The sequence below is a fragment of the Enhydra lutris genome, unplaced genomic scaffold (genome assembly GCF_002288905.1).
Source record: "Enhydra lutris kenyoni isolate GAN:26980312 unplaced genomic scaffold, ASM228890v2 scaffoldscaffold19, whole genome shotgun sequence".
NCBI lineage: Eukaryota > Metazoa > Chordata > Mammalia > Carnivora > Mustelidae > Enhydra > Enhydra lutris.
Window position 1 is genome coordinate 22,540,345 of NW_019154103.1, and position 72,089 is coordinate 22,612,433.

Genomic DNA, 72,089 nt, shown 5'->3' on the forward strand with positions numbered 1-72,089 from the left:
GAGAACTCACTTGATTAATCTCTAGCCCTTTTTAATATAGACTAGAGTTCACTTGATTAATCTCTAGCCCTTTTTTTTTAAGATTTTTATTTTATTTATTTGACAGAGATCACAAGTAGGCAGAAAGGCAGGCAGAGAGAGAGGAAGGGAAGCAGGCTCCCTGCTGGCAGAGAGCCCAATGCGGGGCTCCATCCCAGGACCCCGGGATCATGAACCAAGCTGAAGGCAAAGGCCTTAACCCACTGAGCCATAGACGCACCCCCTCTAGCCCTTTTTAATATAGACTAGGGTTGAGTGATATTCACAGATCTATACAGTCACCTGTTAAGCACATGCTGCAGAGATCTATCTAGGACATCTATTCAGATCATGAAGTACTTACCATCTGTTGGCTAAAACTGAGATTTAGCCAATTTTCTGAACTATCAGGATATCCTATTTACTTTACTATCCTATTTACTTTATGTTACCTAGTATTTGAAATATTTTGTTTATAACATTTGGTTGGGGACACATATTTCGGATTGGTCTAATTCACATTTACTAAACTAGAATGCCTTGCTTTTCTTCAAAGATTGGAAAAACTGAATTATCTACTTATACTTTATTCTCACAGAGGAGCCATGATTTGATTCTTCTGATTCAATGGTTCACTGACAGGTCAAACAAGGAATTCTCTCTTTTCCTTAGTTAAAACAACCAATTGTTGCTAAACTTTAATTTTAATGTCATGTAAATTGACTCTTCTTCCATAATTCCAGATTTTCTTTTAAGATAACAGAAATAGGTGAGATATGGTTAGGTCTATTAAATGTATTTTCTGAGTGTCATGCTTCCCTCTCAAAACCAGACGAAAGGGTCAGCTCTTTTGTCTGGAACACAGTATGGATGCTCATATTCACAGACCTGAAGATTGTTTTGGAGGCAAAAGGTAAGAAACGTATTACTGTAGGGAGAAACTAGACTCTATGCTGTGCAACTTTTGGCAAGGCACTCAATTTCTCTAGACCTTACATTTTAAAATATACACCAGATATATCAGATGTCCCTCAAAACCCATGTTTCCCTCTTTTTATTAGGTACACAACTAGATACATTTCCCAGCTTTCCTTGCAACCAAATGTGGCCATGTGGCTGAGTTATAATCAATAAAATGTGAACACAAGTGATGTGTGCCTTGGAGGCCTGTACCATAAAAACGTCCCAGATAGGGCACCTCGGTGGCTCAGTGGGTTAAGCCTCTGCCTTCAGCTCGGGTCATGGTCTCAGGGTCCTGGGATTGAGTCCCGCATCGGGCTCTCTACTAGGCGGGGAGCCTGCTTCCTCCTCTCTCTCTGCCTGCTTCTCTGCCTACTTGTGATCTTTCTCTATCAATATAAATAAAATCTTTAAAAAAAAAAAAAAAGAAAAACAAATACAAAAACAAAAAACGTCCCAGATATACTCCTCTATGTTCTCTTTTCTGGCTGGCTAGAAAGGAGATGACCTTCAGGGAGACTTCAACAGCCTTGCTTCTCGGACACAAAACTTTGTGCCTTCCTAGAATGTCTGATTATCTCATTCTCACGTGCTCCTTATGGCTAGGTCATCCTCTCCACTTTTTTTTTTTTTTTTAAAGACTGTATTTTCTTTTTTTTTTAATTTTTTTTAATTTTTTTTATTTTTTATAAACATATAATATATTTTTATCCCCAGGGGTACAGGCCTGTGAATCGCCAGGTTTACACACTTCACAGCACTCACCTTAGCACATACCCTCCCCAATGTCCATAACCCCACCCCCCTCTCCCAAACCCCTCCCCGCAGCAACCCTCAGTTTGTTTTGTGAGATTAAGAGTCACTTATGGTTTGTCTCCCTCCCAATCCCATCTTGTTTCATTTATTCTTCTCCTACCCCCTTAACCCCCCATGTTGCATCTCCACTTCCCCATATCAAGGAGATCATATGATAGTTGTCTTTCTCCAATTGACTTATTTTGCTAAGCATGATACCCTCTAGTTCCATCCATGTCATCGCAAATGGCAAGATTTCATTTCTTTTGATGGCTGCATAGTATTCCATTGTGTATATATACCACATCTTCTTTATCCATTCATCTGTTGATGGACATCTAGGTTCTTTCCATAGTTTGGCTATTGTAGACATTGCTGCTATAAACATTTGGGTGCACGTGCCCCTTCAGATTAGAGAAACCCTCTCGGGAGATATAAAAGCCCTTTCTGGAGAAATAAAAGAACTAAAATCTAACCAAGTTGAAATCAAAAAAGCTATTAATGAGGTGCAAACAAAAATGGAGGCTCTCACTGCTAGGATAAAAGAGGCAGAAGAAAGAATTAGCGATATAGAAGACCAAATGACAGAGAATAAAGAAGCTGAGCAAAAGAGGGACAAACAGCTACTGAACCACGAGGGGAGAATTCAAGAGATAAGTGACACCATAAGATGAAACAACATTAGAATAATTGGGCATCCTCTCCACTTTTGCATAAAAAGCCACACTGAATCTTTAGTGCCTGGCTTCCTAGGTGGTCACTACAGAGTAGACCACAAAACCTAGATGTGCTAAGGAGTTAGAGCCCTGTAGCATGGAACTTGACCACTGAGAAACATGAAAGAGGAAGACCAACCTTGGCTGAGAAATGGCTCCACATTTAAAGAAGCCCTCTCTGCTGATTCCTTTTTCCTGATTCCTGTTAAAGAAAATGTCCAAAGAGGAATTTCTGCTTCTCTCCACTGCTTTCCCTCTCCTGAACCCAGCTGCCTTATGCCTTTTCTACTTATCCATTGTATTCAATGTACTTAATATACATATATATATATATATTTGTGTGTGTGTGCGTGTGTGTGTGTGTGTGTTTCTAAGTCCTGCCTTTCTTATATGGGCTATTTCTATCTCAGAGTGGCGATATTCTAACCCATGTATATTTTAGGGGAGAAATTCCTTCATAGAGACAAGAATTATATATTATTTTTCATGAGTTCTTTCACTATGTTTGAAGGGTCAGTTTGGTTAGCAGTGAAATGAGTGAGAACATATTTATCTTAATATTCAGACTATTTGAAGTAGGAAGAATGTGATGACAACTCTAGGTCAATAGCTTTAAAAATATGATCTTTAAATGAATGGAAATTTCCCCCGTTGTGAGAGGAGGATGAATTTATTCAAAAAGAACAAGGACATAGATAACGGTGCTACTCATCTGATTCTGTGAAAGGAATGATTGAGCTTTCCAAAAAGGACTCCAAGCAGATTTGATTCCTCACAGGTATGGTACCCTTTTTGCTTTCTTCTTCAGCCCTTTTTATGCCAAGCTTCTATGTTTGTTTTGTGCCCAACTTCAGCAACCATCTCAACTTACTAACCATATCATCTTCAACAAATAATTAAATTGTTTGAGCTTCAACCTTTCACCATAAAATGTGAATGCTATTTACTTCCATAGGTTGTTGGGGGGATCGAATATGATAATGTGCTTAGACTGTTCTAACATATGATCTGTCACATGATAGATACTCAGTAGAGTGTGTTGGGTCTCTCCCTTTCCAAAGTCTTCATCTCTCTGTAAAGTGTAACTGTGAGTCGATGCTAAGCATGATCAGGAAAGAGAGATTATATCTGACCACAAGTAAGAAACTATTCTTGCCATTTGTGTGTGAGAGTCCTGAGGCTGGAGAAATACCTACTATCTGAGTAAATGGACTGCTTATAAATGTCTGCTTTGAAAAGGCCAGTGCTTCTTCTAGGAAATCAAATCCTCCATTAATGGGTCTGCCTTCTTTCTCCATCACACAGGGAAGTATAGAATCTTGCCTGGAAGTTTCTCTATTCCTTTAAAATCACTGCAGATTTCTGCATTTATCTTTCAAAGGCAAAACAGAATGCATTAAGTCAAGCAAGTAGGAAATAAACTGTACAAAAAGATGCTTTCTCTTCATTAACAACTGCATGGTGATTGAAATAAAACAGGGAGGTAGACAGTTTGGTCAAGTGGTATGGGTGTGATTAATGGTTTAAGCAATTTCTAACCAAGTTAGAGCATGTATTTTACCATTGGTTAGCAGATCCTAGGGCACTGGGTCAATTAGTTTTGATAAGCTCCAACCAGAATCCTTAAAAATAAATAAAAACCCACTTCCTAGGCTAGAAACAAAGGAGTTAGGTAAATAATTAGAGAAAGGAGTTAATCACTTTTGTCTTTGTATATTTTATACCAGTTTCAATCTCTGATTAAGCTCGTTTCTCATAGGTATGTTACATAGTGTCTTCCTATATTTATTTCCATCACCGTCTGTAAAATGGGATCATAGAGTCATACTGCTGAAAGGAGACTCCGAAGATTCTATAATGTGTGATTCTGTCTCCCAACAGGCAAAAAAGTCCTAAGTCAATTAGCATCTAACCTCTTCAAATAGCTAATGCCCTTCAATGGTCACCTACTCTAGTATCTAATAATTCAAACAATTAAATAAATAAAAAAAGACAAGATTTGGAGTTTTTAATCTATATATTGTGTCCATTTTAATTAGGGTAATATCAACAAACACTTATTACTTACATTTCTTCCCATGTGCAGACAAGAATATTAAGTGCAACATGTAGTTTACTCAGGTTACACATGGTGCTAGTGGGACCACATTTGTAACTCAAGCTCCCAAAAGATCCAGTGAATACAAATCTATTATCTGGTTACAGAGTGCTTACCGAATTCTGGCGCTACAAAATTAAATATATCCTCTCCTAGGAGAAAAGGAAAAGCAAGAGGCTATGGCTATTAGACAAAAGAATCAAGGCACAAACCCTACAGAAAGTGAGCAAGTACCCTCGAAGGGAAAGACAAAAGTACCAGTGGTCATTCCATCAATTTCCCCTCCTCCACACACCCGAAAGAGAAATTCTGACCACTGATTCGGTACCTATAATTCTGAGTCTTTTAAAGCATTACTCAGATTAAAATTTCTTTGATTTACTGCCACTTTCCAACATTGGAGGACGTGGTAGGACCCAGGAGCTTCGTTTCTAACCCTATTCAATTGTCTTATTCTTATGCTGACACCATTTGAACAGAGGCTTTATTATATCCTTCATTACACCTTACCCTAATGAACACCCCATACAAATATTTTCTAAAAAATAACAGTGTTCCCTGTTCCTGCAAATAGTTTTTATATTGGATGAATCTTGGCTGCCCAAGAATAATAAAAGGGAAGAAGAAAAAGAGATGCCAGAACAGTTGATTGGCTCTGGTTACCAAAGTCTTAAAAACATGATTCTTTCTCTGAGGGCAGATACCTAATACTGTATTTTTATCACTAATGTCTTTAAATTGTTATTTTTTATTTGAATGTTATATTTCTGATCCAGTCACTGTGGTCTGAATTGTGGAGTTAGATAACTAACTTGGAAATTGAGGGTGCGAGGGAATAATCCTTAGCAATTGCACATTTTTATAGATAACTGTTAGCAATTACTGTAGTTTCATAAATGTTTCTAAGTGCTTGATTTTAAAAAGCCATTGAGACTTTGGGGAATAGAGAGTAAAACTAATTTTAATGTACCAAATTACTCCAAATTTTTCTATAATTTTTACTTAGAAAGAACTCATAAGTCTGCAAACTTCTGAGTTTTAAATTTTAAGGTTATTCCATTAATTTTCTGGAGGTGCACACTTTTCACGAAAACAAAACCTCTAAAAGAAGCAGAGTTGCTGAACTGGTCCTATTTTCTCTAACTGGGTTTTAAATAGGAGTATATAATTGAAGATCATGTTCTATCTTTTTCTTTTCATTTGGAATATTAGGAATACAACTGAAGATTGTACCGTGACTGCCAAGTTCTAAGCACATGTTGACACCTGTCAAAATTAAAATGCAGGCAATCTTCCTTATTTATGGACTCTGCACTTGTTAATTTGTCTAGTCACTAAAATTTATTTGTAACCCCAAAATCAATACTTGCTGTGCTGTCAAGGTTACTCACATACATGCGCAAAGCAGTAAAAAACAAAAAACAAAACAAAAAAAAAACCTGTCATCTGATGACCACATTCCTAACAAGTTGAAAAGGTGATGCTCTACCTTCTTGTTTCAGCTCTCATGGTATAAACCAGTGTTCTTTCTATGGTTTATTTAGTGCCACATGTGTTTCACATTTTTGTGCTTTCTGTTGGTCATTTTGCTGTTTAAAATAGCCCCCAAGTGAAGTAATGCAGTTCTGTCTAGTGTTTCTTTTTTTTTTTTTTTAAGATTTATTTATTATTTAACAGAAATCACAAGGAGGCAGAGAGGCAGGCAGAGAGAGAGGAGGAAGCAGGCTCCCCACTGAGCAGAGAGCCTGACGTGGGGCTCGATCCCAGGACTCTGGGATCATGACCCGAGCCGAAAGCAGAGGCTTTAACCCACTGACCCACCCAGGTGCCCCCTGTCTAGTGTTTCTAAGCACAGGAAACCTTGATGTGCTTCACATAGAAAGTATATGTATGAGATAAACTTCTTTCAAGAGTGGGTTATAGAGGTGGTGGCCATGAGTTCAGTGTTAATGTGTCAACAATGTATGCTAAATAAGGTGTCTCTAAACAGAAGCACACCTAAAAGAAGGTATGTATTGGTCAATCATAACACTGATCAATGTTGTGATCAGAGACTCACAAGGGACCTAACTCTGTTTTCCCTTAGCTCACTATTCATTAATCCAGTGTTTGTGGCAACTTTAGAGAACATCCCTACTGCAAATAATGAGAATCTTCTGTGAGTACTGTGGTCAGAACTAGTCTATGAATGATCAGATGATGGGTACAAGATGCCTTCAGTTGATCTTCAATCTCCTCCCACTCAACTAAGAGTTCTTCTTTCCCTACCTCACTTGACCATTTGTTAACTTGGGGGTCTCCTAATCAAAATCTGAAGCCTCCTTGGGATTTCTATAAAAATCCAAGCATATGTTTTCTTGTTAACTTCTGGGGCTCATTCCCCTGGTTTTGAGGATTCCATTCACTCTATGGACTGCCTCACCAGGCCATTTACATTAAAAAATATAAATACACAAAAATCTCACATAAGCCATTGATGAGGTTAGTGATATTGCTCAAGTTTGGGGCTGTGGAACAAGACAGGATCACAGTTTAGGAAAACAAACAACTTTTCAGTAACCAATATGCATTCTTATTCTTGAGATGTCCTTTGGCCATACCACTACTGGAGAACTTTCAAAATTCAGTCCTCCTCCATCATTCCCTAATGTCACAACACCATACTCCATAACCATTTCCTCTCAGGAGCCAAAAAAAAAAAAAAAAGGCATTTAATTTTCTCCTATAGAGAAGTTACTATCCGATTATTTTGTCCTGGAGCAATATGATAAGTGATACCTTAAGTACCTTAAGAGTTTCATCATCTATACCAATGGCATATCAAGGTCTTTTTCTGAATCAAAAGTAAGTTTTCTCCCTAAGAGGAATTCTGTTGCCAGCTGTTGAATATGAGACTTAGAGTGGTTTACCACCTTCTCAGTATCATAGAGCCAGCACACGGTGGAGCCAGGATGGAAGCCCACACACTTGGACTCCACAGGCTGTTAACGCCAAAATTCTAATGTGTCCTCTTCACAAACGCTATCCCTTCTTCCCCTATCGCTTTCTTCCCCTTCCCACCTTACATGTAAATATTCACTAATTCCATCTTCTTCATCTTAATTCTAAAGTCAGGATGCTTGGCTTCATACAAGCCAGACTACATCATCTGGCTTAAACAAAACAATGGAAAGGAAAACTTAATGTATTTTCTGATACATAGAAAGGAACAAGCAAAAGAATATATAGAGGCATTCTTGTATGTAGTAGAGAGGATAGAAGATCTTGTATTGACTTTGGGGTCAAACTTGGGCAGTGGGATCATGCTTTGTAAACACCATCCACTCAAAACATACAGCAATAATGGGTGAACTATTTTTTAAGAGGGGTGAGGGGTAGAGGGAGAGAGAGAATCTTAAGCAGGCCCCATGCCCAGCATGGGGCCCAACATGGGGCTCGACCCCTATAACCCTTTAATCATGACCTGAGCCAAAAATCAAGAGTCAGGTGCTTAACTGACTGAGCCACCCAGGTGCCCCTAATAATGATGAAAAGAGAAACCAAAAAGATGAATTCAGATTCATGTAAAAGGTAATATCCATACTATCCAAAGAGTGGATAGGACCTGAAGTGTCAAGTGTGTTGCCATTCAGGTCAGAAGGGAGCAGTTGCCACTGGGAATTTGACTCCTGTGGAAGAAGGGATGCTGAAAGTGTTTCATGCAAGATGGTGGCAGTAGTGTCACTGCTTAATCCTAGGGCCTTTTGTGGGTTCTCTCACAGGTAAAGCAAAGAAAAAAGGTGGCAGACTTGCTGATGAGGACTTCAGCTTTATCAGTAGCAGTGAGCCTAAGGAAAAAGATAACCATGGTGCTAGAAGCTATGCTAAACTGCTTACTGGGTCTTCATACTTCTACTTATCAGTGCAGCAGATTATAAATCCTAGTTTTTGACTGGAGGCCCAGAGAACTAAGTGGAAGCAATCATAAAACAGGTCAATAGCACAGGCAGATAGAGAAAACAAAAAACAGACAAAGCATTCAAAATAAACCTACAAATTCTTAAAGGGTTGGGGGGGGAGACGGAGAGAGAGAAGCTGAAAACAAAACAAAAACCATGAGAAAATAGATTATCCTGGAGGTGGAATTTATTTAGTTAAAACATAAAATTGAGCTTGAAATACTGTATGGAGGACTTAAAAAAGAAATGAAGGTACAACTTCTATTTAGAAATAATGAGACATCATGAAACCAATATAAGCAGAAAGGATATAAGATCAAGTTAATCTAAAGAAATGCAACTGATCTCTGTGCACTGATTTTGTATCCTGCCACATTGCTGAATTGCTCTTTGAGTTCTAGTAATTTGGGGATGGAGTCTTTGGGTTTTCTGCATAAAGTATCATGGCATCTGTGAAGAGAGAGTTTGACTTCTTCTTTGCCAATTTGAATGTCTTTTATTTCTTTTTGTTGTCTGATTGCTGAGGCTAGGACTTCAGTACTATGTTGAATAGCAGTGGTGAGAGTGGGCATCCTTGTCCTGTTCCTGACCTTAAGAGAAAAGCTCTCAGTTTTTCCCCATTGAGACTGATATTCCCATTGAGAATTATTTTCATAGACAACTATGTATGAAGTAAGAGTTTTAATCAAGAAAGGATGCTGTGTTTTCAAATGCTTTTTCTGCATCATTTGAGGGGATCATAGGATTCTTCTCTTTTCCTTTGTTAATGTGTTGTATCACGTTGATTGATTTACAGATGTTGAACCACCCTTGTAGCCCAGGAATAAACCCCACCTGGTCATGGTGAATAATCCTTTCAATGTACTATTGGATCCTCTTGGCTAGGATCTTGTTGAGTATTTTGGCATCCATGTTCATCAGGGATATTGGTCTGTAATCCTTTTTGATAGGGTCTTTACCTGGTTTGGGGATCAGAGTAATGCTAGCTTCATAGAACGAGTTTGGAAGTTTTCCTTCCATTTCTATTTTTTTGGAAAAGCTTCTGTAGAATAGGTATGATTTCTTCTTTAAATCTTTGGTAGAATTCCCCTGGGAAGCCATCTGGCCCTGGACTCTTGTTTTTGGGGGAGGTTTTTGATTACTATTTCAATTTCCTTGTTGGTTATTGGTATGTTCAGATTGCCTATTTCTTCCTACTTCAGTTTAAAAGTGTCCAGGAATGCATCCATTTCTTCCAGATTGCCTAATTTGTTGGCGTATGGCTGCTGGTAATAAGCTCTGATAATTCTCTATTTCCTTGGTATTGGTGGTGATTTCTCCCCTTTCATTCATGATTTTATTAATTTGGGCCCTTTCTCTTCTCTTTTGGATAATTCTGGCCAGAGGTTTATCAGTCTTATTAAATCTTTCAAAGAACCAGCTTCTAGTTTCATTGATCTGTTCTACTGTTCCTCTAGTTTCTATTTCATTAATTTCTGCTCTAATCTTTATTATTTCTCTTCTGCTTGGCTTAGGCTTTATTTGCTATTCTTTCTCCAGATACTTTAGGTGTAAAGTTACCTTGTGCATTGGGGATTTTTCTAATTTGGGGGAAGAGGCTTGGATGGGTATGTACTTCCCTTTAAGGACAGCCTTTGCAGTATCCCATAGGTTCTGAACCAATGTGTTTTCATTTTCATTGGTTTGCATGAGTTTTCCCACTGGGAATAATATTCACTATGGGCTTTTCATATATGGCTTTTATGATATTGAGGTACATTTCTTTTATCCTTACACTCTGAAATTTTAATCAAGAAAGGATGCTGCACTTTGTCGAATGTTTTTTCTACATCTCTGCTTTTTTTTTAATTTCTAAGAAAAAATGATCTGCATCACAAAAATAGGCAAAATCTGACAATTTATATGACAGATTTTTTTTAATTAGGTACTTTTAAGAACAAAGTAGTTAAATAGTAATGCAGTTCATGATGAAGTTTGTTGAATTCCCTCCCATTACTTTGACCTGTCACCAATGTGTGTGACACTGCTTGAAGCTAAAGAGATAAACTTCATGAATTCCCAATGTCCTCTTCGTCCTTGGGAAAATAATGTCCACTGAAATACTCTTCACTGAAAATCAGTTGTCTGAAAAGCTGAGAACTAGTTAAAAAAAAAGAAAGAAAGAAAGAAAGAAAAAGTAAAAGTTAAAAAAGCTAAAAAGAGCATGTTCCTGTCTTCCATAACCCTGCTATCCAAGGCAAACAATACTGATGAGACCTGGGGCACCTGGGTGGCTCAGTTGGTTAAGGGGCTGTCATGATCCCAGAGTCCTGGGATCGAGCCTGGCATCAGGCTGTCTGCTCAGTGGAGAGGCTGCTTCTCCCTCTCCCTCTGCCTGCTGCTCTGCCTACTTACTTATGCTCTCTGTAAAATAAATAAATAAAATCTTAAAAAAAAAAAGTAAGTCCCATTCATTAAAAAAAAAACAAAACAAACAAACAAAAAAAAAAACTGATGAGGCCAGAAGATTAAATTATGTCAACAAAATATGAGAAAATGTAAGTTAGTTATTTAGAGATAAGGGAGATTGTTTTCTTGCCTCTGAACTGCTTGAGAGTAGGATTCATGTCTTTTTCAGCTATTTCTCCAGGGAATAACACAAGACCAGGCATAAAACAAGTATTCAGTGATTGATTGTTAAATGGAATTGAATTGAGAAGGCATTGGTGCCTTTAGCTGGATCTGTCATGAAAAGGGAACATGAGAAAAGCCAACATGTGTGAAGAACCATGACTTTGGTAAATGGCTGTTTTTACCATCCAGTGCCTGCTCGTGTTTCTCCCGGGAACAGTGCCTGCTATAGTTCCCCTCCCTCTCAGTGCATGGGTTCCAGGTGAGCTCCACAGACAGCTTAGGGATAGTGTCCAGCACAGACCGAAGCCAGTTGGCCTGGCACATTACCCTGGGCAGTAACAATTCAGTGATGGGCGCCTGACCTAATCAGAGACAAAGATAATTCTAAGAATCAGGGGTCATAGGTTCTCTTTTGTATATGGAATTTGAAGACCGGACCACAAAAGATTAACAGGTGCTGAGGATCATGAGAGGATATCCTCTTAGGATCAAAGTCAACCAAAACAATACAAAGATGAGAGAAAGAGAAACCTCAGCTCCAGTTGGCATTGCTTGAACCCCTAAATCCAGCTGGACCATGTGTCTGTCCCACGGATTTATTTTGTCACACAGCTTTCAGCAAAGAAAAGAGAACCATAGGATTTTCCCCCATATCACCCAACCTTTAACTTTCTCTGCTCTTGTCAGTTCTTACTGATACACTCTTTCTCTTATTGTTTCCCCCTCATCTGTGAACGATTCCTGGTTCTCACAACCATCCTTCTTATTTTCCGTGAGTCTGCTCCTTCTACCTTTTTCCAAATACTTGTACTTGTGTTCCGGAATTGTCTTATTTGTGTATAGGCCTGTTTCCCTTCTGAAACATGAGCCCTCGCAGACAAGGATTTATGTTTTATCCACTTCATATTCAGAGAACCTACACAATTTAATTTCTGGAACATAGTAGGTATTCAAAGTAATTATAGAGATAGTGTGGGTGGGTGTGATGCTGTGGAGAGAGCTGTAAAGCAAGCCCGACTGGGCTCCAGCTAGCTACTTAACCGCAGTATAAAATATCTTGCCATCTCAGTTTCCCCGTATGTAAAATAGGAATAATAATATAACTTTCATGATTGTGCATGAAAAGCAAATGTTCGAAACAGGTTTCTGTGATGCCTAGCTTACAGGAAGTCTTCAGTAGTTATTAGTTTTTCAATTTCATTCCCAATAAGTTTTGTATAAGTTGATAATTCAAGCAGATGGTCATGAGAATGTGATGGAAAACTATAGTCACAGGAAAAGAGAAGACCAAATTTAGAAGAGAAAGTGAAAACAACAAATTTTGGGAGAGGACCAAATAGAGTGAAGAACACAGATAGTTAAATGTAACCTAGAAGACAGGGGGACTCAGTGAGAACACTGATGATTTCACTACGATGCAGGGAAAAAAAGCACAGAGCATATTATCAGCTGGTCAAGAAATCCTCCTCCAGAGTTCTAACCTTGTAACTGACAATGCCAATGTTAAACTCTAATTTAACTGTGTGAACACATTGATTAGCCAGACTGTAATTCTCGGTTAGGGCTACCATCAGCTATTCCAGTAATTAATTGCCCAAATTAGTTGCAAGCATTGAGCTCATTGATAAACAGTTTAATGATAACGAAGCGTATAGCACAACAAAAAAGAAACAGCTGAATATCCAACATTGGGTAGAACTACCTTCTAGAAATTACCTTAATAATTAGTTGGTATCATTCCCTCACTAAATACTTAAGATCCCAGACCTTCCAATAGAATTTCCACTGAAACTTTCTGATGAGATTTGCTGACTGGAAACACCAGGAATAAATCTAAATATCAGGGGGAAAAAATCTAAATATCAGAATGAAGCAGATGTGAGAACATATATTCGATACATACATACTGTACAGATCAATGAGTGATATATCTTAGCCCACTAATCTCTTTTTCAATACTAGAAAAGAGCAAAGTTTAATTATGACAACATATTTCTGCTAACAGAGTGGACAGTGCCAATAAGGCATGAGATTAAATGTAGATTATCTCTAGTTTTAACCATTTCTATTCAAGTAATGTAAATCCAGGTACACAAATTTAGACATAGAGCATAGCATCTTGGCTATGGGACCCTTGGTGAATAGAAATTTCCAGATGGCTGACATTTTTTTGTGAAAGTTGACTTCATAATTTTATATACCCAAACTATTTTATTTTCATTATCTTGGGTGGAATTCTTTCCAAAATAAATCACTTTGTTGCCTGACTCCTTATACAAAGAATATTGACTCGAGTTTATCATGATAAATAACAACTATTAAAGTCTTAAATATTTGAATACCTTTTAAGTTAACATTTGCACTACTAAGAATGTGTATTTATAGCATAGTCTTAAATTTTACAAGGTTACTCATGTAAGGTTGGTTTCATAAATAATTATTTATAAGATGTATACTCAAAAACCATCAAAATAGTACAGATAAACAGTGGATAAAATACACAACATTTACAATACTTCTACAAGATGAAAAATGACAAGAAACATGTCACACTTTTAAAAAAGGAAAATATGGGGCACCTGGGTGGCTCAATGAGTTAAGCTTCTGCCTTTGGCTCAGGTCACGATGGATCTCAGGGTCCTGGGATCGAGCCCCACATTGGGCTCGCTGCTCAGTGGAGAGCCTGCTTCCCCTCTCTCTCTCTCTCTGCCTGCCTCTGTCAAATAAATAAATAAAATCTTTAAGAAAATAAAAATAAAAAAGGAAACTATGTTACTATGAAAATATTGTGATACTGTACAATGACAGAGGTGATAAGCATAGAGCTGTTTGCTCTAACACACTGAAAAATCAGACTGCTTTCTAGTCCTTTTCAGGTCTCGTGACTGAGTTTTTAAATGTTTCTGCCTTTCTCCACTGCAATACAGCAATGTGCTCTGTCTCCTCAACATTGATAGTACCTCTGTCAGTAGCAGCCCTCCTCCATTCTCATTCTGCTAGACTCATGAGCTTGAGTAAGATGTCAGCGATCCTTGAAACCAATGACCTTCTGAGTGCTCAAGTCACCTCAATGACAACTCTGTCATATGCCATTCAGCTGAAACTTGTACCCATGCACTTACAATAACTTCTCCCTCTGGCTGCCTATTGCTCCCTTCAGTTTTGCAAATTTCTTTCTATTAGCTCCCCTACAATGTTAACATTTTGGTTTTAAGGATAACCCTTGAAGCCATTCAAATCTGAACACCTTTCCAGTTACAATTCTCGAAACATTTAAAAATAACTATCATAGTACCCAAAGTCTTCTCTGTTCCTTCATTTTTTTTAAGATTTTATTTATTTATTTAACAGAGAGAGAGGGATCACAAGTAGACAGAGAGGGGGGGGGGAAGCAGGCCCCCCGCTGAGCAGGGAGCCCAACGCGGGGCTCAACCCAAGATCCTGAGATCATGACCTGAGCCGAAAGCAGGGGCTTAACCCACTGAGCCACCCAGGCGCCCCATCTGTTCCTTCATTTTTTGTTCAATCAATGAGTCATTATTCACCCCCTACTTTGTACTGGGCACTGCTGTAGACACTGGTAATATGGTAATAAGACTAATAAGGTCTCTGTCCTCATCAAACTCACAGGTTAGTGAGGAAGATAATCAACAAGAAAATAAATAGGTAAACAAGATAATTACTGATGACAGTATGTATCAGGAAGAGCCTAAGTAAGCTTTTGTTACAGAAAGGTACTGGGAGAGACTGGGTACAGAGGGAAGGCACCCTATCTGAGGAGATGGGAAAGTTGAAGCTCCACCCATGGGGAAAGCTAAGGGGAAAGTGCTTTAAGCAAAAGGAACAGAATGTGAATTCACTCTGAAATAAGAAAAGTCTCGAAATGATCAAGGAATATAAAGGAAGCAACAGTGGGTGCAGAGAGTGAGAAATGGGCGGAGCCGGGGGTATAAGATGGGGCGGAAGAGGTAGGAAGGACCAGATCATGTAGGGACTTGGTAAGAGGCTTAGATTTCTTTCCAGATGCAAAGGCAAGTGACAGGCATGAGAGTGATAACATCTGATTTATAGTTAAAAGAATCTTCTCGCTGCCTAAACTTTACAAATTCCTGTAACCACTTCTCCCAGGAATGATTTGCATTGCTTCTCTTGGTCCTACCCCTCTAAACATGCTCCAGTTTTTCTACATTCTTCCCAGAAGGGAGCCCACAGCTGAAGGCGGTGCTTTGGGTGTGACCTGATCATTCAGAATAAGGTGAATAAGGTGAAATAATCACCTCTCTTATCTGGGATCTTCTTCTATCAATTTAGCTAAGGATTAAGATCTCCTACAGTGTTGGAAATCATATAAAGTAGCTTATTAGTAAATAAACTCTGTTTGAGGGCTCAAAGAAGTGGTTCTCAACCTTGCCTGCCCATTAGAATTACCTGGGCAGCTTAAAAAAAAAAATTCCAGACCAATTAAATCAGAATCTCTGAAGATAGTCTTTTTTTTTTTTAAGATTTTATTTATTTATTTGACAGAGAGATCACAAGCAGGCAGAGAGGCAGGCAGAGAGAGAGAGGAGGAAGCAGGCTCCCCTAGAGAGCAGAGAGCCCGATGCGGGGCTCGATCCCAGGACTCTGAGATCATGACCTGAGCCGAAGGCAGCGGCTTAACCCACTGAGCCACCCAGGCGCCCCTGAAGATAGTCTTAAACATCCCCAGGAGGTTTCACTGGGCACCCAAGGCTGAACACTAGAGCAGAATGACTAGCCCTGTGCTTCCCAAACTTTAATAAGCAGAGGAATCATCTGAAGATCCAGTTAAAATGTATATTCTGATTTCATGGGTCTGAGGTCTGTATTTCTTAATAGCTTCCAGGTCCACCTTTGCTGCTGGGTTAAGAACCACACTATGAGTAGCAAGAGGCAGCCCAAAGTTCTCACAGCATGCACCAGAATCCCTGGATGCTGTGTTTTAACATCCTCAGAGATTCTGATTCAGTAAGTCCAGGGTAAGACCTGAGAATGTGCATTTTTAACAAGTTCCCTGGTGATGCTGATGCTATTTGTCCGGGGAATGACACTGCGGATCCACTTCTGCTATCCAGCGAGGAGGAAACACATGAACTGTGGGCTCTGACGTTCAGAGCACAGACTTTCTAGTTTTGACTTGTGTTATGCAGAAAATTTCTCATCTCTTTTCATTCTCCCCTGAATTCCATCTAGGCACATAGTTATGCATGGTCTCAACAAGAAAATGCTAGCTAAAAGGCAATTTATTTCAGGAAGGAAAAAATAGGATGATGACAAGCCGGAAAATGTGCTTTGGTGAGAGGGAAATTAATCTGAAACATTGAAGCCAGCCCCAAGATGTTTCATTAAGAAAAGCTTATATTAAATTTTGAATTGTCTCCTTCTCATAGGTTTTTAGCTACAGCATGTAACCAATTCCTCTACTTGGTAAGGGCTTGAATATTCTGGATTTTGTTGTTGTTGTTGTTTTGACTGTCTATCTGCCTATCTACTTTCTTGTTTGCTTGGTTTCAGTACATCTTTGTGTCTCTTGCTTGGGAACATGCTGCATAATACAAACCAATAACAATATATGGAGTGGAGAGATGCGTACCATAGAAAGTAAAGTGAATTGCTCTTCCAGCACCAAGTGTTTCTCAGTAAGCATTTTTCTGAATAATATATTTCCTTCAGGCTCATCTGTATTCCAAAAAGTTGACACTTTATATTACACTTCACCTGTTATATATAGATTTCTGACGTGACATCATTTATTTCCTTTTGTTGTTAATCATCCTAAGAATGATTATTTAAATAGTTTTATTTGTAAAATATGTTTAATAAACCGGAAAGTTCAGTTTTTCCCTATATTAGAACTTACTTACTCAACAAATAAAGTCTTTGGTGACGTCCAGGAACTACAAAATAATAAATGATTAACTGCCTATAATGTAGTTTAAAAAAAAAAAAAAACAATCACGCTTAGCACTCTTCTATGAGTCAGTTAAAAATTCAATGTTTTGCTATAATCAAAGTCTTAAAAAAAAAAAACAAAAACGCTAAAAGGGGGCTCCTGGGTGGCTCAGTTTATTAAGTGTCTGCCTTTGGTGGTGATCTCAGGGTCCTGGGATGGAGTCCCACATCAGGCTCTTTGCTCAGCAGGGAGTCTGTTTCTCCCTCTCCCTCTGCCCAACCCCCCTGCTCATACTCTCTTTCTCTCTCTCTCAAATAAATAAATAAAAGCTTTAAAAAAAATAAAAATAAAAAACCCTAAAACAATTATGGAACAGTTCACCTCAAAATAGCATGGATTCTTACAGCTTTATATTATAGTATGACGATGCAAACTGTATATTGCCAAACCAGACATGAGAGATAGATGATTGGAAATCTCTAAGTGTTCTACCAACTACCTGATATTTAACGAACAAAGGACAGTAGTAAAAGGTACCTAACAGAGGTTCTTTTCCTACTTGATTTAAAATATCAAATTAGGGGCACCCGGGTGTTTCAGTGGGTTAAGTGTTTGCGTTCAGCTCAGGTCATGATTCGAGAGTCCCCTGCTTGGTGGGGAGTTTGCTTCTCCCCCTGCTTGTGCTCTCTCTCTCTCTCTCTCAAATAAATAAATAGAATCTTTTTTAAAAATAAAGAAATAAAATGTCGAATTATTTTTTAACCCTTCTGATAAGAAACAGTCTCTGAAGAATTACTAAAAAGGAAGGAAGGAAGGAAAGAAGAGAGAGAAGAAGGAAGGGAAAGAAAGAAAAAATGTTCTTTTCAAATTGCATTTTATTATTTTTAAGAAAAGAGAAGAGAAAGATTGACTTGAGGACTTACTCATAATAAATCTATTCTGGCAGAAACCCAAACATGCACTAGAAGTTTCACATTAGAAAATGGTATTTGATTGACATTTTGCCTGACATCAGTCTTAACAATTTAAGAAAATCCATGAGTTAATATGGAGTGCCTTGCAAAGAAGGATCGAAGAACCAAAGAATAAACCAAGGCTCAGAATCCTTGTACTAAAAGTTTAAAAGGTAAATTTGAGGGGATGAATTCAATGACATGCTAAATTTTGAATTATCTCTTTCTCATAAATTTGAGCTATAACATGCAACCAGCTTCATGGTTTCATTACTGACTCACTTAGTGGATTACTCAGTGTTGACCAGCTCCAGGATTCATGGCTGGAACTGCACGGCTGAAGTCACCAGGTTCTGAGTATTGGTGGTGCACACAGTCTGGTATGTTTCTTAAGTTAGCCCTTGCAGGAAACCCTCGGAGGTTATTAGCATTTTGGCAGCTAGGAAGGCAAAATGACCAAAAGCAGCCAAAATAGCTCTACCTATGAATTACTATTCAAGCCAATATATAGGGGTGTCATTTCTTCTGTGACAAGAGATGGGAGAAACTGAAATTGAACTACTGGTGAGACAACATTGCTTAAAAAAGAAAAAAAAAAGCCATTTCAGGGGGAAAAAAAAAACCAGCCCAAAATGAAGTAATTATAAATGTAAAATATCCTCCTTGGGAGAAAACACTACCTAGAATTTCACAGAGTCCTTTAGAAGCTAGTATAAATTAAAACTTTCATTAAAAGCTCAGAGTGAAGATATTAATAGTAATCAAACTTATTTGATTAGATTAAATGATTAGAAAAATTACGCTGTTTTCTGAAAAGTAGAATATGAGCCTGAGAAATTGGAGAAATAGGTTAGAAACAATAAAAATGATTCATTCAATAAAGGAAAACAGGGACGTGGTTCACACAGAAAACAGTGAGTACTACAAAATGCTAATGAGAACAGAACACAATAGAGCATGAGAAAAATGAAAGATGCCAATAATGTTTCACCAACACAAAACTTCTACAATATATTTCATCCTTCACTAAGGATAGTATTTAACACAATGGAGTGAATTTTATTTGCATTGCTCTGCTTTAGTACCAAGTGTGGTTCATTCTAGGAGAATTACGTAATAAAAGAGACACTGATTGTAACATTTTGAAGAAAAGAGAAGAATTAGAATTTGGGAAAGAAATACCTTCAATATGAAGGTTACAGGAATTAGTCCAGAAAAAAGAAGGCAAAGTGAAAATGATAGAACTCTTGACTAATACATACATGGAAAGTAGTACTCGGTGTGACAGTTAAGAGACTTTATAGGCAGAGAGAGACGTTGTTCTACTGTTCACAGAAAAGAGCATGACTTGGTAAGTTATCTCACCTTCTCAATTTCCTGATCTGTAGAATGCAGAAAATAGTAATATCTAGATTTTTAGGGCTGTTGTGAGAATAAGTGAGATAATATATTAGAGCTTGCACTGGTTTCTGAGTCTCATTTCCTTTGTTCATTAATAAAATTTAGTTACAGGGGCACCTGAATGGTAGAGTTGTTTAAGCACCCCACTCCTGGTTTCAGCGTAGGTCATGATCTCAGGGTTGTGAGATCAAGCCCCACGTCCATCTCCGCTCTCAGTGTGGAACCTCTTTGAGATTCTCTGTCCGTTTCTCTGAAACTCCTGCTTGTGCTCTCTCTCTCTCTAAAGTAAATAAATCTCTTTTTTAAAAAGAGAGAGAATTTAGTTACAATAATGCTTTCCTAAAGTGAAAACCAGGAAATACGAGACTACATACCAGCCATGGATTACTTTAAAACCAAATCATCTTTTACCCAAAATAAAGGGAATGGTCTAAATCAGATTTCCAAACTTGCAAACAAAGTTTATTTAATATATACTATTACATTTTACCAGTTTGTGCTACAGCTTGCTCTCACTCTTTTTGTCTTTTGTGCATTAAATTTAACTTATAAGATTTCTAAACGTAATGTGTTCTTTCCTACCTAAAACCTCTTCTCCTCACTCTCTTCTCATTCCTCATAAATATAATTTGAAGTCCACTGTTTCCAGTTTCTTTTGCAAAAGGCCTGCATTTCTTGTTACTTCTCTAACTACTTTGATCAAACGTTGGTTGCCCAGAATTTCATATGAAATGTGAGGCACTCCATGAGGTTAAGACGTGAAAATCTAAATCAGTAACCTCTTACACTATAACCAAATGCACCATTTCATGTATTTTACTGTGTATAATCATCAAAAAGATTTTCAGGTATCTTTAGGAGACCTTACTAAAGAAAGGTATGTTTTCTCTAATTCACTGGACACCTAAGTGCCCACAAGAGAGAGATCATATGATGCATGTGAGATATGTGAATACGAACTCAATCTTGAGGCGCACCCAGCAGTCTTTTGTGATTCAAGAGTCCTATCCCTGAGACTTGGAACATCTGAAGTGTCAGATGAAGGAAAGCTTGGCTCCAATTTCATTAAAATAGATCTTTTAGTAATACAAATGCTGTTGAAGATGAAAATGCTTACATGAAAAAATAATAATTCAGAGACTTTCTCTGATTTCTGAAATAAAATTAATTATTCAATCACATATTTTAACAAGCAATGTGAGAATTTAGGGCTAGATACAGCAAATATCTTGATGTCAGACAAGAAAATATTGAAGAGACTTTCGGCTAGGAAGTCTAACAAAAACCTCAAAACTAATAAATCCAAAACTGAACTCTTGCTTCTCCCCCAGACAAAATTTAACTTTACCTGAGCCCTCTGCTCCCACCCTTTTGCATTTAAAGAAGTGGATAACCCAAAGCACCACCCTGCACTCAAATATTCCAAGATAACCCATCTCTACACTTCCTCAAGGACTCAAGTAAGAGTCTTCTCCATCCTTCCTCATGACTCCTTCCATAAGACAACCTGAAGATTCCCTTGCCTCCCCGCCACTCCCTCAAAGCCCCTTTCTTTTTCCTTGAGATGGTCCTTGTTTTTAATCATCTTTCTCCCTATTGCCTGGTGCATTTTGTTTTTCACACACCAGAAACCTGTTCCAACCCTCAGCTCACTTGATGGCAGTCCATCTTGATGGTGGCTTAGGCCACACACCTTAGGATCATCTTTGGCTTCTCATCCCCATCTGATCTATCAAGAAATCCTTTTGATTTGAACATCAAAACATATCCAGAATCTAGCCACTTCTGAACAATTTCTTCAGTACCATTGATCTGAGCCACTACCATCTTACATAGCTTATTAAGATAACCATCCTACTGGACTCTGAGCTTCCATCCTTGCCCAGCTATGGGATATTCTCCACAAACCAACGTGAGCAAACTACTGAAATTTAAGTCACGTAATCTCAAAGGTTTTCCACAGGTTCCTAAATTCGGTCAGAATCCTTACAGCATCCTAGAAGTTCTCTGCAATCCAGGCCACCATAGTATCTCTGACTTCATAACCTACCACTCTCCCTGGCTCACTCCATTCTGTCAAATAAAACTGGCCTCTTTTCTCTTTCTTGAATATGCCTCAGAATCTTTGCCCTGGCTGTTCCTCTGCCTTGAGCTCCCTTCCTTCAGATAAGATACTTAGGTCATTCAATCAACTCCTCCAAGTATTTGTTCAAATGTCACTTTCTCAGTGAAGCCCACCTTAACCACCCTTAAAAACATTGGGCATACAAACCAGCATTCCACATCCCACTATCATGTTCTATTTTTCCCAGAGAACTTTGCTCCTCTAAATATACTCTAGAATGTTTTCCTGTTTATGTTTATTGTCTTTCTCTCTCTAGGAGGGAGAAGAATTTTTATGTTTTATTCATTGATGTATTTCTTAGTTCCCAACTCTATTCTCTTTCATTGATATATCCATAGTACGTAGAAGAGTTTTGGCACATAGTAGGTGGTTTAATAAATATTTGTTGAAAGATCGGCCAGATAACTAACTCGACTGATTGAATGAATAAGTAGACATAATAATACTAACTATCTCTCTATAGTAATAATGAATGCAGTAATGCAGTTGTGCACTGATGACCTGGATTGTTTTCTATTATGACTCTGTTGGACTTTTTCCACATCATTACCCCCGGTTCTCTTTCCAGGCTCTGAATGTGGTAGGAAACAATAGTATTACCGTGTATCTGGAACCATGGACAACTCTCATGCATGACCATAGTCACACAGCCCTAAGTAATAAGGAAATGGCAGAAGCTAAGTTGTGAATCAGGCGAGAGTATGTCCATAAGATAATTCTGTTTGTGAATTCGTTAGAAACTAAGAGGCCTCCGGTTGAAGGAATGTGTACCAAAACCTGTACTTCCAAGATCAAGCCATAGGGTACTATTGGGCATTCAATCAAGCCCAGAATGTTCATTCAGGTCTTGATAATAAGAGCTGTAGGGAGTAGCTAGAACGTGAGTTGGGGAAATTAGAGACTCTTCAGCTCTCTGCACCCCTGAGGAGAGATTCTTGATGGGGCTAGAAGGGGATCACAGGTTTTATATAAAATTTCTAAAAATAATTTTTTAAAAAGATTTTATTTATTTATTTATTTGAGAGAGAATGAGTGAGCAGGAGGCAGAGGGAGAGAGAACGTGAAGACTGTACACTGAGCTCAGAGCTGGACGTGGAGTTGCTCCCACAACTGGGAAACCATGACCTGAACCAAAACCAAGAGTCAGAAGCTTAACCGACTGAGACACCCAGGCGCCCCTCTAAAAACAAGTCTTAAGGGTTTTTTTCCCAACCAGTTCATTTTCAATTCACCTATGACTTACACTGATTTTATTTGTCCGTGGCTTAAAAACTTTAGGATGAATCTGTGTGCATTCTAACAAGACTGCCCAGTAAATAATCTAGAACAATGAAGTCTGAAGGAAACAACCAGGGCTTAGACTCGGAAAGACTCAGTTCAAACCCTGTACCAACCACTTACTAAGTATATTTGGGCGTGTTCTTAAATCTTTTCATTTAAATTTCCTCATCTAGAAAATGAGAACAATAATCTGTGCTTCAGAGCTGTTGTAAGGGTGCAGATAGATCTCCAGGGAGTTACATACCAGGTGGTGCTCCTGCTAGTAATTCAATAAATGCTCCCTTCATTTTCTATCTTCCTGAGGTGTGGCACCAACCCAGAAGTCTCCCTCATTCAAATGCCAACTGGGAATTAAAGAACTCTGCTTAAATTGCTAAACATTCTCCCAGGTTTAGGTACTTTCTGCCGTAGGTTTTTCTGTTCCTTGAACACTCCAAGATTGGTCATACTTGAGACTTTGACCTCTGCCTGGAAGCCTTTGTCCCTTCTCATTACAGGCCTTCATTACAGATGTGGTAATCTCAGAAAGTCCCTTCCAGTAATGGTGGCTTCTTCTCGGCTGTCTTACTCTGTATCATAGCCCCCTGTTCCTTAAACTCTATAGCATTATTAAAGCTATTTTGTTCATTAACTTGTTTACCTCTTTATTCTCCCACCACCACCAGAATGCACATTCTTGAGGGCCTTGTCTGAATTGTTTACAGAGCTATCCCCAGGACTTAGAAGACTGGTAGGCTCATTAGTGAGTGTTCATAAATCAGTCACTTAATGAAAGAATTAGAAAGGATTTATCTAGTCAGTATCAGATCCTGTCTTTAATAAGGAGCAAGTATCCCGGATACTGACTGCTTACCAGGAGGTCTGGGGTATGCATCCCCTCTCCCCCATGGACCCTGCCCCCAGGGCACAGGGAAAAGGGAAGCTTCATCCAGTTCACATAGATTCCTCCATCACTCATCCATTCCTCACATTCTTTGTTGATGGACAGTCCCAACTGAGACAGCTGAAGCACACATTGACTACTCAACAGCAAGAAACTGACCTCCGATGATCCTTTCCGACTCCTAAACTATCCTCTTCTTTTGAAACAAACCCCACTCCTGAATTCAGCCAGATTTATTTCACTCAAGCTTCTGATAAACACGCAGTTTTCATCCCTGAATTCATTCTCAGGCTTGAGTCTAGACTTGCTTCTGGCACAAACACTACCTGAGCCTCTGATACAGCTTGGATGATTTGAAATGATGGGATGATGAAATATGAGAAAAGAAGGAAGAGAAGACTTATTATTTTTATACTTGTGATTATTTGAACAGATTCCTTTGGTCCCAATACTGTTCCAATTTATTAAATTGAGTTAAAATGTATATTTTTGGAATTTTCTCTAGCATTGATAAAGTATAAACATAATCATTTATTATATTAAAACAGCAACTAAAATTCTTAATTGGTAGTGTTGACTATTAGAATAGAGGTATCCAATTTCCCATATATCTTAGATTTCATGGAATTTCAAGGATTGCAGTATATTCCATTCTGTAATGTTTTTATTATGTTCTTGCCACTGTGCATACAAGTGAGTGTCTGGATAGAGATTCTGCCTCTAAAAGAAATTATAAATTACCGTAGTAGGTCTAAACTGGTTCACAGAAGAATAATGGTGCATTTATTTACGTCTCTAAAAAGGTAATTTTCCAACTTCTGGAAGTTTATTTTTTATAGAGCAAATATAATATAAGAGTGGATATATACTTTGCCTCTTAAACCTTATATTACAAGATCTAGAAAAGATAGTCTGTGTGTATAATGACTACAATTGAAATAATCAACAAATACAATAGGGAAAAGGCCAGTCCCTGCAGTTTCATGTTCTACTCTTTTGCACTGTGTTGAATGGCTGAAAGGTTCATGACAAAAGATTTTCTAATAGCACACAGGCAAAAAAATATGGCTTTTCTCCTGACACTTGAAGGAGATTATGGTCCATTTTTTAAATCATATTTTTTCATGAATATTGACTTTATTAATTTAATATACCTTCATTTACCTATTTTATTATATACATATGCAGGGATATTTTAGTAGTGCAGGATTTCTCTAGAAAATTAGACTTACATTGCTGACAGAATGAAACAGTGTCATGTTTTGATATTATTTCATTTATTTGTTTGTTTTCTTTGTTCAATAGCTCTGTATCTAGAGGTTTCATTTTTTTTTTTAGTTTGCAATTTACCAGAAATTCTTTACCTTCACTATCATATGAGCTGATGGTTCGAGTCAGTGATCTTACATCTTTGTATAGAGGGAAAAAGCACAGCAAATTCTCATCCTTTTAAAAGCAGAAGCAGGTCTTGGATCCTTTACGTGGTTACTCAATTTAAACAACAATCCTCTCAAACAAAACAGGTCTTGATGAACTTCAATAATGTTTATCTAAATAAACTATTTTTCTTAATCACATGTAGAAAGCAGTATTTCTCCTAGCATTATTTTATAAATGTTCTCTTTCTTACAATCTTATTAGTACTGTTAATATTTAAAATAGTATAATTTATTAGCAATAATAATAATTCTCAAACATTATAAGTACATAAAGGAATTGTCAAATTGAGAATCAATCTGAAGCTAGAGAAGAATTTCAACAAAATATACAGGAAAACCAAAACAAGAAACACTAGGAAACAGATTCATATGCTACAAGATAATTGAGATGACGCCCCCAAATTGCAAAAGGAAAAATTTAGAAACATCAAAAGTAAGCAAACTATGTATGATCTTAACAACTGGAGAGTTTGATGTATACATTAGCTGAACATTTTAAAAGCTGAAGCTCTATCACATTTAAGTGGAAATTCAGAAGATGGTGCAAAGACACAGTGCATCTTCAGGTCTCTTAACAGTCAACAGACAAATGCTCAGTCGGTTCTACCGAAAAGTGACTTCCTGTCCCTTTTCTATTCCCATCTTTGGCTTATACTGGTTGGTATGAGAAAAAAAGAAAGATTCAGGTAAGATAAGAGAAAAAATAGTAGAGCATTAAGCAAGATAAAAAATTTGGGGAGAAAAAATAAACTATGTCCTTTTACTAATGGAACATCCAAAGTCCAATTAGGAATATAGTAGTTTGTAGCGTGTATGAATGGGACCGTGGGTGGGTCCCATTCAAAACAAATGAAAGAAACCATAATAGATAAGCACAAAATATTTTCCCACCACTATTGTTAAAGAAGCTTTTTCCCCCCAATGAAAGTGTACTCTTTAATGGATACTTTTTTAAAGTGTGCATTGCTATGAAAGCTAAGCAATTTTGAAATTTTGGTTGAAATTGAAGAAGCAAGAGATTTGTAATTTAAGAATTAATACTTGATTGTGAAATTTCACCCTTTTTTGTCTTGGTTTCAGAAAAGATACCACAGAAAACAGCCCGGGGTTGCCTAGAGGGAGAACTAAGCCTCAAAGTTCCAAAGTGGATAGTGAATTGAAAATCCTGGAAAGTATCAGGAGGCTAAGGAAAAGGTGAATGTATTGATTTAATGAATGCATTTACATGATGATTGACAAGTGAGCATCCAGGTTCCACTGCCCAATATTTCTGGGAAAGGAAGGGTGGGAAGAGGATTCTGCCAGCTTGTGCCTACTGTTTCCGTGCCATCCAGACCGCTTGAGCAGAGAAGTAGGGAGGGACTAGGTCTGCATTAGGTAGGAAATAGATCACAAAGCTTGCTTTGAACTCTTGTTCACCACTTATTTATGTGTCAGCTTGTCTTTGTGTTGGTAGAAGGAAAAATGAAAAAGAAAAACATAAGACTGGCCTTTAGATTCTGAATCAAAGCTCTGCTCTGCTGATTGCTGGTGTGGCTTTTCAAAGGCAAAGCAAGTGGGGACATTGAAATTCCTTGTTTCTCTGGACCTGGAGCTGAGGGACTTTTATTTTTGTTTAGGATTGTTTGTTTGTTTAATTCTAAGTATCAAGAACACGATTTTTCAATGTATCTTACATTTATCTTAAAATATCCCCAGTATTTTTTTTTTCCAATTTGATCGGCACTGAGAGGATAAAGCAAGGTGAGAAAACACTTTAAAAGGGAATCCGGGGGTGCCTGGGTAGCTCAGTGGGTTAAAGCCTCTGCCATTGGCTCAGGTCATGATCCCAGGGTCTTGGGATCCAGCCCCACATCTGGCTCTCTGCTCAGTAGGGAGGCTCCCCCCCACCTCTGCCTACTTGTAATCTCTGCCTGTCAAATAAATAAATAAAATCTTTGTTTAAAAAGGGGGGATCAGTAGGTGTGAGAAGGCTTCCCTTGTGACCTAATTTCAGAACCAGAAGGAACCAAACCACTGCCCCTAACACACACTTTCTTGATAGTGACCTCTAGTTCAAAGACATTAAATCAGTTGCCCAAGAGTCCCACTCAGAAAGTCAGGTCAAGACCCTCCTCTCTGGATTTCCACTTTGTCCTCTTTATGCTGCCCTATGCTGCCTCTAGCGTTAGATCAAAAAATTGTAAGGAAGAGTGGGGATAGGAGAAGAGAAGCAAAGCTGGAGAGGGTCAAAGATATTTCTAAGGAGGTTAAAAAAAAAAAAAAGTGGAATCCCTAAGTCAAGATGCTGCAACCTTTCCCTGGACAAAAAAATGAAATAAAATAAAAAAGAAAGCACCCTGCTCGTCCTAGCATTGAAGGCACAGAACAATAGCTACCTCTGAATACCTGTGATGCTTACTTTTAACTAGGGGAAGAAAGTTAATCCCTTCCTTCTTGCTCTCCACATCTTCTACTCTGAATCAAGTGACTGTCGTTCCCCGAACATTTCGTGGACTTGTTCTTTATAACCTACTTCCTCACCTGGGTCTTGGACGTCTTTTCAACTCTCTCTCTCCCCCCATCACAATTCACAAATCGTTATCCTGGGCTTTCGTATGCTGAAACATCACATTGGCACCTTGGGTGGACAGGATAGGTCGCTGGATTCATTTCAGCCAAAGTCCAGAGACCATGTCCGCCACTACGCCAACCCCCTCCCGGGCCCCGCCACAAACACCCACCATTTATAGACACTCGGGAGACCCTCAGAGATCATTTATGTAGAAGAAGGGGTGCATTTTTGTGGCTGCTGGTGCACAGCTGATGAAAATCGTGGAAAGGCGGGCGGGGGACTCCATCTGTGCCTCTGCTAAGGCGCGGAGCGAGAACAGCCTGCACGCGTCCGCGGCGGGCCTGCCCCAAGACGGCTGGCACGATCACCAACCGGGAATCGGCTGGTCCTGCGGGTGGGCAAAGGCAACGCGGCGGGGTGGAGGGCGGCGCGGAGGGTGGCGCTGGCAGCGTGAAAGGCCTCTTTGTGCGGGACTTGGTAAGGAGGCGGTGAGCATGGAGAGAGCAGAGCGGGGACCCGGAGGCTGGGACTCTGGGACGCCGGTCTCCGCCGCTCTTCGGCGGCGCCGGAAAGATCCGGGTAGTGCCGACAGGGGGCGGTGTGGGGCTGGAGGGGGTGGGGTGAAGGCCCCTAGGCTTGGTCTTCTTTGAGACCTAAGGCGAGAGAAAGACACTTCGAGAACGCGGGAGGGAACTGAGTGATTTGCCTCCCCGCCCCCTTCCCTGGGTGGCCGAGAGATCGCGCTGGCTGGAAGGGCGCAGCCCCTCGCCCGGCGCTCACTCAGCAGTCAGGGAGGCGAGAAAGCGGCCCCCAAGGCGGAGCCTCCGTCCTGCCCCTGGGTATCGCTGCCCCCACCTGGGGGAGAGAGGCGGGCGCCGCGCTGCCCTCCCTCTGCGCCCCCGCCGCGTGGCTTGCGGCTTATTTTCCCAGCTGGCAAGCGTCGCGCTGCAGACAAGGGAATGCCTGTGGTGAGTTGTTTATTTTGTCGAAGTTTGCGGTGGGCCAAGGGGGACGTGGGGGGCGAGCAGGCGGCAGAGGCCCGGACTGTTTTGTTTAGGTCTTGGTCCACCTGTGTGGTATAAATCTGCCAGCCTCAGGGCGGCGGGAGGCCAGGGTGAGAACACCCCAGCGCTCCAAAAGGCTTCTCTTGCAGACCTAGAACCACATTTGATTCTCCACTCCTGGAATCGGCTAGATCCTAGCTGACACTACTCCCCGTACCTCGGATCATTGCTTCCCGTCCCTGCTGCGTAAACGGCTGGCGCTGTAAAGGACAGTGCCTATGACCCAGGGACAGCTGTCCATAGAAGTACCTCCAGGGTACCCTTCCCCATTTCTTGAAGATAGGCGAGCTGAGTATTTGATATGAGGGGCGCTCTTGAAACTAGTGGGAACTTGTTTTGGCGACTTGTGGTGTGAAGTCCGTTCAGGCGTGTCGGGTCTGCGGAGTACCACAAACTGGGATCCAGATTGGCCAAAGTTTCCTAGACTTGAGGCTGGGGGCGGGGGCGGGAAGGAAGGTAAGCGGTTGGCTCCCAGGGGAACCCAGAGGAACCCCCCCAGGGCTGATGACAGTCACCACCGCGGCCCCGTTTGCCTGGAAGAAAAGCCTAAATACATTAGCGAGCTGGTAAAGCTTTTAAGGTCTTCTCGGGAGTCAGTGGCTGGCTAATGAGAGGTTAATTTTGTTTGGAAGAGAAGGCTGCGCTGGTTTCCTGAGATAAATGGACAGGAAGCGCATTACCTCCGCGCGCTGGCAAGAGGCTCCCAAATGCTTTTTGCACCTGCCGCTTTGAGCGGTGTGATCCGCTGCAGAGCCCGCAGGGATCGTGGGCGCCGGCTGTGTACTCTCGGGTGATGAGCCCCACTCACGCCCCGGGCCCCCTCCTTCCGGGGGCGCAGCACTCACGCCAGGCTCTGGGGTCTTCTCTCACACCCAGGTCCTGCGTGCTCCAGAGCTCGGGGGCCCCCTGATCCCGTCAAGCCCCCTGCAGGATCGGAAGGGTTAAGAATGATGTAAGTACAATCCACTAGCTGCTTGCTGCTGGGCTGTCGGACTCCGGGCTATTTCAGCCCCCGCTTTGCGGTCACCCTGGACTAGAGAGCAGGGCGGGGGTGGGGGGGGGGCTTACTCTAGAATGGGTTGCACAAATCGTTATCGCGGTCAGCTCCCTAGCTCCTCTGTCCTAGGTGAGCCCCTCGTGTTAGATGTCTGGAAATGGAGATAAATCAACAGGGGAATAGTTAAGACAGCGTGTATAGGTTCAGGAAAAGAAACTTCTAATTCTTATTCAGAATCCGTTCATGTTGCTGGCATGTGTTTTAATTCTATTCACTTACACGTTCATACCATGGGATGCTTTGCTGTGTCCTCTAATTGTGCTGTTCTGGTCTCATCTTTCCTTCCTGAAAACAAAGATGAAGAGAGAAAGAGTACAAGTGACAAGAAATAGGGTGGGTGTGTGAGTTGTGCAAGCTGTCACGTCATGATTTTTTTTTTTTCTGATTAAGATGTTAGACTTCTATAAGTCATTGACTTTATGGGAGGAAAATCCCCAGATTTTTCTTTACAGAATCTTAAAATCCTGCTTAACTTATGGTATTCGAGCTGGAGGAATGGATGCGCTATAAGCGACCATTCACCACGCTCTTGCTTTCCAAGCCCATTCGGGATCTTGCTAACAGTCCGAATTTACCCTGCGAGTATGTCAACTGACCTAAAGACTTGAAAACAGGAACCACCTTGCGGTTTAATTGTGAAAATTAACATTTTACTCAAGCAGGTTGAACACTTATGTGGTAATAAAAAATGAATTGTTAGCCTTATAAATCTTGGGCTTGTCAAATTTTACAACAGATGAGCAATAAAGCACCTTAGAAAAAAATGAAGTTTTCCCTCTGAAATACAGTTCCATTTCTATACAAGAATTTGTAGTGGCTCGAGGATGCCCTCTATTGATAAAATAATTTAGAGCACTGTGTGTTTAAGAAAAGGATAAGGAGGTGGGGGAGAAGTGGCAGGGGGAGAAATCAGTGAAAGTAATGATAGCGAAAAAACCCCATCTAAACTGAATTTGATCCTTAACTTTCGGTTATGTGTTTTGAAGTATGATCAATAAAGTGGCATGCTTCTTTCATAGGGGTCGAATTAAATCTTGGGTTAAGGGAAAAGAAACATCTTATTGTTAGTCTTTGTTAGAAAAATACTTTGAAAAACTGCTCAGATTTGGTTTCTTTTAAAAGATGTTTACCAGCATTTCACTAATTTCAGTTCACGTATTTCATGTAATAATTGCAAGAGAATAAATTTTTGGTCTCATAGTATTTACTCCACAATACTATCTAAAAATCATTATCAGATAACTCCGCCTGTGAAAAGTCATTTCTCCAGGCAACTCTGAAGCTATTATTAAGCATATTATGGATATACACAAGGTTTGGATTATATCTTGGGCAGTGAAAGGTGTGTTTACCACTTGAGTCATCATAGTATGTAATAGGTAAGTAATGAAAAGTTACAGTAAAAATAGATAGACATCCTTCATTAGGGACCTAGTGGTTTGTACAGTTCATAATGTGTCTAATGAGTAAGCCGGAGTGATCGAAGGGTTGCCCTCAATTATCCTAGTCCATTGATTAGCACATTGTTACATGTGGAGTATTAACGTGTCGGTGGTTGATACGAAATTGCTAATTAGAGATTATGAATAGTGAACCGGTACGGTTGCAAACTGCAATTTGGGTATAAGTGAATTTAAAACGGCAACCCCGAGTCCCTTGGAGGAATGGCAAAGGCAAGGACAGTGAGAGTAGCTCCTAACCTTTGAAGCCATTCTTTAGATTAGATACCACTTCACACCTACTGATAACAAATTGGAACCTATCATCAACCTCACAACCTGCTTTCCTGTGACAAGATTTGGCAACCTCTTTTCCTGGCACACGATTGTGTCTTTCCCCCTCATTTTTGGATCTATCCAAGTGACAAAAGTAGAAAGTGACCTGCCATTGAATTAATATGCTAATAGACTAAGAAAATTCGTGGAAAAGCCACCGAGCAACAAGAAACGATGGCGTAATTACTCCACACTGCATTAAAAACTCACTATCCTCATTAATCTAATTACATTGTAACCGAACACGTTGAAGTTCGCCCACTCTCAGACTCCTCCCCGTTGCTTTCAGGAAGGGAAATGTCAGAGGAACAATAACGCCAGAGCCTCGCACAGCTGCCCGCGAATTCCGCCGGGAGCTGGTGGGTACCTTCCCAGCCCATCCGATCTGTTCCGGACCGCAGGTCACGTTCGGATTTCCAACGCCTCTGGGTGCTAGCTTTACAAAACGTCCGAAAAGGCTCGGAACGCGGTTCCGCAGATGTGATTGGCTGCGAAGGGACCTGCCGCACCGCTCCGGGTAAAAGCGCCCACTTCCTCTCAGGCAGGAGCCGGAGGGACAGAGTGGGGGTGATTTAAAACACACACACACACACCCCAACGCCCCAAAAAACCTTCAGGGGAAGTTAAACCCAATCAACATTAATTAAAGGGAAGTCAAAAGCCGGGTGCTTTTGTTACGCCGACAAGAGAGTTGCCGTCGGCAGTTTCTGGTCCGGCACGAGGAAACAGTAGATCGCGGAAAGGGGAAAGGAGGGAGCAGGAGGGAGGTTGAGCCCGGGCGCGGCGGACCGGACTCTCAGCCAGCGGACGCGGAACTCGAATTACAATGAGCACGCTGAAGGCGGGAGGAGGTGCGGGGGGCGGGCGCTTTGGGTCCTGTGAGTGGCAGGCTGGGCCCAGAGGTCCCGCGCTTACAGCCAATGGGGTGGGAGGGAGTGGCTAGGCCGGGGGGTGGGGACGACGTGGATTGGCGAATGTAGGGAGGGCGGGGCGGCAGTGCGGGGCTGAGATTGACCGCAGGTCCGCCGCGCAGAGATATCCGGGCTGCCAGGGGCTTCTGGTTAGGGCTGGGCGCGCCTCCGGTGGGTCCACGCCCGCTGAGCCCACGCTGGCCGGGACCCGGGCGCCCGCGCTTTTGGGGCCGGGCTCGGCGCTAAGCTCACCGTCTTTGTGTCTTTTCTCCCGCCCCCTCTGCCCCGCCCGCCGCCTCCGGCTGCCGCGATGCCGCTGCGCCCCGTTGCCGCCGCCGCCGCCGCCTCGCTCCGCCCGCGGCGCGCTTTTCGCTGCGGCGGTGGCGGCGGCCGGTATCCGACGCGGGCGTGAAGGAGGAAGAAGAGGAAGCGAGGAGCGTCCCCCAGTCCATGCCGCAGCCACGGCCACGGCCACGGGCACGAACCCGACACGGCGCCCGCGCCGCCGCCCTCGCCAGAGCCCACGAGACCTGCATGGACGGGCATGGGCTTGAGAGCAGCACCTTCCTGCGCCGCTGCCGCCGCCTCCGCTGCTGCCGCCGGGGCTGAGCAGCGCCGCCCCCCCCAGCTCTACCCGCCGCCCCTGGCGTTGCTGCTGCTGCTACTTCTCAGCCTCGGGCTGCTCCACGCAGGTATGAGGCGCGCGCGCGAGGGGAGCCAGCCCAGGGCCGAGTGCTTTGTTCCCAAACACCCCGGTCCTGAAGGCACACGTTGGGGCAGAAGGGCGGCGTGGCGTGGCGAGACAGGAGAGGCCTCACGGGCTCCAGACCTGCACCTTTGCCGGGCTCGGGGCGCAGCGGCAGGACACACCCGCGGGGTTGAGCGGCGCGCCCAGGGCGCAGTGGAGAGGCCTCTTTCCCTCCCTCCAGTTTCCCCGCCTTCGACTGGGACCGTTGGTAAATCTCCTTCCCAACAGCCGCTTATCAAAGATTTAGAGCGCGGGGGCGGCGGGGGCTGAGCCCCCGGGACAAATGTTCCGGGTGCTTTATTGCTCACTGTCTTGGTGTTTACTGAAAGTCAGGCTGGGATCAGGTTTCCGCCGCCGCCGCCCCCTTCGAGGGGAGACAGGGAGCCTTGTGCTGCTTCTCTGGAATTGGGGGTGGCGATGAGGGGGAGAAATCGCCTCACGTGTAGAGATTTTCACCGGAATTTGAAAACCTGGGGGTTAATCTCGAAGTAACTTTTTAAAACAGGAATTTGTTTCGTATTTGCGAAAGCTGCTTTTAATTCAGCTTTCACCCTCTTTGGGGAAACTAGTGCTTTGTGGCTCGCCGCGTGTTTTCGGGTTCCAGGAGGGGTTGACAGATCTCACAAGGCTTTCTGGAGGTCGGCGCTTCCCCTGTAGAAGCAAGAGTGAGTTGTCTGTTCTTACCGAAGTAGGCCTGCAGACGAGCCTTCTAGCAGGTGGTACTTATTTTTCTTGTGAAATAAGTTGCATTAACACAATGTTCTATGTGAGCTGTATCTCAATAAAGCCGGGGGGGGGGGATATTTAGGACGTTCTTTATAGGTAAGGACCACGTCTAGGAGTTTGTCTAAAGAATTTATTTAGTGTCAGACTGAAAGATAAATTCTGTTTTGAGAACAACTAGAGCATGAGATAAGTTTTTCTTGGAGACTTTTTTTGTCCTGTATTTTATGACCGCAATCTCAACGCGCTCTGATCTGGAGAATCCTGAACTGTAATGCCTCCCAACTGTGTGGAGTTGTATTTATTTATTAAGTCATAGCAGCCTTGCTAAAAATCTGGGAGGTATTTTAAGTAATGGGGAAAAAATGTGGCATTCGAGGAGACTTAATTTACTTTTCCTAACTTTGCATTGTGATGGAACAGCTGCGTTTTAACACTCACTTGGGGAAACATAGGGTGTGATAGTAAGTGATTAAGTAAGTGATAGTAAGTGATAAACCTTACAGTGATTAAGGTTTTAAATGAGTGACTTTAGAATCTTAGTAATGTCAACCTGTTTATGGTCACATGGAAATTTTTAATCATGTGTCAAAAGCTACATTCAGGAGTGTTTTGTGTGAAGAATCTGTCTTCTTAATGTCAAAGTGTATGTTTCTTGAAATGGAAATTGAAGTATTCTTTAGGACTGTGTGTCCCTCATGACTGCTTGGATATTGTTTCCCTTCCTTGTCAGAGGGTTCTAAGACAAAATTGGGATGTGGTCCTTGAAAATTTCTTTTCTGGCCAGTAATGAAAAACTTAAGTTGTTACAATGTTTAATGTAAGCTGCCTTATTTCAAGAACTTGGGATGTGAAACTCCTCTCAGTATCTTCGTGGGTCTTCACTAAAGTCACCATTGGATTCTACCTAGAGTTTCCATGGTGAGTGATACCTGTGGACAGCTTGTTGGGGTGGAATGATTAATTTGGTTAAAAAAGGCTCCTTTTTTGAAAGATTTCTTTGAAGAGTGTTGGTATTGAAATGCAAAGATTGTTTCTCTTCAGAGAGCCTAGTGGAGTGCTCTTTGCAGATGGGCTACCATATGTTTTATGCCCGGATCCATTATAATTTGCCTCAGCACCCCATATGGCCCTGCGTTTCACTTAATTCAGCTTCAGCATATCTTTTTTATTATAAACTGGTGATTGTGCTGCACATTCACTCGTGCAGTCCTGGCCTCAAGGAAATGGTCTTGAATGGTGAGATCTTTGAATCATTAACGAAAGCTGTAGACCCACAAATCCTTTAGCACTTTCATTAACTGGAATGAAAACACTATCACACCAATCATTGATCATCTGACTTGAAAAATGGAGACATCTGTAACAGCAGATTTTGTTTTCTGCCCTAGGAAATAAAAAAAGTCCTTTCATTCCCCCCCACCCCACATCCACTTTAAGCAAATCCCTACAATTCCTGAATGGAGATGCAATATGGGAGTTACTTGCTTACTCATACTCTTCATGGCTTTGTTGGCTACATCCTTGAGATTGTTTCTGCTCTGCATTGTCTTGGCATCTTGACAGGAAGCTTACTTTACCGCCTGTAACAGGCAAAGTGTGCGCTGTCATTATAAATTCATGAAGCCTGGATATTTCTGGGTGTATGCTGCGAATTAGTCATTATACAGGAGCCTGTGATGGACCGAAACTGCTGACCCAGATGCACTCTCTAGTTTGTCCTCCTCTTTTCCCACCATCTCTATTTGAAAAGGCTGTCGGAAAGCGCATCCCACGCGAAAGAACACAAGGAGTTCTGTTTGATGTGACATTTCTCAAAAGAACTGGCACCTGCCTGCTGGGAAAAAGGGAGAGGGGAGGAGGACAAGGAAGGAAAAGGAGGTGGGAATCTATATTCTACTTCTCTTCCAAACAGTTACATCTGCATCTCATGCTCTTCTTACTTTGGATATTTTATGACTATTTAAAATAATTATAAGTAAATGTATGCTCGGATAGATTTTATAGACCATAAAAAGAACAAATAGGCATTGCAAGTTTAGCGGAAAGTTCCTGTCCTGTCATTTATTCATAGTCTAGGAGCTGTTCTTACTGACTGATCTTGGCCCAGTTTTTATTTCCTTGCTTTCTACTTGCTGTGAAATCTTATTTAAGAAGAAAAAAAAATAATAGAAGAGTTGTCTTTTCTTTAAGTTATCAGCTATTGTTGTGAGAGTCAGGAATTTAGAGCATTTGTGACCTGAGGAAGGAAAAGATTTGAGGAAAGGCACTTTATCCTGGACTTTGTTCTAGCTATTTATGATCCAGCCACGACAAGGCTTTTAATATCCCTTTGTCTTGATTTTTCCAATATGTAAAATGGCTTTAATGCCTTTGAGGTTGTTGGTTGGTTTTGGTTTTTTAAGTCAAACGGTTGAAAAGGACTTGATCTACTTTGGAGAGAAGAATTCTGTAAATATAGGAGCTGCTTTTGTCAACTCTAGAATGAGCCAACATGAGATAGGCCAAACACATGAAGGTGTTTTTGTGATTTTTTTTTTAATGTGATTTAGTGATAGCTGTAAGTCCATAGCGCCAAAACAGTAATTTTTTTTTTTTTTTTTTTAACTCACATTAAAGCTCAATCTAGACTACATTTTTCCCTTCTTGGTCTTTGAAATGTAAAAACAGTGGGAGAGGTGGCTTGAGAGGTTGTCATCCCCCAGTCTTTTCTGCTTAACTCAAGCCAGAAACAGAGATTACAGGTTATTCCATTCAGGTTTAAAAGCACCTTAATACTGGAAAGATTAAAGTATTTTTCTAAAATGATACTAGGGTTAGTTTTAAGTCTTCATCAGCTGAAGTCCTAAATCTTGATACTATCCTGAAATTTATGCCCACATCTTAAAATAATTACATATTTAATATATACTCTTTTTTTCCCGTCACCTAGAATAAGAATTATAAAATATTTTATGCCTGGGGCAAATCACAAAAACAACCTCCTCTCATTTCTGAGCTGAGGAGTCTAAGACTTGAAAGTATGGAAAGTTTCTCCAGTTCAGAGACCTAAAAAGAATGTTTAAGTAACACAAAGTACGTGTTAAAATTAGTTTGTATAAAACTTGAGGTGGATGTTTAGGAAAAGTATTTTCCTTTTCAGTAATTCTAGCATTCCCAGTTTATGGATCAGAATATAAAACTGGCGCACACAACTGACCTAGTATTGGCAATTCTTGTATCTTTTTATGCTTTGAGAGGTTTTTAATTTTTTTAAAAAGATTTTATTTTTTTTGAGAGAGAGTGTGTGCATGTGGTGGGGCAGAGGTGGTGGAGGGAGGCAGGCAGGAGGAGCAGAGGAAGAGGGACTAGCAGACTTCACAGTGAGCTGGGCATGGAGCTCAATCCCAAGATGGTGAGATCCTCACCTGAGCTGAAATCAAGAGTTGGGTGTTCAACCAGCTGAGCCACCCAGGCGCCTCTTAATTTTTTTATATGAGGAGCTAGTGGCAAAACATAATTTGAAAATTGACTTTTTTAAAAAGTAAGGCAGTTGGAGTTGGGTTGTTTTTTTTTTTTTTTTTTTTATTTTAGCTTTGCTTTAATCATTAGGTGTATCTGAACTGTTGACTTAAGGAAAGAAGTCATTTATATATTCTCTAAGAATTCTGTGTGCTGTAGTTCCCTGGTTCTCTTTCCTTTTTTTATTTTTAGATTTTATTTATTTATTTGACAGACAGAGATCACAAGTAGAGAGAGAGAGAGAGAGAGAGAGAGGAAGAAGCAGGCTCCCTGCTGAGCAGAGAGCCCTATGTGTGGCTGGATCCCGGGACTCTGGGGTCATGACCTGATCCGAAGGCAGAGGCTTTAACCCACTGAGCCACCCAGGCGCCCCCCTGGTTCTCTTTCTAATAAAACAGTTGGTGGAATCAGCTGTCCTTGCAGTATAATTTCAATCTGGTGTCCTTTTTGATTTAGTGTACCTTTCCTGATGACCTGCTTGTGATCTGGGACCCAGTAGTGATGGATGTTAAGGGAGAAGTAAATACACAGCTTGATCCAATGAGTCACTCTATTTTTTTAAGAAAACAGATTTCATAGCACCCAGGAGATTGTCAGTTTATGTACAGTTCCTTAATAGACACCCCTAAGGAAATACAGAATAACTTAGTACCTGGATTTTTTCTTGTTACCCTGTAGCTGTACTAGAGTCAGGTAAAGGGGTTTTAACTAATCATGCTATAATTTAGGGGTCCCAACCTGAGGCGTGGAGCCTTAATTGTGGTTTTGTGCATAGACGCTATGCTTTCCAAAGCAAATGACTTATGCCCTTTCCAAAATCAAAACAAAGTTCACATCTTTGGCTTGGCCTTAGAGCAAAGGAATCTTTCTCAAAATCTGTGAACAATAGCAGGGGTGAAAAGGTACTCCATTTAGCCATTCCCTTATAATTTTCATGTAAGAATACTGGGCCAGACTCGTGTTCACTCACAACAGCTCATGATTTCAAGTTTTAAGGTAACTGATTGCATGCAGTTTTTCCCGGTGGCTGAATTTGTGAGAGATGCAACCTCTCACAATGCAACCCTATTTCTGAAGGCCTTCTTAAAATAGGAGGATACGAAATGGAACAAACGGTTTCCAAAGGAGGATGTCATTTTCCCATGAAGCTCAGGAAGTTGCAAAGCATTCAAAAAAATGTTGGGTCTTATCTTCTTTCTTATAGGTGACTGCCAACAGCCGGCCCAATGTCGAATCCAGAAATGTACCACGGACTTTGTGGCCCTGACTTCGCACCTGAACTCTGCCATTGACGGCTTTGACTCTGAGTTTTGCAAGGCTCTGCGTGCCTATGCTGGCTGCACCCAGCGAACTTCAAAAGCCTGCCGTGGTAACCTGGTATACCATTCTGCTGTGTTGGGTATCAGTGACCTCATGAGCCAGAGGAATTGTTCTAAGGACGGACCCACATCCTCTACCAACCCTGAAGTGACCCATGACCCTTGTAACTATCACAGCCACGCAGGAGCCAGAGAACACGGGGGAGGGGATCTGAACCCTCCTGGTTACCTTTTTTGTGGCTTGTTCGGAGATCCTCACCTTAGAACTTTCAAGGATCATTTTCAGACGTGCAAAGTGGAAGGAGCCTGGCCACTCATAGATAATAATTATCTTTCAGTTCAAGTGACTAATGTGCCTGTGGTCCCTGGATCCAGTGCTACTGCTACAAATAAAGTAAGTATACTTTTTTCCTTCTGACTTGTAACTTGAAGGTGTTTGATTCTTAAGACAATTTTTTTTTCCTTTGGACAATTCTTGAAGTATGATACAGAAGACCTAGTTTAAAAGGAACTTTTTCTTGTTTTTGGCAAACAGTTAACAGGGTGAATGGAGGATTAAATGAAAATTATTTAGTAAAAGATTTCTCACTGGAATCTTAGGGCTTATGTAAAATGTGGGTCTAAGTTTAAGCAGTGATACGGAAAATTAAACACAAGTTGAGTTGCTGTGAAAAAACAAGTTGGTTTAAGGGGAAAATTTATACTTTTTTTTCTGTGATGTCTTTTTTGGGTGTGACTCTTGTCACTTTGGTTTCTAAATCCATATTCTGACTTTTCTGATGACGCACTTGGGTGTTTGGAGAAAGCTCTGAGACCTGGGGCAATAGCCCATCAGGAAACATAATTTATTGGAAATTTGGAAACTGTAGTAAAAATACAATGGCTATAGGCCAGCTTCCTAGTGGCAAACCCAGAGTATTTTCGTTATTAACCTTGTCATGACTAAGCAATTTTAGAATTGGGTATTGTGGAGCAGTGATGTATAACGTGTATCTAATCTCAGGAAAACAATTTAATGAAGAAGTCGGGGGGAAAACTGACAAAAGTAAGTTCAGCTAACCCTGCCTGTCTGTATTCTTGTTTGTATGTTTGTTTGTTTTAAAGAAACTGATACCTAATAGAGTTCATTTAAACCAACTTTAAGGCACCAGTGTCAGTGCAAGTGGGTGAAGAGCTGGGAACAAGGTTCCCAGTTGCCAGTGAGTGCTAATTCAGGCATTAGTAAGTAAATGTAGAGGTCAGAAAAGGTTTTCCAGAAGAAAGACTGTCCCAAGTAACCAGCTCCTTCCCAGTCTTCCCAAATCACAAAAATCACACAGAACTGTTTCATCTTGCTCAATTTCCTTTATTCATCAGTTGGTTTAGACTAAAATGTAATTGACAAGGATCAAGCTTTAGTAATATTTATGACTGTTCTTTTGATTCCAGAACACCCTCCCTTGCCTCCAAACATGGGTGGCATGTTTTTTAAGTGAATTTGAATTATTTTACTTGGCATTTTGAGGAGGTAATTTTATAGCACCTCCAGAGATACCTAGAGACACCCAGGGGTCTCACAAATCTAAGATTAGAAGTCGTTGCTCGGAACAAAGAAGTCTGTTACATTAGTCCAGACATCTAGGGGAACTAAAAAATGTTTACACTTCAGCTCCCAGTAAAAGCCCTGGCTTGCCTTTCCAAATCCTACATCTCATATAAACCTTTCTTCCACTGGTTTTTATAAGTATGTAAATAATTTTTCCTATCTGTATGTTAAAATATGTGTTGGCTGTAAGTTATGGTAGAAAGTTACACAATTATGAAGTTATAAGACAAACTATGGCCAAAAATCCATCATTGCTGCAGCGTCTTAGGGCATAAAACCTGGGAATAGCCTTTAGGGAAAACGTGAGACCAAAAAATCAAAAAAGCAGTTCTGTTGGGAATGGAGAAAGTCGTCGTCGTTGATGGTGTAGGTAACTGAGGGCTTGGAGGGCTGTCAGCGGTACTTTGGAGAGTAGCAGGTGCTTTGTGCATGGGGAAATACTCAAGCCTTTAATTTTCCGTGCCTTCCATCCAATTGTGTGTCACTTCTACTTGTTAATTAGCCTTTCAAAATTCTGTACTTTTTAGTGATCGTTTTGGAATTAATTGGGACAACTAGTTACCTTTTTTGAGTATCGATATTCTATAAATGGAACAGTTGACACTGAAGTACTTTAGGTGGGGATCCATTTCATTTGTGATCGGGTCTGCCATCGTTTTTAGCAAATGAATAAGAAGTACAGCTTCGTTTTCTCCCACAGTTTGATAAGGATCAAAAGTTTTGCCCTTTCCAAAAGGGATGTGGGAGGCAAGCTGTCCTCTTGACTTAAATTCCAGCAGACAATGAGAATACTTGGTCTTTAAGTGCACTATTGAAAAGTAATTCCCACATCTGGTGACCATGCTGTTCAGGAGCTCATGACTCTATGGCTTCACCTGCCTCTGATAGTTGTGGGGTTTTTTTCCTTCTGTTTTTTGCAGCTCTCTCAAAAGCTCCCAAAAGCATCTGGAAAGTTACTGCCAAAGACGTATCTCAGTGCTGATGTGAACTGTGCTGGTGAAGCACAACTAAAGGCCTAAAATTTTGCAGTGCAATTTCCTTTTATCTACCCAGGGCCAAAATGAAATCTTTTAAAAAATTCTAAGCAATGAAAAAATGATGGTAATAAAAATAACACTGAGGCAAAAAATACATTGGAAGTTCCCAAAAAGATCTGATTTTTTTTTTTAATGTCTACTGCAATACTTAAAAAAAAAAAAACCTTTCAGAAGATTTTTTTGTACAGGTCTCCGCTCGACTGAGCCCACAAACACGTACATAGACCAGCTACTTGGTAAGTTAGCACTGCACTCGACAGATACCGTATCATCCTTGGGGTCAGACATTTTTAATGACCTGTGTGCTGGTGTCACTAGCTGGAAAAGCTGACCAGTGCTGTGGTAGACGTTGGTCAGCTATGCTGCTGAAATTGTCGTCTGTAAGCTCTTACTCATTTCAATACGTTCAGCACTGAACTAAGTCACTGAGCCAGGGTTTGAGGCGCAGTGAAGTTCTTAAGACAGTACCTCAGTCCTGGGAACGTGGCTTCTTGAGCAAGCAGTCTTGGGGTCCTCTTTGTGATCCCTAACTGCCCTTAAGTACCTTTCTCTCATCACAAAAAGACAAAAGGTGAGGGGAAAAAGATCTAAACTGAATAAAAGAAAGTGAAGTCCTCTGTATTCAAGGGGCCATTTCTTAGTTAAGCCTTTTCCTTCATCCACAGAGCAGGCAGTGAGTTTAGGGCAGCTAGACCTGCGGCACTCGGTGCTGTGGCCTTAGCTTTCCCGCCGCCCCCCCCCCCATCTCCTCTCTGTCCCCCTGCCCTGGGAACCTTAGTGTGGCGCTACAGGTATACTTCCGGAAGGCCATTTGTGCTTTTAGCCACACACACACACACACACACACACCCCACCACCCCCTCAGCCCCCCACCGCCCCCTATCCCACGCCTGTCTCCCTCTCTTCAGAGGAGTCTTATGCGGTTGCCACTTTGCCAGGAGGTGTGCTCCTAAAGGGGAGGCCAGGGCTAGCTTTCTGTCTCCACCTCAGCGGCTGCGGGGCTTTCTGGCACACCTGCCCGTCTCAACTGAGATCCACACCAGCTCCGGGCCATCTCCCTCACCTTTGGCTGTGAGCAACAGCTGAAGGCCTGCAGGCCCTGGAGAGGAGAGACGAGAGGGACAGGCTTAGAACTGGCAGAGTTGGCTAAATAGGAAAAAGAAAAGCAGTTTTTATTTTGCGGGGAGGAGGAAACTTTTTAGGTTCCAAAGAGGACATGTGTACCTACCTCCCCTGGGCCTCAGACCAGTAACTAGGCTAGATCACCTGTGCAGATGGTTATCTCCTGTTCCACCTCTTGCACAGTCCCTTTGCCAGCCCCTTCGTCTCCTGTGTGTCTGTTTCTCTTCAGGTGCACCCTAAGGATTTGTGTATGCCATGGCTACGGAAAGTGATTTTGCGGTGAATTCTCTGATAAGATTCTGTACTTTACAGATATGTTCCTAGCAGTGGGTATTAAGATTACCAGTCTCTCGGGTACATTTAAAGTGATTCCTTTTCCAAAAAAATTTCAAGAATGCATTTACTGTACACCTAAACAATGGGAATACTTTTCAAACTTACTTTTTACAAGTGCTTTGGATACCTTTGGTTTATTTTTCTGTTTCAATGTAATCGTGTCCTTTTCCATCACTCCAGCTTTGTCATCCTGTCCTTCAATCTCAGTAAAACAAAATTACGAGGAGAAGGGGAGGTGGGGGGTTGACAGCAGGTTCCTTTATAGATCTGCTACAGAAATTTCCATACTTCCTCCTTGAGTGAGAAAAATGGTTTACCTTAAAGTGTTTGCATTTGGGAAAGAGGTATGTTGTCTTCACCAGGCCAGGTGACTGCAGGCCAGGTGGGTAAGCGCTCCAGCACGCTTGGCATGTTACTGCTATGGCTCCGGGCTTCCAGCTCCTGGTAATCCCATGGGCAGTAGCACCAGTGCCTATCCAAAGCGTGGGAAGAGGGCCAGGCCCGGCAGTTATCTATTTTTCAAAGTCCCTCAGTCCCAGTTTCCAGCTACTTTCTGGGAAATGGCCTGAAAATTATTATAATTATCCCTCAATCCCAGATTCCAGCTACTTTCTGGGAAATGTCTGAAAACTTGGACTGGTTGATGATAGTAGAGATCATCTAAGGAAGACTTAGATTGTTCGGTTTGTTCTTGCTTTCTCTCTCCTTCCTTCACACTGTGTAACCCAAGGTGTTCCCTCACAGCAAGACATCCTCCTTTCTGGGGTCCTAGAGCCTGAGTTGAGTCCTCCCCTCTTTTCTGATGCCCCTTCGCTTGTAGCTGCTGTTCACAGCGGTATACAGGCTTGTTAACTAGTGTTCTGGACCCATTCTCTATTGGAGAAGAGGGAAAAGCCGGGCATGCCTGCATTTCAAAGGCTTTCAACTGTCATTTTAAGCAATTTCTGGATCAAGGTTAGAGAAACCATCCTCTTTAAACCCCAGGCCGAGTGCATCTTCTTTGTGGCCAAGTGTTTGTCCCCCCACTATGTTTTTTATTATCTTTATAGAGAAAGTCTGAGCTACACAATAGTGATCATTCTTATTTTTATCAACTAAAGACAGTGCCTCATACTCCAGCGGCAGGATTGTATTGTGCATCTGTGGACACTGTTCTAGGATGTTGCATTGTTACAGACAGGGCAGTGGTGTTTTCCTTAAAATTATAGAGACCTGGGGCGTCTGGGTGGCTCAGTGGGTTAAGCCTCTGCCTTTGGCTCAGGTCATGATCCCAGGGTCCTGGGATCGAGCCCTACATTGGGCTCTCTGCTCAGCAGGGAGCCTGCTTCCTCCTCTCTCTGCCTGCCACTCTGCCTACTTGTGATCTGTCAAATAAATAAATAAAATCTTTAAAAAAGCCCTTTCCAGAGATCACAAACTTTCTTGCAGATCCATTGCTACTAACTTTTTTTTTTTAAGATTTTTTTATTTATTCATTTGACAGATAGAGATCACAAGTAGGTAGAGAGGCAGAGAGAGAGGAGGAAGCAGGCTCCCCGCTGAGCAGAGATCCCGATGCGGGGCTCGATCCCAGGACCCCGGGATCATGACCTGAGCCAAAGACAGAGGCTTTAACCCACTGAGCCACCCAGGCGCCCCTAACTTTTAATGGCTAAAATTGCTCTTTCTTTTGTTATGAGTATCTGTTACATAGGAAATTCTTGCCATCTCTTTATAATAGCTCCTTATCTTGGTCTTCATTTTTGCAAAAATGGTTACCAAACAGAAAGAGAGGGACCGATTGAGGCATATTGGGGAACGGATGGGGAAGAAGTTTGCAGTTGTAGCTTCCTGCTCAGTGTAGCCTTTTCTCTGATAAAAACGTACGATTAACTCAGCATTGCATTGGAACCCACTGCGTGTCACAGGGCCCCCTGTGGGGGTGAGGAACCGGGGAGGGAGATACAGGGGGGATCTGTCTCCCTCTCAGTCGAAGCACAGAACAAACCTGCAGCAGTCAGTGGAGCACTGTGTGTAAAACTAGCCCTTCAGGGTTTCTTTCTAGAACATTGGTAGACTGGCTCTCAGTGTTCCTACTTAGCAAGTTGTCACCGATGTCAAGAAAGGCTAGAGAGATGGGCTGATGTAGCCAGCACATAACTGTCCCCCTGCTCGTGGTCACAGTTCACTGTTTTTACTCCCAGGATTTGGCACAGTCTCCCTTTCCACTTACCACAGTCAAGGTGGCCCCTCACTTACACTGGGATTTCTGTCTTCCCAGCAGGGTCTAGAACCCTGGCTGCCACTTTTTAAAGGTTATTGGTCTTTAATACCAAAAGCTTTCTAGAATTTGACCGTCAGAGTCTCCAATTCTTAAATTCATTTTTCTGGGTCCTGTCTCATTTTTAAAACCCATGAAAGCATATTGTCAGTGATCTCCTCCTCCCTGAATTTACTTATTGTAGAAAGAATATTGAAACTGTGAAGAACGGAAGAGCAGAAGTCAGCTATAATTCCAGGTGGTAAGGTTCTTATTTTTCCCTTTTCCATTTCCTGCATAGCTCCTGTTTGTATTGGATGTAAGGTTTGAGGCCCAGGAAGTACTCAACTTTGTTTCATACAGGTTCAACAAATTTTCTGGAGGTAAAAGGATTTCCAAGTATGAGGGAGGGGAAGGGCAGGCAGAAAAAGGAGGAGAAATTATTAGCTGTACGATATATCCACAAGTGTGAAAGATCATTTTAGAAGATAAGTGGGCCTACCTTGATTATTGTTTATGCTGTATTTGTCTTTTTTTTTTTTTTAAGATTTTGTTTATTTGAGAGCATGAGAGAGTGAGCTGAGCATGCATGCATGAGCGGGGGCTGGGGGGAGTACAGTGGGCGAGCAGACACCCCTCTGAGCAAGGAGCCCAATGTGGGGCTCTATCCCGGGACCCCGGGACCACGACCTGAGCTGAGCCTAAGGCAGACGCTTAACCAACTGAGCCACTGAGGCGTCCCTGTGCTTTCTGTATAGGCTGCATATCATCACGCTGTCCGTGTGCGTGCAAATACTTTGCGTAATGATCTTTTACCATCTTAATTCTCTAGAATGAAGAGACTTAAAGATGTTAGTAGAAACCATTTAAAATTGTATAAAGTTTATATCTGTGTATTTACTGAGTTCTGTATTTTGAATCATCCTTCACTGTGCCGCTCCCTCTGTCCCAGCTGTGGTTTAGGAGGAGGAGGAGACTTTTCAAAATATCCCCCATTTGTAAATGAAAATAACCCAACTCCTGCCCAAGCCAGGCAGGATTCCATCACTGTGCTGTGGGCCTCTGCTGCTTCTAAACAGAGCCTCGCTGCTCCACAGTTGAAACCAGAGGCACAGGCCAAGTCTGATACACAGCTGAGAGTGAGAACTGCTTTCACTGTGGCATTTCCCAGTGTCTCTCTGCCCTGCCAGATTTTCTGTGAGTCAGAATTTTGAGAGGAAGGGGCGAGAAGGAAACCTTGGATAGTTGGTACTTTTCTCTTGGCTTCAATTAATGCTAACCAAACAGTTTCTGCCAGTGTGGAATGTGGCACGTCACAAGTGACCTACAGTAGTGAACAAGGCAAAATCTACCTTGCCCATTCCGTCTTTGTTTGTTTTGACGGCAGTAGAACTTGCTCTTCCACCGTTCTGAATTTTGTGTTCTCGTGGGCGGGGTAATGTAAGGACTTTTTAAACTGCTCAGCTTGTAGGTGATAACCAACAAGAACAGCAACACACATGCGAGGTACAGACTTGAACTAGACGGGCTTGCAGTGACAACACCGCGCTGTTGCTTGTAGAAGGAGCTTTTGGCGAAACTGGGTCTGTGGCAAGAGGCGTTCTTTGTGTCCTAGTTAGCTGGTTATTTGAAGAGTGGGAGCCAAAAGAATGTTTGGCTAATTCTGGTGGGGTTCTTTGAGTGTTAGAACACAGTCTGTATACTGTGAGCAGATTGATAGGACGGCATTTAAACCCTAAGCTCTCTTCTGCTCTGCATTTGCTTCTGACATGTAGGCGTCAGGGTTTAATCTCTAGATCTAAAGGTGTGGGAGAGTACGTCCGTCCGTCCGTGTGTCCCCCTCTGCGCTTCTGTGCTTTTGCTGCCTTCCTCTCGCCCTGCCTCAGGCCAGTGGAGACAGAGGATATTGTTTTGTAGCATTTCAGTTAACTGGCTTCTTGAAATAGAGGGTCACCGCCTCTAACCACCTCTTTTGTGAATGGGCTTTTCTTTCCTTTTTTTTTTTCTTTTTTTTTTTAATAGTCCTGGGAACTTGAAATTGAACCTAGAAGTGGTAGAGTGTGACTGTACTGTAAAGACCTTCAAGCCCTTTTACTTTTTAAATCACCTCTCAAAACTGAAAAATGATCGGAGGCTATGATTTCATAATCCCCATTGCTTTGTGCAACAGCTGTGCTGAACCAAGGCCTAGAGCCGTTTGCAAGGGGTCCCCTTCTAGGGCCTCAGGATCTGTAGCCCTGACCACTCCACCCCCAGAAGGGAGATTCCCTGAAGGCAGAATGTGCTGGGGCAGTCACTGCCTCCAGCCCTGGCTCTCACCTTTCCCCATATTTGTGGCCTCTGGTCTGAAGTACAGTGACAGCTGAGGCCCAGAATACTGTCCACACATGCCCAACTTCCCATCTGGAAGTTTCGGGAGTCCCTCCTGTACTTGCTGGCCTCCTTATAACACGAAGTCTGAACACAGCAAACACGTTCCATGTTGAGTCCTCCGAGTGGCTAAGACTTGAGGACTCCAGGCCCTTCCTCCTCATGCCCAGCGCAGCATGGCTCTGGTGTGTACAAGGAAGCGGGCCCAATTTCGCTGTCTCGGAGCCTATTTATACTTCCAGCCTTCCTTGCTTTAAGTGTACAGAAATTACTCTTTGGAAGTCGACATTTTTGTGCCTCTTTCATGTATCCTCCCTGGGCCTGCTTCCCTTTCCCTCTTGCATATTCTTTCCAGCCCCTGAGCTTAATGCTTCTCCCCTGGACCACCCTAGCTGCCTCAGCTGTGGGTGTCCTTCGCCTCTGCTTTGGTTTCTTCTTTCTCTGACTGCTGCCAAGAAGCCCTCCAGCAGCCAAGGCAGCCCTTGTTCCTGCATGTATTACCTGGGGCAACACTGAGGAATAAATAAGGCTGATCCATTCCCTTTCTCTGGAATCCTGGAAGTGCTCCTAGAACAGAGCTCTGTGCAAAGAGATTCTGAGGGTAGAGCGACCTAATTTGAGATGTCTTTTGAAGGTAGCAGACCCTTAAGCACTCATTCCAGCCTGAAGAGGAATCTAGGGTAAGATGTTTCATCTGCTGCCTTCCCCTTTGACACATGTACTATCTTTGTGTTAGCATTTAACAAAATAAACTCTTCTAGGTCTGAAGTTCAGCCTTCCTGTCGGTGGATACTTGATATATACGTTAAGTCTTAATTGTAAAATTACATTTTACAAAAATGTTAGTAACCGTCTGAACATTTTCCCTAAATCCTGTGTGTGTGTGTGTGTGTGTGTGTGAATGCTGTTAATGTAATTCTCTCTCTCTGTATATATATAAATGCTGTTTTTTAATTCAAGTATTCTTCTCAATATTACATTAGTTTCAGGTGTACAACATAGTGATTCAGTAATTCCATACATTAAAAAATGCTCATCACAGTAAGTGTAATCACTGTTCGTAACTATACAGTGTTGTTACAGTCTTACTGACTGTATTGCCTTTGTTTACTTCTCATCTCCAGCAGTTATTTTATAACTGGAAGTTTGTACTTCTTAATCCCCTTTATCTCTTTCCCCCATCCATCCACCCACCCACCCACCCACCCACCACCAGTTTGGTCTATTTTGAGTTTGTTTTCTAGATTCCACATATAAATGAAATCATATGGTACCTCTTTCTCTGATTTACTTCACTTAGTGTAATACCTTCTACATCCCTCCATGTTCTTGCAAATGGCAACACCTTATGTGTGTTTATCCATTCTACTTTATCCGTTCTACTTCAGTAGACACCTAGGTTGGTCCCATATTTTGTTGATTGTAAATGACGCTGAGATAAACCTAGGGATACATGTATCTCTTCGGATTAGTTTTTGTTTTCTTTGGGTAAAAGACCAAGCAGTGGAATTACTCGGTTGTGTGATGTTTCTATTTTTAATTTTTGGAGGAACTTCCATGCTGCTTTCCATGGTGGCTCTGTAAAGTGGCTGCTCCAGTTCACATTCCCACCAACAGTTTCCTTTACATTCTCACCAGTACTTGTTATCTCTTGTCTTTTTGATACTAGCCCTTCTGACCGGTGTGAGGTAATCGCTCATTGTGGTTTTGATTTGCATTTACCAGATGATTAGTGATATTGAACATCTTTCCACGTGTCTGTTGGCCATCTGTAGGTCTTCTCTGGAAAAATACCTATTCAGGTCCTCTGCCTATATATTTTCTTCCAGATTTTTATTTAAGTTCTAGTTAGTTAACATGGAGTGTAATACTGGTTTTAGGAGTAGAATTCAGTAATTTATCATTTACATATAACACCAGTGCTCATCACAAGTACCATCCGTAATATGCATCATCTGGGGACACGTGAATGGCTCAGTGGGTTAAGTGTCTACTTTTGGCTCAGGTCATGATCCCAGGGTCCTGGGATCAAGTCCCTCATCGGGCTCCTTGCTAGACAGGGAGACTGCTCCTCCCTCTCGCCTTGCTTGTGTTTGTGTGCTCTTTGACAAATAAATACCCATCATCTGTCTACCTTGTCCACCACCCACCTCCTTCTGTTAACCCTCATTCTATTCTCTGTTGTTAGGACTTTCTTAGGGTTTCCCTCCCCCTTCTCCTCTTTTTTTTTTCTCCCTTCCCACACATTCATCAGTTTTTCTTAAATTCCATGTATGAGTGAAATCATATATTTGTTTTCCTCTGACTTATTTTGCTTAGCATAACACATTCCAGCTCTATCCATGTTGCTGCAGATGGCAAGATTTCATTTCTTGTTGGCTGAGTAATCCAATGTACACATACATACTACATCTTCTTTATCCATTCATTGGTCGATGGACACTTGGGTTGTTCCCATAGTTTGACTGTTGTCGATAATGATGCTATCAGCATCGGGGTGCATGTACCCCCTTTGAATCTGTATTTTTAAATCCTTTCCTCTGCCCATTTTTTAATTGGATTTATTTTGGTGTCCTTTATATATCTTGAAAATTATTCTCTTACCAGGTACATCATTTGCAAATTCCTTCTTCCTCTCAGTGGATTGCCTTTTTGTTGGTTTCCTTCACTATGCAAAACCTTTTTAGTTTGATGTAGTCCCAATAGTTTATTTTTGCTTTTGTTTTCCTTGCCTGAGAAGACATACAGAGAAAATTGTTGGTAAGTCTAATGTTCAAGAGTTTACTGTCTGGGTTTTCTTCTAAAAGAGTTTTATCGTTTCCAGTCTCACATTTAGGTCTTTAATCCATTTTGATTTTACCTTTATAGTGTAAGAAAACGGTCTATTTTTCCCAACACCATTTACTGGAGAGACTTTTTTCTCCATTGTATGTTCTTGTTCTCCTTTGTCACAGATTAATGGACCATATAAGCACGAGTTTCTTTCTGGGCTATTCTGTTCCATATACATTTGTATCTGTTTTTGTGCCAGTACCTTACTGTTTTGATTACTACCTCTTTGTACTGCAGCTTGAAATCAGGGATTAAGATGCCTCCAGCTTTGTTGTTCTTAAGATTGTTTTAGCTCTCCAGGGTCTTTGGGGATTTCATACAAACTTTAGGATTATTTATTGTAGTCGGTGAAAAATGCTATTGGCATTTTGATGGAGATTGCATTTAATTTGTAGACTGCTTTGGGTAGTGTGGACATTTTAATGGTATTCTTCCAGGCCATGAGCATGTGTATCTTAATTATTTGTACATCTATTTATTTGTCCCTTAAATTTCTTTCATCGTTGTTTTGTAGTTTCCAGAGTAGAGGTATGTCACCTAGTCGGTTAAATGTGTTCCTAGGTATTTTGTTCATTTTGATGCAATTATAAATGGGGTAATTTTCTTAATTACTCTTTAATAACTTCTCAGTAGTGTATAAAAAGGCAACAGATATCTATTTTGTGTCCTGTAACTTTACTGATTTCTTCTAATGGGGTTTTTGGTGAGGCTATATCCACGTCCTCTGCAAATTAGTGACTGTTGTACCTATTCGTTACCAATTTGGAATGATTCCTTTTTCTTGTCTGATTGCTGTGGCAAAAGTAGATATTTCTATTTTATTCCTGGTCCATGTAATCAGAAAATTCACAATTCCATGTGAGTTTTCTCTTTGGAAGCATGTGCCCTTACTGGAGTAGTTTATTTTTGCTCACATTTGGGGACTTAATGTAGAGGCTGGATGCCACTGACCTGTGTAAGAGTAAATGGGGCTGTGAGCAGTTTTCTCTTAGCCTCCCAGAGGTGCCTATTTTTTCAACCTATAATTGCACCCAGAGGATTTGATGCAGTAGACATGTCAGCTAATTATATGAAATAGAATTTGTTTTAGCTTCCTTTACCTCAAGCAGAATTTTAACCAGGTACTTACCAAAATTGTGTTTCCCTCTCTTTCTACTAATTTCTGTGACTATTTCAGGTTACTTTGTTGGCCCATTTTAATCCAACAGCTGAGTCCCTTGATCTGGGAGTCCTGTTCTAGAATTGAAGGATTCTGGTGAATCCTCAGGTTCATATCAAACCTGGTGCGGTCCTGCACATGCAGCACCAAGTAGTCTGACTACACACTGGTAATTGTTTCTTCCAAAATACAGGAAGCACAAGTAGTTAAGTGTACAGAGTTCGGGGAATCTACTGTTTGAAAACCTGTGCCCAGCACTTTGCAAAGCTGCCAAGCCTAGGGAGGCCAGGTCTGTCTCTTGGCAAAGCAGTGCCTGGGTTTTCCGCCCTTGGCTACCTTGTTTTCCTTAATGCATTTTCTTTTCATGGTGAAAAGGAGTGGCAGATGCCTCTAAATTTTGATTCTTCACAACAGACCTCATATCCTTCTATCACATGTGGAAAGGTTGATTTGTAGCTGGTATCTGTGTCTTCCTAATAGACCTTGTGTGGGTGGTAAAGTTCTCAGGGAGTGAAGCATTAAAAATGAATGAGGAGAACTAGAGTAGTTTGTCTGAGGTAGGGGTTGAGAGGGACTTGGTGGGAAAGGTTTAACAAAAGGCATTGATGTTTTAAATGCACAGAAATGCCATCCATTAATAATAAATGGTGTGGCAGAAAAGAGATGTGCCAAAATGAGTTATTACAGCATATGGATCAGTTCACGGAAGGGGAAAGTAAGCGGCATGGCTGATGTTTCTAAATTACCTGCTTGAAAGCATTACAATACAGTTTTGAATATCCTGTTTTGCTATTAGAGCTTAAATAGAAAAAAACTTGGAATTTCCAAAAAAAAAATTTTTTTTTAAACCTTAATAAGAATGAACAAGTTTGGTTTTTCTGAAAAAATTTCTGGCCCCAGCTGGCTTGAATGCCTTTTTTAAAAGCTTGAGTTATAATTGTATGAGGAACGAAATTAAAATTACAAAATGTTAAGTCAGGTGCAACAGTTGCCTAGTGTTTTTTACACCTTCGTTGATTGTACCTCTAGATTCCTCTTCACTACACACTCAGACTAGAGGACAACTCATCTATCTCCGTGGTTGGAGATAGATCCATTATCACCCTCAGTATTTTGATGCACAGGCTAATTCTGTACGTTTATTTGCTCTGTGTGAGAATCAGTTCAGTTAGAAGAGAGACAAATTAATACCAGCTTCACTGTCTCAAGGAGAAAATGACTCCTAGAAAACTGGACAAAAATCTGTTAAGTAAACTGGGATCTTTGGTCAGTGTAGATCCTGGTGCAGAAGTCAAGCTTTGAGTGTTATTTAATCTTCTGGAGGTATGGGGGTTAGTGGCACAGGCCTAGCAGAGGACAGTAATGCATGAGGTGTTTGAAATGACTCCTGAGTTGGAATTGGTGTGCTTAGTGAATACACTAGGCTGGCTTGCCTGTTTGGGAACTAGTTTGAAAATGGATCTGTTTTACTGTCTCAACAAAACTAATTCCTCGTTGTTATTCCTGAGATGAACAAAAAAGTACTTAATTCTTGCAAATAATTTTAATCTAGTTTAAATTTGAGGTTTCTTAGCCTAGAAAGAGAGTCTTTGAATGTGAATGCTCCAGTTGAAAATGAAGACAATCATTATATGAAAAGTCTTACTCACCCTTATTGGAGCCATCTGTATTAGCTTTCAACTCTTTCAGGTGCAGAATTTACTTGAATTAATCTTTTCACCTCCAAGGGATCCTAGCTTGCCCTAAAAACACTCGTCAAACTGTCTTTAGAGCCACCAAATAAATCTATTTTATAGTCCCATTAGATAGCTCGCTCAAAATCCCATTCACTCTGGAAGGTCCTATGGTTGGATGCACAGCAAATTTCCGGCAGTCATCTTTGGTACACCTCCTTTGGGTTGTTAAGAAGGTGTTGAAATCTGAGAAGGCTGGTAGTGAAATTAAATTGTGGGTCAGGGTAATTAGGAAGAGAGAAAACCAAGCATTTTCATAGTGTATTGTCTGGCTCTCAGTTGCAGCTGCAAACAACGGATATGAATTTAACCAGTTGCTACAGTGCAGCTGGTTCAGATCTAGCTTTATAACTGGCTAAAGTAAAATGAAATGGCTGGAAAATTCCAGTCAAGTAACACCAGTGGGAACATGTGGAATTAAATAGTGTGAGTAAATGCTGGCCTGGATGAGGAAAAAAACTTCAGACATAAACTTGAGGGTGGCGTTGAGGACTTGTCGAGAGGCGTGGGGAGGGGGCAGGCAGGGCATTTTCTGGCCTTTTTAACAAGGGTCTATTGTTTGGATTAGTTCCCTTGCAGGAGGTAGGTTTCCTCTATCCAGGGAAATCTGTAGAGTGGCCTACCTTCTTCCTTGACCAGTACTTTTTTTTTTCCTTTAAGAAGAAAGAAAAGCCATTACTTCAGTTCCTGACAACAACAAATCTCAAAATGTTCTTACTTCCCACCTTGTGTGACCCAGAAGGCCCCGTCTGTCTTCAGTCCTCTTCCCTTCCACCACGTGTACCAGAGGATATGGAGTATTTTGGAGGTGAACAATTACGTTGTCTTGTAATTGTTCTAAATAAGGAAGGAAAATGGGTTTACACACGGAAAGTTTCTATAGCATCAGGTTTTTTCTGCTTAATTAGGAGAATTGAGAGTTGGCTCGAGAAAAAATTCAAGAAGTTCAAGGGCCTGGTGCTGTTTGGGGAAAACATTTGCTGTAACTAGGTTGAGGGTATTTATTCTCTGCCAGGGCCTGGGAGCTGGATTTGCCAAGTGATTTCCAAGTCACAGGGATTAGCCGATCATGTGAGACATTTGATTAAGAGATTTAGAGAAATCTTTGCTGAGGCACATGATTGGTGGCTGTGGATGGGATGGCCCCCCTCAACTCTGCTTTGTTCCCGAGTGTTAGTAAGAAAGTTTGTAGAAGAATCTTTGTAGAAATCAAAGTTCTGATGGGTATATTATTAATTACATCCCTTGACGTTTCTACCTGACTTAGTCTTTTTCTCGGAGCCATACCACCCCTCACCTGTTTGGGGAAGAAGACAGGACACCAGATTATCAGTAAAAATCACTGTACCCCAACGGCAACATAGTTCTGTTTTAGGAAAGTAAAGAAAAAGTTTTTTGTAATGTACATTCCCCAGATTTGCATCAAATTTTTATTCTAAACCTATACGACTTTTTCTTTTTCCTTACCAGTGACACCTTTCATTTCTGAGGCAGGAGCCCGTGGGCTGAATGAGTTTAGAGATTCTGTCTCTGGCCATTCACCTCCAGCTTGGCGGGCGACACCACCTCTGCCCCTGCCCTCCTGTTTCAATTTGTGTGTGTTCCTTCCCCCAGATAACCATCATCTTCAAAGCTCACAAGGAGTGTACAGATCAGAAAGTGTACCAAGCTGTGACCGATGACCTGCCGGCTGCCTTTGTGGATGGCAGCACCAGCGGCGGGGATGGCGACACCAAGAGTCTGCTAATCTTGGAGAGGGAGAGCGGCCGTTACGTGGAGATGCACGCCCGCTACATAGGGACCACGGTCTTCGTGCGGCAGCTGGGTCGCTACCTGACGCTCGCCATCCGCATGCCTGAGGACCTGGCTATGTCCTACGAGGAAAGTCAGGACCTGCAGCTGTGTGTCAACGGCTGCCCCCTGAGCGAGCGCATCGACGACGGGCAGGGCCAGGTGTCTGCCATCCTGGGGCACAGCGTGCCTCACACCTCACTGGCACCGGCCTGGCCGGGCTACACACTGGAGGCTGCCAATGCCCAGTGCCACGAGAAGATGCCAGTGAAGGACATCTATTTCCAGTCCTGTGTCTTTGACCTGCTCACCACTGGTGATGCCAACTTCACCGCCGCCGCCCACAGTGCCTTGGAGGATGTGGAGGCGCTGCACCCGCGGAAGGAACGCTGGCACATTTTCCCCAGCGGCAGCCAAGGGACGCCCCACGGACGCGGCCACTGGGCTGTCAGCCTCGGACTCCCATGCTTGATCTTTATTGTGTTTTTGTAGGGGTCGTCTTTTGTGTTTTTTGGGGTTTTTCTTTTTGTCTATAACAGAATTTTAAAATATATATTGTCATAATATATTGAGTAAAAGAGTATATATGTATATACCATGTATATAACAGGATGTTTGTCCTGGGGCACCCACCAGATTGTACATACTGTGTTTGACTGTTTTCATGTATGTTGGAGGTAGTGTTCTTTGATTGTACTGATTTTGTTTTCCAGTTTTGTGAAATATTTTATAATGTCCCTGCCTGGGGACCTGTTAGAAAGCACTTTATTTTTTATATATTAAATATTTATGTGTGTACCTGGTTAGTACGTATAGTACATATACACAGACGCCATATGCAGCGTTCCCTTCGAAGATGCCCAGTGACAGTGGTGGTAGCTGTTCCTGGCCCTTCAATCCTGCCTTTTCCCTTGGCTACTGATCTGCCACCCTGGGTGTGAAGCTTTCACTCGCCGCCTTCTGGGGGAAGCTGCATCCTTCCTGTGAGCTAGGGGGTGTCCTTAGCCGCCTCCTGCCCTCACGCGGTGTGGACGGACAGCCAAGTCCTGTGACAGGCACTTTGGCTTTTGTGAAACAATGCACAAAACGCATCTCGAAGGAACCCTCGCCCTCCTTCACCGCTGTCACTTCCTCAGAGGGCAGGGAGAATATCACTACAGTTTTACGAACTAAGATCTTGTGATCTGAGCACTTACCGTATGTGGGGTTGAGCCAGACAAAACTGCTGTTCCAATAGGTCAGAACGGTCTAGAGGTAGCAATTTCATGGATAAATAAATACCAGGCATTTTGTCAGACCCCAGGAGCTCTCAGACTTTTCCTCACCCCATGTCCCTGTTGCATCTATCACACCTTGCTTTTCTAATTTGTGCAAGCCCAAGTTCCTTGCCTTCTGGTCCTTGGCTGCTTGTGCTCAGAAGCAACCCTGTCTGCACCCCACCCCACCCCAGTAAACCCTCCTTAATCTCACCTTATGAACCCAGAGATCAGGGTTTGTTGGATTCTTGCTTCATATCAAGGCCCTGCTTCAGTCACAAAGGCCCTGCCACTCCTCCTCGCCCTCCACACCACGGTCTTCGTAACAGTCGCTGATGTATCTATGCATGACGGAATGAATAGGGTGTTAGGGTGTTAGACGACAGGAACGCTGTCCTGGCCTGAACCAGTAGGCGTCTAAGTGGGTGCTGGTTAATCCAGACATTCTCACTAAACCGTATTGCTCCGTGGGAGGTTTTTTTTATCAGATAATCTCATTTAACATCTGTAGTAAATATCATTTAGTCAGTTGCTCATTTAATTTGGTAAAATTCCTATAAAGTATCTCCTCGCCTCTTGCCTTTCACTGTTGTCATGCTCTTGCAAACGGAGAGCACCACCACCAAAATTCAAGAACCATGAGGCAGTGAGTTCTAGGGTAGGTAAATTTCTCTTGTATGTATGTAAATGTTTGGTACCAAGGAGAAAAGATACAATTTCTACTTTAGCTAAGTGCAAGAAGAAGGTAATGAACGTTAAATACCACAGCAGTTTGGATCCAGACCGTGCTCCATTTTAGATAGCCAGGTAATTTCTGCCTTTTGCCATGTCCCATTCATTAGGCTTACTGCCAGAGGCCCCAACCGGCAGGAAAAGAGGATTTCATTTTGTGAAAGTCTATTTCTTAGTGAACTGAGCTATCATCCGATCACAGGATGGAGCTGTGGGTTCATCTGTAGGCGGCAAGCCTCCGCTTGTTTTCTAGTGTATGACAGAATCACTTGGCAAGTCTGGGAAAAATCAAAAAGGCATCCTGCCGCTTCCTTGACAAAGATGCAACACCAGAGAACTGAAACCTACACCCGTTACCTTTTTATAAAACTGGACAGGGGCCCACCTGCCATCACCTCTAAACTGGGGCTGTTTTGGTTCACCTACGGAACCATGTGCCAGGATCAGAAGCTAGAGTTAGCTAGCAATTTTGTTATGTAATTGAATAGAACAAAGGAGGAAAAATAGAGTACTTATAACCACTATTCTTGTGCAAACAGTATGAAAGTGAAGCAAAAGCAGTAGAACTTTCTACAGTATCTGGCTTTAGAGTGTTTATGGTTAAAAGAACCTTTGTCCTTTTCAGGGAAAGTGAAACCACCACCTCTACAGTTGGGGAAAAGACACTTACGCTGTGTGGCCATATAGAGCTGGGAAGGCCACTTAAAAGCATTCTCTATAACTAGTATTTGTACCAGTGTATTTGGCTATTGCCCTTTACAATGTCCCTGCACAACATTTACAGTCCCCACAGATAACTGACAAATACAGATGCTTCTCTAGAGAAGGACCAGATCGTTTTTCCGTTTCCTCTTCTAGCTAGAACTTCTAGAGAAAATAGTACTTGTACATTTTAATTTTTTAAATCCTCAGCCCAGAGTTTCAGGTTGTATCAACACGTGGATAGGCTGTAGCTATTCAGAGGTCTCTTGGGGGAGCTTAAAATTGGGGGAAAACACTGGTTTTCACAGATGCTCCACATGGCTGTCTTTAAAAGACTCAAAATTTATTTTGTCCTTTTCTTCTCTTTGTTATGCTTGGAAATTCCCCGTGTGTCGAGTCTTTGCAAAGAAACCTTTAGATGTGGTTCATAGGTATATGAATAAGTATCTGTGTAAAACAGTGTGTGTGCAGTGTGTAAATACTTTAAATTATTATGCTAGAAAAATAAAGTTACATACCATGCTGTGGAATGTTTGTTCTGTGATTATAGTGACACCTGCTGGAAGAGGTGCAGAACACAGGAGAAGAAAAGGAGCAAGGTTGTGTTTGTGCAAAATCCTTGGTGATCGCTGACAACCCATGATACAGCCAGCCCACACTCACTCATTCTCTCAACTACATCTTTGAGTTTTTTCATTTTTAAGCTTAAAGCAATTTCAAATAAGTCACTGGCTGTGAAACTGGTCCTCTGGTATCATCCGAAATTTCTGTCTTTAGTAATAGTTTCGGTGGCTTGCAGACATGGGACCTGCACTGTGGTTAAGATAGCACGGACTGCAACAACTTCCTTCTGGTGGGCAAGACTTGGGAGCAGGATTTTTTTTGGCTTTGGGAACTTGTAAATCCCCTTTTCTTGGGTGTTCTAAAAAGAGACATCACAAGATCTCAACTTGTTCTTTGTGTAAGAAACTTGCCAAAGTGAAAAAGAAACCCAAACTTAAGGCAAAGGAAATCAATTATTGCTACTAGGTCAAATACTAAATGGGACAAATTCCAGCTGGAGGAAACCTACATAATCATTTCTTAAATCGAAGGTTTAATCCATACTCTTAGTGCTTATATGTAGTTCAGAATAAAAAATGTCTGAAACACACAAAATCGGATGACAGTGATAAAGCCACTGACTAAATGCATAAGCTCGTACTAACTGAACACTAAGAAATAATCCACATCACAATGAAGTCTATGCTTAGAAGTCAAAACTTCTCTTTCAGTGTACTCTTTATGTCCAGACGCACAGCTTTTCAGGGATTGAAACTTAAGCAACTGTCCCAAAAACCTAACAGAGGTGTCTTTGTTGTCTTAAACAGTAAACAGGGACTTTAACAAGCCCCAAAAATCCTGTTACCTAATTTTTTCTTTTTTTGGTAGCCACAACATTTAGCATTTTAATGCCTAAAGGTGGTCAGAGTAACAGTCTTGGATCGCTGCAGTCCTTTCTGAGCAAAGATAATTTGTCTATGGGAACAGCAGGAAAAAAAACTCTAGCGATGTCTTTGCATGTGTGGCAAGGAGCATCTCCCTGCCTCAGAGAATGTAATTAAGACATTAAAAAAAAAAAAGCAGTTCACGGTTCCTTGTTACCTGACTGCCTAGCTCACCATACGGTTTCTCCTTTCATTCATTTTCTGTCTTCCAAATGGAAAAGGCATATCCACAACATTATTTAAACTGTATTTGGGGGCACCTGGGTGGATCAGTGGGTTAAGCCTCTGCCTTCAGCTCAGGTCATGATCCCAGGGTCCTGGCATCGAGCCCTGCATCAGGCTCTCTGCTCAGCAGGGAGCCTGCTTCCCTTCCTCTCTCTCTGCCTGCCTCTCTGCCTACTTGTGATCTGTGTCAAATAAATAAATAAAAATCTTTTAAAAATAAATAAATAAACTGTATTTTACTCTGAACTAGCTACTCTACCTCCTCCAGGTAAACAAGATGTGTGACCCTATCAACTAAATAATAGGATATACAGCCTCCTGTACCCAAAATATGAAGCGTATGCTTGGAGTGCAGAAGTGTTTGTGTTTCTTAGGAGTAGCGTGTAGGTGTACATGGAGACTGGGGCATCTACAGCCCGGGAGCATGTGCTCACGGCTCCTACACAGGTGGAACATGCACCTTTGCCAGCTACGCTGATGTTCAAACCGAGTGAACAAACCAGTCTGGTCAACTAACATATATTAAAGTAGGTCCATCAAACTCCACAAGAAGAAAGCAACAGAGCCAAGTTTTCTAATTGAGGGTTCTTCATGGACAAAGTTCAATGAGTCCCCAACTTTTTAAAATTAAAATAATGAAAACTCCCAACTCCAGAAAAAAAAGGTAAACACTCTGCTACCAGATGGGTAATACCTTAGACCAAACCATACACAAATTAACCGAGCAGGCACTGCACTTGCCATAAATGACATATTTTTAAAAAATGATCTCAATTACTAATATAGCAAATGTTAACAAATGCACAATTGACAGTAATACAGTAATAGTAGGAGACGTTAATAAGCCCCACTGACATCGATGGATAAATCACCCAGACAGAAAATAAGTAAGAAAAGATTGGCCCTAGGTGACTCTTTAGGCCAGATGGACTTAATAGATACATATAGAACATTTTATCCTAAACTGCAAAATAGACCTATTTTTCAAGTGTACATGGAACACTCTTCAGTACAGATTACTTGGTAGGCCACAAAACAAGAATACATTCAAGAAGACTGAAATCCTATCAAGCATCTTTTCTGACCACAACATTATGAAAGTGGAAATTATGAGATTTTTAAAAAAACACACAAACACGTGTAGACTAAACAATACATAACTGAACAACTTATGTGTCAGTGAAGAAATCAAAGAGGAAATCAAAAAATACCTTGAGACTAATGAAAATGGGAACACAACTTAGCAAAATCTATGTAATGCAGAAAAACCAGTTCAAAGTTCATAGTAATACAGTCTGCCTCAAGAATCAAGAAAAATTTCAAATTATCTAACTATACCTTAAAGGAACCAGGAAAAGAAGAGTAAAGCTCAAAGTTAGTAAAAGGAAGGAAACCATAAAGGCCAGAATAGAAGTAAAGATTTTAAAAAATAGAAATATCAATGAAACTAAAAGCTCATTCATTAAGAAGATAAACAAAATTGATAAACCACTAGCCAGACTATCAAGAAAAAAGGAGAGCCCAAATAAATTAAAAAAAAAAAAATGAAAGAACTTATAACTGATACAAAGGATCATGAGAGGTTACTACAGTTAATTACATGCCAACAAATTGAAAAATCTAGAAAAAAATCATTAATTTCTGTGAACATACAACTTTCCAAGAATGACTCACAAAAAATTAGAAAACCTGAGTAGACCCATACAAGAAATGAAATTAAGCCACTACTTTTAAAACTCCTAACAAATAACATTTTAGGACTAGACAGCTTCACAGGTGAACTCCATAAAATATTTAGCTAAGTGTTAGTACCTATCCTATCCTCAAATTATTCCAACAAAAATTGAGTAGGAAAAAATGCTTCGCTTCTAAATTCATTTTACAAGGCCAGCATTATCCTGATACCAAAACAAGGCAAGGACACCACAAAATAGAAACCATACACAAATACCCCTGATGAACACAGATGCAAAAAATCTTCAACAAAATATTACCAAATTCAACAACACAGTAAAAGAATCATACACCATGATCAAGTGGGATTTATCTCAGGGAGGCAAGGATGGTTCAACATTTGCAAATCAATCAACATGATAACTCCACAATAACAAAGAGGATAAAAGTTTTTTGTTTTTTTTTTAAGATTTTATTTGACAGAGAGAGATCACAAGTAGGCAGAGAGGCAGGGGAGAGAGAGAGGAGGAAACAGGCCCCCCGCTAAGCAGTGAGCCCGATGCGGGGCTCAATCCCAGGACACTGTAATCATGACCTGAGCCAAAGGCAGAGGCTTAACCCATTGAGCCACCCAGGCGCCCCACAAAGAGGATAAAAGTTCTATGATCACCTCAATAGATGCAGAACAAGCATTTCAAAATTCAACATTCATATGTGATAGAAACTCAACAAGTGGGTATAAAAGTAATGTATCTCAACATAATAAAGTCCATTTATGACAAACCCACAGCTAACATCATACTAAATAATGAAAAGCTGAAAGCTTTTCCTCTGACATCAGGAGCAAGGCTAGGACACTCACTCTTGCCACCTTTATTCAATGAAATACTAAATGTTCTAGCCATAGCAATTAGACAAAAAAAGAAAATGAAAAGGCATCCGAATTGCCAAGAAAAGAGAAAAAGTACACCTATTTGCAGATGACATAATCACATATACAGGAAACACTTTAGTTTAAACCCCACCAAAAAAAAAAAAAAAAAAAAAAAAAGGAAACTACTAGAATAAATAAATTCGGTAGTCACAAGACAAACAAATGGACAAACAGAAATTGGTTGCATTTCCAACACTAATAACAAGCTATCAGAAAAACAAATTAAGGGGCACCTGGGTGGCTCAGTGGGTTAAGCCTCTGCCTTCGGCTCAGGTCATGATCCCAGGATCCTGGAGTCGAGCCCTGCATCGGGCTCTCTGCTGGGCAGGGAGCCTGCTTCCCCCTCTCTGCCTGCCTCCCTGCCTACTTATGATCTCTGTCTGTCAAAGAAAGAAATAAAATCTTTAAAAAAAAAAAAAAAAGAAAAGAAAAGAAAAGAAAAGAAAAACAAATTAAGAAAACAATCCCACTTACAAATGCACCAAAAAGAATAAAACACATAGGAATAAAAACTTAGCCAAGGTGGTGAAAGACCTGTAGTCTGAAAATTATAACAATAATGAAATGAAAGAGGTTGAAGATGATACATATACAAAAGACATTCCATGCTTATGGATAGAAAGACTACTGTCAAATGTCCATCCTATTCAAAACAATCTACAGATTCAATGCAATCACAGTTAAATACAGACAGCATTTTTCACAGAATTAGAACACATAATCCTGAAATTTTATGGAACCACAAAAGACCTTAAATAGCCAAAGCAATCTTGAGGAAGAAAAACAAAGCTGGAGGTCTCACAATCCCTGATTTCAAGATACACGGCAAAGCTACAGTAATCACAACCATATGGCACGGTCACAAAAACAGACAGATACAGAATACAAAGCCCAGAAAGAAATCCACACTTACATGGTCAATTAATCTACGGCAAAGGAGACAGGAATATACAATAGAGAAAGACAGGCTTTTCAACTAATGGTGCCAGAAAAACTGGACAGCTACATGCAGAAGGATGAAACTGGACCACTTCCTTCCACCATGCACAAAAATAATTTCAAAATGGATTAAAGACCTGAATGTGAGACTAGAAACTATAAAATTCCTAGAAGAAAACATACAAAATAATTTCTTTGACATTGGCTATAACATTTTTCTAGATATTCCTCCTCAACTAAGGGGAACAAAAGCAAAAATAAACTACTGGGACTACACTATAATGAAAAACTTTTGCACAGCAATGGAAATGATCAACAAAATTAAAATGCAACTATGGAATGGGCAAAGATATTTGCAAATGATATATTTGATAAGGGATTAAAAGCCAAAATACATAAAAAAAACTTGTACAGCTTGACACACACACACACAAAGCAGTCCAATTAAAAAATAGCAAATCCTGGGGCGCCTGGGTGGCTCAGTGGGTTAAGCTGCTGCCTTCTGCTCAGGTCATGATCTCAGGGTCCTGGGATCGAGTTCCGCATCGGGCTCTCTGCTCAGCCAAGAGCCTGCTTCTCTCTCTCTCTCTCTCTGTCTGCCTCTCTGCCTACTTGTGATCTCTGTCAAATAAATAAATAAAATATTAAAAAAAAAATAGCAAATCCTGTATCTGGTAACATCTGCTACCTGCTGGAAACAAGGCCATTTATTTGGCTAACTAAATGTCTGACCACAGGGATATCCACTCTGGTAATTTACTGATATTGCCATCATGTTTTTGATGTTTTGATGAAGTTTTGACACTTGGGGACCAACTTATCTTACAATATAGGTGGCTGTAGCAGGAACCGCAGTGGTCTCTGGGGAGAAAAAATGGGCAGAGGACCTGAATAGAAATTTTTCTAAAGACATCCAGATGGACAACAGAGACACAAAAAGACGCTCAACATCACTAACCATCAAAGAAAAGCAAATCAAAATCACAATGGGATATCACCTTATACCCATCACAATAGCTAAACTCAAAAAGACAAGAAATAACAAGTATTGGCAAGGTAGTGAAGAAAAAGAACACTCATGCACCACGGGTGAGAACATAATTTGGTCAGCCAATATGGAAAACAGTATGGAGGTTCCTCAAAAAATTAAAAATGGAAATACCACATGATCCAGTAATCCACTACTTGGTATTTACCGAAAAATAATGACAATGCTAATTCACAATATAGGTGCACCAATGGGTTTATTGTAGCTTTATTTACAATAGCTATGATATGGAAGCAACCCAAGTGTTCATCCATAGATGAATAAAGAAGCTGTGGTGTGTGTGTATATATATATATATATATATATATATTACTCAGCTATAAAAAAGGACATTGTCATATTTCTAACAATAGGGACAAAGAAAAAAAAACCACCAAACTCTTAAATACAGAGAAAAAGCTGGTTGTCAAAGGAGAGATGGCTAGCAGAATGGGTGCAATAGATACAGGGGCTTAAAACAATCTTCCAGTTATAAAATAAGTAGATCACAGAGATGGAAAGTACAGATTAGGGAATATAGTCAGTAATATTGTAATAACTTTGTATAGTGATAGATATTGACACTTATTATGGTAAGCACTAATGTAGAGAATTATTGAATCACTACATTATACAAATGAGACTAATATAATACTGTTAACTGTACTTAAACAAAATGAAACATGTAGATACCAAAACACAAATAAAAATAAAGATCCATCTTAAGTGGAAGGCAGGAAGGAAGGAAGGAAAGGAAAGAAAAGGAAGGAAGGAAGGAAGGAAGGAAGAAAAAAAATCCTATGTACAACTGCATCAAAAAATAAAATATCTAGGGCCAAATTTAACCATAAATGCGAAAGACCTACATGCTAAAAACCGTAAGACATTGATGAAAGAAGTTGAAGGATGACACAAATAAATACAAAGATACTCTGTGCTCATGGATTGGGAGAATATTGCTAAACATTCATCCTATCCAAAGCAATCTACAGAATCAATGCAACTGAAGGCAAAATGTCAATGGTATTTTTCACAGACCTAGAACAAATAACCTTAAATTTTGTATGGAATTACAAAACACCCCAAGTAGCCAAAGCAATCTTGAGGAAGAGCAAGCTGGAAGTATCACAAACCCTGATTTCAAAATATAGTTCAAAGCTATAGAGCAAAATAGTGTGGTCCTGGCATCAAAACAGACCCACAGATCAATGGAATAATGTAGAGAGCCCAAAAATAAACCTATGTTTATATGGTCAATATATCTAAGAAAAGGGAAGCAAAAATATACAATGGGGGGAAAAAATCTTTCCAATAAATGGTCTTGGGAAAGCTGGACAGCTACATGCAAAACAATGAAATGGGACCACTATCTTAAAACATAAAGAAACATAATTTCAAAGTAGATTAAAGATTTGAATGTAAGGCCGCCTGGGTGGCTCAGTTGGTTAAGCAACTGCCTTCAGCTCAGATCACGATCCTGGAGTCCTGGGTTCAAGTCCTGCATTGGGCTCCCAGCTCTGCAAGGAGTCTGCTTCTCCCTCTAACCTTCTACCCTCTCATGTTCTCTCTTACTTACTGTCTCTCAAATAAATAAATAAAATCTTTAAAAAAAATGTAAGACTTGAAAGCATACAGAGCATAATACTCCTAGAAGAAAATACAGACAATAAACTCTTTGACACCAGACTTAGTGTTATTTGGTTTTTAAAAGAATATCCTCAGGTAAGGGCAACCAAAGTGAAAATAAATGAAAGTACTCAAAAGCTTTTGTCCAGTGAAGGAAACCATGAGCAAAACAAAAAGGTAACTCACTAAATGGGAGAAGATACTTGCAAATTATATTCATGATAAGGAGTTAATATGCAAAATATACAAAGAACTCACTCAACTTATTAAAGGAAAAAAAATTTTTAAAGGGCCAAGACCTTTTCTAAAGAAGACATACAGATGGCCAACAGGTAAATGAAAAGTGCCCAACATCATTGATCATCATGAACACATAAATCAAAACCACAATGAGATCCAGCAGGACACTTATCAAATTGGCTAATACCAAAAAGACAAAAGTGTTGGCAAGGATATACAGAAAAGGGAACCTCATGCACCATTGGTGGGAATGTAAGTTGGTGCAGCCACTATAGAAAACAATATAGAAGTTCTGCACAAAAATTACATAGAACCACTATAAGATCCAGAAATTCCCCTTCTGCATATTTGAAAAAAGCAAAAACCCAAGTTCAAAGAAATATATGCACCCCTAGGTTCACTGTACCGTTATTTACAATAGCCAAGATGTGGAAGCAACCCAAAGGCTCCTCAATAGATGAAGGGATAAAGAAGAATGTAGTGTATATAAACAATGGAGTATTACTCAGTCATACAAAGAGTGAAATCTTGCCACTTGTAACAACAGATATGGACCGAGTATGGACCTAGTGGGTATTATACTAAATGAAGCAAATGTCATAAAGTTTCTCCTCTATGTGGAATCTAAAAAAAAAAAAAAAAAAGAAAGAAAGAAAAAAGAAAGAAAGAAAAGAAAAAAAAGAAAGACAGGCAAAATAGGTGAAGGAAATTTGAGAAGCACTAACTTCCAGTTATAAAGTAAATGAATCCTGGGGATGTAATATATAGCACAGGGAATAAAGTCGGTGGTATCATTATTACTTTGTATGGTGACAGATGGTAAGTAGACTTATCATAGGGGTCATTTCATAATGTAAAAATATCAGATCATTATCATGTATACCCGAAACTCATATTGTACATTATAATAAAAATTAAATTAATTTGGCACTGCCAAGGGCAATAGTGCTACTTATGACACAAAGGGTTTTCAAAGACTTCACAAAGGAAGCAGCAAAGTAGTAGTCACTAAAGGATACAACAAATTTATTTTCTAGCAAGATCTTTTGAGCTGCCAAATGGCAATGTCATTAATACACTGTTGGTCACTGGTGCACTGAGAACTGCAGAAAGAACTAAACATTTGCTAACTCTAAGTACACGGGATGAATTCTAAGCCAGAGTCATCACGTGAATGTTCATCTTCCTTCTTGGGAAGGAGGAAGAAAGAGTAGTAAAATAACTTGGGATGGCACAAAATAAAGATTGTCAGTGTTCTGTTAAATTGGAAATTTGGTTGACATTTAGAGGTTGTGAGAGAGGTAGAAGTATTTGGGGATCTGGGAGGAAGGGTGTTGATAGCAGAGGAAGAGCTCACAAACCAGAAAGACAAATATGGAATGGATACAGATTACTTTTTAGGCCACAGGACCATTATTATGGTCCATTTGTGTGTAAATATGTTCTACACACTACATAAAAGTAGAGTTAGAACAGGTAGCATAGCATAAGGATCAAGATTATAGACTGTGGAATCACAGGGTTCGGAGTTCGAATTCACCAACTTTACTAGTTATACAGCCTTAGGTAATGCCAAACTACAGCCTCATCTTTATTTTTATTTTATTTTTTTTTTAAGATTTTATTTATTTATTTGTCAGAGAGAGAGAGAGAGGGAGAGAGAGCAAGCACAGGCAGACAGAATGGCAGGCAGAGGCAGAGGGAGAAGCAGGCTCCCTGATGAGCAAGGAGCCCAATGTGGGACTCGATCCCAGGACACTGGGATCGAGCCCTGCATCAGGCTCTCTGCCTAGCAGGGAGCCTGCTTCCCCCCCTCTCTCTCTCTCTCTGCCTGCCTCTCGGCCTACTTGTGACCTCTCTCTCTGTCAAATAAATAAAAAATATCTTAAAAATAAATAAATAAAATGAAGATCCTATTAGAACTTTGAACCTCAAACATTCATTGTAAGAATTAAATGTGTTACCACATCTAAAGTTCTTAGCACATTACCTAGTACAGACCTAGCAATGAATAGGTTACTCAAAAATGTACATGAGATGGAGAATTTCATGTTCATCTTTGGGAACCGGCAAACCCTTGAGCTATTCCTAGAACTAAATTTGCATTTATGCCCCCTGTGAACATTCCAGAATCCCATAAGGGATTTGAACTCTGTACCCATGTCTCCTAAAAGAAGGAGTGAGACCAAATGCAAAAGTTGGGCATACCAGGTGACTCGGGCTTGCCTCCTCACTGTGCTGCCCCAGAAATCTCAAGGCTCCTACTAGGAGAGTAATTCTGACTTGCAAGCAACCATAAGCCCTGAACAGAACTTCAGGGATTAGGAGTGACCTGGAAGGAACTGGAGGGACAAGAAGGACTCTGAAGAAAAGCTGCTGCCAGTGAAATTGCTGCTACAGGTCTCTCACTGGTCCTGTATTCTACACCTCAGCAAATAAGAGTCCCAGTGGAGAATCCAGTTTCAGGAAAGGGCACTCTAAAATGTTTTCTTTGACTGGGTTGCACATAAAGGGTTTGGAGACAGGGCCTGCGATGTTTGCAACATAACCTTAGCTCTTGTCTGTAGATCCCTTCCAGTTGTTCAGATGAGGCCAGTTACAACATTCCTAACTTTTCAGAACGGCTTGTAGTAGAGAATGGCAAAAGGCAAGAGGCTCATCATGGCCCCTGAGCAAGCCTTTCCACTCTCTGATCTTAGAATTTTTTCAAATGTATCAAGTGAGAGGAGAGGAGTTGTGAGAAATTGCTCATAGACTCAATAAGAAAGCAACCTGGGCAAAGGTTATTGACAAGATGTTGAAAAGGACTACAAAAATAATAGCACTGGGAAGGAGAAAGTGACAAAAAAGTAAGCAGTGTAGGAGGGATGGCTAAAAAAATTGTACATGGCTAAAAAAAGACATGAAACAGAGACACAAAAATGCAGGGAATGCCAGAGACATTTATGAAGAAAAGCAGTGGCATGGAGTAACCAGATATATCCTCTGTATCAGTCAGGGTTCTCCCTGAAATAGAACCAATGGAATATATATATATATGTATATGCATATATATATATAAAATCACACACACATATATATATAGCTAGATATGTGTCCTACATATATGACCATATGTGTGTGTATATACATTGCATGTGTGTGTGTGTGTGTGTGTGTGTGTGTGTGTGTGTAAATATATACAGCTAACCCTTAAACAACACAGGTTTGAACTGCATGGGTTCATTTAGGAGTTTCTTAGTAACATTTTCTCTCGTTTCAGAATATGGTATATAGGTGCACTAGGGTGGCTCAATCAGCTAAGTGTCTGCCTTTTGTTCAGGTCATGATCCCAAGGACCTGGGATTGAGCCCCACGTCAGGCTCCCTGCTCAGGAGGGAGTCTGCTTCTCCCTCGGCTCCTCCTCACTGGTTGTGTTTTCACTCTCCCTCTCATGCTAATAAATAAATAAAATCTTTAAGGAAAAGAATACAGTATATAATACATATGACATACAAAATACATGTTCATCAATTGCTAATGTTATCAGTAAAGCTTTCAGTCAACAGTAGGCTATTAGTTGTTAACTTTTAGGGCAATTAAAGTTATGCGAGGATTTTTCACTGTATTGGGAATTGGGACCCCTAAGCGTTCTGTTGTTCAAATGTCAGATGATGGGGGTTGGTGGGGGAGGAAATTTGTTACAGAAACGGGCACATGCAGTTATGGAGGTTGAAAGGTCCCGCCGTCTACCACCTGCATGCTAGAATACTGGGAAAGCCAGTGGTAGAATTTAGTCTGAGTCCAAAGTCCTGAGAACCGCAGGACAGCTGGTGTAAGTCCCAGACTCTGAAAGTCTAAGAACCAGCAACTCCAATATCCAAGGGCAAGAGAAGATGGATGTCCCGGCACATGAAAAGAGGATTTCACCCTTCCTCCATCTTTTTTGTTTTATTCAGGTCCCCAGTGGATTAAATGATGTCTACCTAAATTGGTGAGGATGAATCTCTTTACTCATTCTACTGAAACAAATGCTAATTTTTCCAGACACACTCTACACAGACACATCCAGAAATAATGTTGTACAACTCTCTGGACATCCTTTATTCCACTCAAGTTGACATATGAAATTAAATATCACATCTTCCTTTTATATATTTGCTTTTAAAATTTATTATACATCGCCTCAGGCACTGGAAGGGGTAATGACTGATCAAGACTCTATGATTTCCTCAACAGAATTCAATTTGAGCTACCTCAAGTACAAAGGGAGAAGGAGGGACTTATTCTAAGGTTTCAGAGGTATCTTACAGAACCCTAAGGGCAGGGATGGAGTCAAGACCACAAGGCTGGTAAGTGCCTGGAAAGCCATTAGGATCTCATCTCTGCTTTGGATTCTATAAGAACTGTTTTCTCTCTCTCACTCTGCAAGCTGCTTTCTCAACCTCGCAGGAACTCTCAGTGGAACACAGCCACCTCACCAAGCTGTAGTTCCAGCTCCCTGCAGAGAATGTACATCCCTAGGAATAATCTCTTTGGCCCAGCTTGGGATAGATAGACAAACAACCCAAAATGGGCAGTGAGCCTCTCCCTCACTTCACCACAGACCTCCGTGAAGTTTTGACACTTTCAAGTTCGAGGACATTGGTGCCCACTTTCTTCAGGCTCTGAGAGGGAGGGAGGAAGGAGAGGAAAGGAAGGGGGGAAGGAAAAAAGGGAGGAATGAAGACAAGCTGAAATTCAACTTAGTGATGTCACAAGAGTAAACTAGGACAGGTATTAGAAGAAACAAAGAAGGGAGGAGTGAAGAATAATCTGACAGATGTAACCATTAGCATCATAAAGACTCTAAACTCATGGCAGCCACTTTTTCTGACACCCATTAGGAATAGCAAGATGGAGGCTACGTTCAAGAGAACAAGTTAATACTAAAACTGGATTGATCCTGCACCCAGCAGAAGGGAAACAAAGGGATTTGTTGATTATCTATTACATCAGGGCAAGCAACCTCCAAACTCTATGCAGTTTGAAGAAAATGAGCAGAGAGAGTAGAGTGACTAATTAGAGTGTGATCACCAAGCAGTGAGCGGTGAAGTTTATGTTACTATCCAGGCTCACTGAGATTATAAAGCCCATGCTTGCCATGTAAAACCATGCTCCGGTCCAATCAGGTCTTACTGTTGCTATATGATTTACATTAACTTATAGCACCTACTTGAAAGAAAATGCCCAGAATCTAGATAAATAGCTTATTAAGATCATTCTTTTATGAATAAATACTACAAATAATCATTTTGTTTGTTAACAATGTACCTACATTAAAGATGTTGTCATAAGAAGGTAAATCACATATCTATAATCTTACTTCAATATTTTGTTGTTACTATAAAAATGAAATTTACCATCCCTATTTGAATTAATGGGATCATAATTTAAAAATACTTAGGCTGTTTTCTGTGTAAATACTGATATAAACACATGTATGTGTACCATATCAAAGAAATCTTATATAAAGTGATGTCTGGGTGGCTCAGTCTGTTAAGATCTGTTAACAGATCTCAGGGTCCCATGATCTCGGGGTCCTGGGATGGAGCCCTGTGTTGGACTCCATGCTCAGCGGGGAGTCTGTCCCTCTCCATCTGCTCCTCCTCTCTACTCATTCGCTCACTCTCGCTCTCCCTCAAATAAAATCTTTGCAAAAAATCTTATATAAATATCAACATTGCTAATCACCTAACAAAAACGTGCTGAACTTGGTCAACTCATCAGAACAACATTCTTTGGCAATCATGGGATAGGATTATAAATTTGCTTCCTGAAATAACTCCCTGCAATTGAAGAGGGATCTTAATGAGGAGAAGAGTTGGATGGAGTGTAATATTAAAGGAAAGAGTTACTCAGTGAAACATTTCTTGAATACCTCCTAACTACAAAACACTGTTGACTGCTAGAGATTCAAAGTTAGATGGTCTTATTTCCTTACCTAGAGAAACTTAAAGTCTAGTAATTATTATGCTCAACCCTCAGCGCTCAATTTTAAAAAGGAAATGTTTTTAAATGGGCTAACACAATTTTCATATAGCAACATTTCTTTCTATACTGTCTACCTACAGTTTCAATGATGTAAAATACTTTCTCTCATGGTTCTATGGATTAGCTGGGCTCAGCTTGGTGATCCTTCTTTGGGGGTCCACCTGGGAATGTAGTGGTGGTTAGGGGTCACCTGGGAATACAGTAATCTAAATGCTCACCCGGGGTAGTGGAGTGGGGGACTGGGTGGC

General features: G+C 41.0%; 1 protein-coding gene across 1 annotated transcript; it reads left to right on the forward strand.

The window, feature by feature from the left end:
- Nucleotides 1-28,545: 28,545 nt before the first annotated feature.
- On the forward strand, nucleotides 28,546-55,499 carry LOC111148297 (repulsive guidance molecule family member b). The gene is made up of 5 exons (XM_022504786.1): nucleotides 28,546-28,653; nucleotides 29,626-29,701; nucleotides 32,907-33,184; nucleotides 38,669-39,177; nucleotides 54,811-55,499. Exons 2-5 carry the CDS (start codon nucleotides 29,697-29,699, stop codon nucleotides 55,477-55,479), a joined length of 1,461 nt encoding a protein of 486 aa, XP_022360494.1. The 5' UTR covers nucleotides 28,546-28,653; nucleotides 29,626-29,696; the 3' UTR covers nucleotides 55,480-55,499.
- Nucleotides 55,500-72,089: the final 16,590 nt, after the last annotated feature.

Bases quoted from the DNA above. Each gene is read 5' to 3' on its own strand.
- LOC111148297 (XM_022504786.1), top strand. The intron at 33,185-38,668 runs GTATGAGGCGCG...TCTTTCTTATAG, and splicing joins CCTCGGGCTGCTCCACGCAG to GTGACTGCCAACAGCCGGCC. The intron at 39,178-54,810 runs GTAAGTATACTT...TCCTTCCCCCAG, and splicing joins GTGCTACTGCTACAAATAAA to ATAACCATCATCTTCAAAGC.